Source organism: Oncorhynchus tshawytscha, linkage group LG34 (genome assembly GCF_018296145.1).
Source record: "Oncorhynchus tshawytscha isolate Ot180627B linkage group LG34, Otsh_v2.0, whole genome shotgun sequence".
NCBI classification, from domain to species: Eukaryota; Metazoa; Chordata; class Actinopteri; order Salmoniformes; family Salmonidae; genus Oncorhynchus; species Oncorhynchus tshawytscha.
Window position 1 is genome coordinate 1,051,452 of NC_056462.1, and position 60,948 is coordinate 1,112,399.

The 60,948-nt window shown below is 41.0% G+C and overlaps 2 protein-coding genes across 3 annotated transcripts in view; both read left to right on the forward strand.

Moving 5' to 3' along the window:
* The window catches only part of gucy1a1 (guanylate cyclase 1 soluble subunit alpha 1), a 13,317-nt gene extending 2,896 nt beyond the window's left edge, over nucleotides 1–10,421 (forward strand). The window contains exons 5-8 of one of the 2 annotated variants that reach the window (XM_024398381.2): nucleotides 2,777–3,262; nucleotides 5,151–5,294; nucleotides 8,099–8,253; nucleotides 9,475–10,421. In XM_024398381.2, the coding sequence (XP_024254149.1) occupies nucleotides 2,777–3,262; nucleotides 5,151–5,294; nucleotides 8,099–8,253; nucleotides 9,475–9,670 (981 nt within the window). In that variant the 3' untranslated portion in view covers nucleotides 9,671–10,421. The remainder of the gene's footprint in view (nucleotides 1–2,776; nucleotides 3,263–5,150; nucleotides 5,295–8,098; nucleotides 8,254–9,474) is intronic. The other variant, XM_024398382.2, reaches the window with a different exon arrangement.
* Nucleotides 10,422–16,960: 6,539 nt separating this feature from the next.
* gucy1b1 (guanylate cyclase 1 soluble subunit beta 1) lies at nucleotides 16,961–50,697 on the forward strand. The gene is made up of 13 exons (XM_024398384.2): nucleotides 16,961–17,427; nucleotides 17,825–17,898; nucleotides 19,655–19,755; nucleotides 19,942–20,060; nucleotides 22,630–22,827; nucleotides 24,142–24,372; nucleotides 24,611–24,727; nucleotides 24,959–25,092; nucleotides 27,020–27,217; nucleotides 32,749–32,986; nucleotides 41,429–41,569; nucleotides 48,693–48,847; nucleotides 49,091–50,697. Exons 1-13 carry the CDS (start codon nucleotides 17,425–17,427, stop codon nucleotides 49,221–49,223), a joined length of 1,842 nt encoding a protein of 613 aa, XP_024254152.2. The 5' UTR covers nucleotides 16,961–17,424; the 3' UTR covers nucleotides 49,224–50,697.
* Nucleotides 50,698–60,948: the final 10,251 nt, after the last annotated feature.

A 60,948-nucleotide genomic window follows, 5' to 3' on the forward strand; every position in this document is an offset into this window, starting at 1 on the left:
GGAATTGGACAGCCGGGGCTCATAGACTAGATTTAATATAGTAAATTGAAATCCGGGACACTCAAATTAGTATGATTTGGTTACATAAGACATATGGTTACTTAATGCAAAAAACAAAAGTAGGGTGGTTGGTCAGGCATATAAAGCAAATGTCTAGCAACCCAAAGGTTGCGAGTTCATATCTCATTACAGACAACGTTAGCTAATTAGCAACTTTTCAACTAGTTACTACTTTGCAACTACTTAGAATGTTAGATAACACTTCCCTTAACCTAACACCTAAACTTAACTCTAACCTTAACCTCCAACCCTAACCCCTAGCCTAGTTAATGTTAGACAGCTAGCAAATGTTAGCCAGCTTGCTGGAATTCGTAACACATCATACGTTTAGAAAATTTGTAACATGTACATTTAGAAAATTTGTAACATATTGTACATTTACAATTTCGTAACATAACATCAGTTGGAGAATTTTGTTCACTTTGTGCTATCTAGCTACATAAACTACAACGCTTTTGGCAAACTCACCCTTGATTAGTAATTTGGGCAATTATATGCCATTCAATGACAGATGATTTAATCAGATCTGTTTTCTTTGTGTACCTTGTAGTAGTGTCCAGAGCCTGAACAACTAAAGACAATACTGACAGTCATGTCCAAAATGATTGGTACCCTGGACAAAGATGAGCAAAATTGTATAAAGTAAATACACTGAAAAAAATATAAAAGCAACATGCAAAAATGTCAAAGATTTTATTGAGTTTATACATTTTTTACCATTATTTTACCAGGTTTACCAAGTTGACTGAGAACACATTCTCATTTACAACAATGACCTTGGGAATAGTTATGATGATGATCATGCTGTTTAATCAGCTTCTTCCCACACCTGTCAAGTGGATGGATTACGTTGGCAAAGAGAAATGCTCATTAACAGTGTAACGCACTCTATGCGTAGTGGGTGCTGAGTCAGGCGCAGGAAGCAGAGGGTAAAGAACAATGTTTTATTCCGGCGCAGGTAAAATGGTCACGCCAAAACACCAGGCGCAATAACAAGACCGATCCAAAACCAGAGGACCCAACCAGTTCGGAGAAAAACAAAGGAGATCGCACAACCACTAACATGAACAGAGGAAAAAATAAGCCCGCACAAAGAGCAGGCGGGCATTACCAGCTTAAATAGCCCAACTAAAACCTAAACAAGAAACAGGTGTAACCAATAAGACAAAACCAAGAGAAAAGGGAAAAGGGATCGCTGGCAGCTAGTAGACCGGTGACGACGACCTCCGAGCACCGCCTCCGAGCACCGCCCGAACAGGAAGACGAGCCAACTTCGGTGGGAGTCGTGACAAACAGGGATGGAAATAAATTTGTACACAAAATCTGAGAGAAATAATACTTAGCTATATTGTATGCACATTTTTTTTGTGAAAATCTTATTATTTTATACTTATACAATTGCTCAGAGAAATAATTTTTGTTTAACAAGTAATACAAACAAATCATAAAAAGATAGGGGTCCAAGTTATTGGCACCACTGTTTTCCATACTCCGCCACCCTCCCCTTGCGAGGATAATGGCTACTGAGACTTCTTCTTACATGTTTTATGAGATTGAACACATTGGGAGGGACCTCAGACCATTCCTCCATATAGAATATTTCTAGACCCTTCAAATCCTTTGTCTGCACTTATGTACAGGTTTTCAATGGGGTTAATGTCCTGAGATGGCCATTGCAAAAGACTGAGATGGCTATTGCAACATTTTAATTTTGTGGTCAATCAACCTTTTTTTTGTGGATTTTGATGTGTGCTAGGGGTTATTGTCTTGCTGGAAGATCCACTTGAGGCCAAGTTTCAGCCTCCTGGCAGAGGCAACCAGGTTTTTGGCTAAAATGTCCTGGTACTTGGTAGTTCATGATGCCGTTGACCTTGACAATGGCCCCAGGACCAGTGGAAGCAAAATATCCCCAGTATCCATACTACAGTACAGGTACCATTGGAAACCTGTGGAAGGAATTGAAGGCACTCCATAAGAGCAGATGAAGGTGTCACGATCGTCGTATGGAGGGGACCAAAGCGCAGTGTGAATAAATTTTTCTTTATTGAAATGAAGAACAAGAACACTTAAACAAAAAACAATGACCATGACCACTTTATAAACACTGTGCAAACATGCAACATAACATAGACAATAACCCACAAAATACCCAAAGAAGATGGCTGCCTAAATATGGTTCCCAATCAGAGACAACGATAAACACCTGCCTCTGATTGAGAACCAATCTAGGCAACCATAGACCAACATAAACACCTAGATGAAAACAACCCCATAAATCTACAAAAACCCCTAGACAGTCCAAACATCCTAAGAAAGAGACAAAAACACACATATCACCTATGTCACACCCTGACCTAACCAAAATAATAAAGAAAACAAAGAATACTAAGGTCATGGCGTGACAGAAGGATATCAAGGATCTGGAAAGATTCTGTAAGGAGTAATGGTCTAAGATCCCTCCCAACGTGTTCTCCAATCTCATTAAACATTTTAGAAAAAGGCTTTAAATTACTTGTTAAACCAAATCTCTTTCTCTGAGTAATTGAATTTGAGAATACAAAATAGTTCAGTATTTGTATTATTTATTTTATATCATCTTTTTTGCTCAACTTTATCAAGTGTGCCAATAATTTTGGACCTGACTGTGTATGTACCATTTAGCATGGAGAACCCAGACAAAGACATTTATCTCATGCCTTGTTTCCATCTCTTCTAGCTCATGGACCTGAAAGGCCAGATGATCTACATCTCAGAGTCCAATGTCATCCTCTTCCTGGGCTCCCCGTGCGTAGACAAGCTGGAGGAGCTGACTGGCCGGGGCCTCTACCTGTCTGACATCCCCATTCACAACGCCCTGCGCGACGTAGTCCTGGTGGGTGAGCAGGCCAAGGCTCAGGACGGCTTGAAGAAGCGCCTAGGCAAGGCCAAGGCGGCCCTGGAGCACGCTCACCTCGCCCTGGAGGAAGAGAAAAAGAGGACGGTGGATCTGCTTTTCACCATTTTCCCGGGGACGGTTGCCCAGGAACTTTGGCAAGGCCACACGGTGGATGCCAGGGAGTTTGAGAATGTCACCATGCTGTTCTCTGACATCGTGGGCTTCACGGCCGTGTGTTCACGCTGCACACCTATGCAGGTGGTCACTATGCTCAATGAGCTGTACACACGCTTTGACCACCACTGCGGGGAGCTGGATGTATACAAGGTGTGTGTTAAAGCAAGGCCCAAGGAAACTCAGGGAACTTCTCAATCAAAACTGGATTTACCAGATAAAACTAAACATTGTTTAGTGGTTACGCTTTATTTTGCAAAGTGCCTGGTAATTACTTGGACTGATAAAGGTGAAACTAAATTCAGAATAATAACCACTGAATATATTTTTTTATGGGGATCGATTGAATTAATTGAAACACTACGCAACATTTGGTACAATGCAGTTATCAATTGTGTGGAATTAAGTACCAGAAAATCATATAAATTCTCAGTAAAACACCAGTTAAACAGCAGTTGAAATGAAACAGCAAAAAGTGCCTTACAGTGTAACAGCTAAAATTAACATTATTGGGAAAATGGACTCCAAATGTGCCCAAAATGTTTCTTTAGTCTTATTCCACATCCCCTATTATGGGGTTGGATTGAATAGGGAAGGCACTCTATATAATATTATGTTTATATCAACAGATTCTTTTTAGAACAACAATTTATGTTGTTGACTGCAGACCCTTGCTGGCATTCCCATATCATGTTCATCCCATCATGAATACGGCTTAATTTGAATTAATTTAGCCATGGAGGTAATAAGGTTAGATATGCCTTATGTTACTCTTCGATAGCGTTTTATAAGAATGTGTTAACTGATATGAATCATTTGAGAGTGGAGGCTTGTTTACTTCTTTCTTTTGCATAATTTAGCAATAATTCATCAATGTATTAATATAGACAATACTTAGCAGTTATGTCTTGACCAAAGCAATTTAGAGAGAATAATAGTTTTGCATTCTTAACAGTCCATCAATAATTAAAAGGTCTACTCCAAAATAAGAGTCTGCAATATAAAAGAGATGCACATTCTCCAAAAAGGGGAAAGACCATGGTTGTTTTTGACCTTGTCAGGATAAGACTGTTATGTGATTTAGGCACAAAAGTACTTTAAATTCATGGTAGAAAGTTATTTCCGTTGCGTTCTCTCATAGATTACACAAGTCTTGGGCAAAAATGACACAATTCCACCATTTTATCTAGGTTTAATATTTCTTAAAGAACAGACTGTACTTGTCTCATGGCCAAACTTGCTTGCTCTCAGCCAACTGTCCTGTAATCTGCGGGGAGTTTGGCTAATGTAATCAGTGTGTCACTGAAGTATAACAGAGGAGAACAGCATGTCTGACGGATCATTCGTAAAGTACTGGGAAGTCAGAGGTTCCTTTAGGACCTCTGTTTCCATTCCCGGTCCAAAAATAGATTTGGCTGCTTTCCAAATGGCACTCTATTCCCTTAATTGTGCACTACAATTCACTATATGGAGTGCCATTTGGAACATCAAATTTGACCTCACATTGTTCACTGTCGAGTGCTCTCCTGCTCCGGAGTAAAACATAAACAAACACCTCCCAGAAGAACTATTTTGATGCTAATTCACACTGATTAAATTGGCCCTGATGATTGTTTTAATGTGTTTGTGTTTGAATGTGTCAACATCTACCTGTAGGGGAAGACTGTGTGACAAATTAAAATAGGTACAGTAGTTTTTGCTCACTTGACGTGTTTTCTATTACTTGTGCTTTTCATTAGGAGTATATGAATTGGAATGGTCTAACGCACAAATAAAGGAATTAAGAGGGCTAGAAAAACAATCCTTCAACTTAAAGTCCTATGCATACATCATACAACTATTCTCTCTCTGTACAGTCAATGTAGAAATTAAGATCAGAGGGTCTGTAGACAATGGGGGCACATCTTTAAAAAAAAAAGTTGAATGGTTCCCCCTCTCTGATCTATGCTATCTGATATTATACAAATCTTGTGATGAAGTTAACTGTATGCCATGTAGTTTGTCTATGGGATATTAAACTATTCTTTTCGACTGTATCTAGGTGGAGACTATCGGTGATGCGTACTGTGTGGCCGGTGGCTTGCACAAGGAGAGCGAGACTCATGCAGTGCAGATTGCCCTCATGGCGCTGAAGATGATGGAGCTGTCCGATGAGGTCAGGACGCCCACTGGTGAGCCAATCAAGGTGAGTGTTACAGCTGACCTTCTTCACAGTGTGAAACCATCAATGGAAAGCCCTTTTCAGAATGGCACTGTGTAGCACAGGAAGTTGCCTGGACAAGAGAGTTTTGTACACAAAACTGATTTTCAGGCTTTTCTACTGTTACGCCATTTGCTCAAGATGTAGACAAAGTTGTTCCCTGGTAGCTGGTTTTTGTTTATATCTAGAATGACAATATTGTTCATCTGAAAGAGAGTGACTCTCCATTTGTGCTGATCTATGACACGCTAGCACCTCCCCCGTTAAGAGGGGGATGAGGCAACCTCAAGAGTTACACACAAGGAATTTTATTCACACACACAGACGGAGATGTACATGGGGATAAAGAAAGGTAATGGTTCTGAAACAGGAGAAACAGAGGTAATGAATACACTGTACACAATGCAATAAGGGTTCCCAACATTTTCCCCCAGGGCCCCCCTTTTCACACATTAGATTAATTCATGTTTATTGAGATAGCCTATATTAAATACAGCTTTTATAATTGATTTTGTTTAACTTGACGGACCTAGGACAATGTTGTAGTTTTGAAGCTCATTTCCTGTAATTCTACGTAGTTTAACAAAACCCATTACATCTTTTCGGTAGGCTAAATAATAATACTAATAATAATAATGGATATGGAACTCTAGACCCGATTTACCCAAATGTTTTTCCACTACCAAATATGTTTTATTTATAAAACCCTCAATTTAATTATACATGTTCTCTTTTTCAGAAAGTGAATAGATCAATTGGTAGCAACAGTCACACATCGTATAAGATTACTTCCCAAGCAAAGTCCAATTTCTTTGACTCCTCGACTTTAGAAGGTTGTAGCTCAACTTCTGAATATCATAGAGACAAACAAAATATATTCCCATTGGCATCAGAGTCGTGTCTTCCTCTGGCATTTCACAGCTTGTTTCTTGCCAAAAGCATCGAAAATGTATGCATAATCTTAGATTGGTATAAACAATCGTGAATTGTAAATGATTTTATATGATTATTATTATTATTACTATTGTTATTTGTAGTAATTTTTTTACCCCCCGCAAAACGTTGGTGCCCCCCCAGGTTGGGAACCCCTGCAAAAAGTGATAGCACAAGTAGAGTAACAAGGTTATTAACAAGGGAAGGACTGTATGAATGTATATGCTACCTGCACATATTACAATACAGCTATACACAAAGGCAGCATATAACAACTATAAGAACATCACGCAGGAATTATATACATGTCACAGTTTATGCATGTCACACTCACTTTGGTCATGCACACCAACCCACAAGTCCAGAGATATAGTATGAATGAGTCCAGTTGTTGATGAGCAGAGACAGAGATGTTGTGGGAGACTGTGTATTGTGTGACCTGCAGAGTTAAGAGGATGGGCAGATGTCAGGCCGGCTAGTAACCTCCCTAGCAACCTGACAGTGTCTCATCAACATCTCAAATTTGGAGATTATAATGAGAAAGCTTCAGCTGTTCCTGTCTTTCTGTATTTTTATATATTAATTGACATTTGACATTATATTGAAAGCTTAGAGGTAGTTGACCCATATTTTATGAATACCTAGAACACAGATTATGGACCCAAACCATGATTTGGATTTGTTCACTTTGCTACAGTTTAGCATTAGCATCATTGAACACAAAACAAGGGGTATACTACAAAGCAGGATCAAGGAGTTAGCCAGCTCTTTAGGAAGATAAGCTTTAAATGTGCACTTATATATATATGTGTATATATATATATGTCTTATATACTAAACAACCAAAAACAGATCTAAGTTTAGCTTTCCTCTAATGAACTAGAAAATCTAGAGTTATTTCAGGTTGATTTTCCAAAGTAGCTGGCTAACTCATAGATCCTGCTTTGTATACCCCTCTGGTTAAAATGCTCCAGAAAGCAGGCCTAAATCACATTCAAGTAACTTCTAAAATACAACTTTGTGTTCTGGGTGGTCAAGCGGTCTAAGCCGCTGCCTCTAGAATACACAGAGAACACACATACTATGTAATGTTGTGAGCAGGGGTTCAAATCCAACGCTCTCTGCTATCAGTTATGCGACTGCCCTACTCCTTCGGATAGGATGTTAAACGGATATCTTGACTCTGTGGTCATTACAATTTCATGGCACTTATCGTAAGAGTAGGGGTGTCCTGGCCCCATTTCCATCATGGCCACCTAATCATCCCTATCATTCCTAATTGGCATATATCACTCTTCACCTCTACACCATGCTACCTGATGGTTGCCTTGCATGACCAAAGTGGGTGCCACACATTGATGGTGGTGGATGAGGTGAGTGTCCTCCCTACTATGAAAGCAGCATCTGGAAAATTGATATATAAATTCAATCAATAAATCAAAGTAATAATTTGGCTAAGTAATCCATTCAGAAGTAGAACATGTGGATAAGGTTCTATCACATAAAGCATCACAGTCGATAGCATGGGAAATGTTCTTGAATTATTATCATCAAATTACATTTAAATTATATTTACTACAGTCAAAATGTGATTTCCCAAAAAAGATAGGAGTTGCAATGACTTGATTGTGATTTCCAAGACAGTCTTTGAAGAACAATCATAATTTGTTGTTCCTTTAAGTCACCTTGGTGAACTTTACTTTTCGAATACACAAACATTTATATTTATATTGGATTAAAGTTGATTTCACCTTATAGCTGTCACTTCAAAGGAAAACGTAATATAATCAATGAAGCTTTGATTTAATGTTGCAATTTTTTCCTTCAATGCAAGTTATCTTTTTTTATATTTACAGATGAGAATTGGCCTGCACACTGGCTCAGTTCTGGCCGGTGTTGTTGGCGTGATGATGCCGCGCTATTGTCTGTTTGGCAACAACGTCACATTGGCAAATAAGTTTGAGTCCTGTAGCGTACCTAGAAGAATCAACGTTAGCCCCACAACCCACAGGTGACTTAACACTTCTGCACTACCAAAATATTTTATAGTTAATTTCACTGCCAGATCTCCCTAAGCTCATCCACTAGCTAATGTTTTATATTTAAAAAAAAATGTTTTGAAGAGTCTTGTGTTTACACTTTGCATTGATGATCACGTATCATTATGATCTGGTTATAATGCATCGTTGGACGTGTCATTAGCATGTATGTATTTATAATGTCTTTATTTGAACGTCTCATTAATTTGGATCACACTGTTTATCACAAAAGTCACACAGTAAATTATGTTTTGTGTGGTGTTCTTCAAATGACAAGCTACCTATAACTCACCGTAATAATGAAAGATGCACTGGCATTCATCAGAAGATTGACCATAAAACCCTATAGTGTCAACAGGTCTTGCCTGGATCTGTACTATTTAGTCTTCGTTCTTACACTACGTCCACTGTTGGGCATAGAATTAGAACCCTGATTTGGCTACCCAACATTTGTCATAGTCAATAAAGCCAAGGTCTTTACGACACACATTCTAGGATGTTCAGTGTGGTCTCTTTAGGGGCACCGTTGAAAACAGTTTCACAAAACACTTGATTGGCCAGAAAGTTCACCCACCTGGTTTCCCAAGTCTAAATCTGTCCCTGATTGGAAGGAAATAATGAAAACCAGAAGGGCTATGGTTGTTCTCTCGGACTGTAATAAGATAGCCCTGGTGTAGGGCCTCTGAAATGTGTGTCCAAAACATTTATGGGTATTTGGTAGCACTTTCAATAAAGTCCTTCTTGCACCTGTGTAATAACACTGTAATTACTACATTAACATTGTTACAAATTTCTGCGTTGCTCTTTATTATTAAAATGCAGTTACTAAAGTAAGATGTAAAAATAAGTTAATACATTGTTATTACTAGTGTAATTGCAGTGTAATGGTTGATTATGTTACTGTATATTTTTTGTAAGGAAGGCAAAACAACATTGTTTGTGTGTTTCAAGAGAACGTGCTTAACTTCCTATCCAGTTGTTGCTTTTTGGTTTCAGACAGTAACTGTGTTATACAATAAATTCATACACACATTCTCACAGTACAAGATAAATTGTTTATGTGGTCTTGCACAGGAAACGGGATCCAATGTTGATTGAAAAGAGAGCCCCGTAGCCTCCATTTCTATCTGCAGCACATACTAAAACGTTGTATTTACATTCAAGATGGTTCATTTGTCCTTTTGGGTTTCCAGATTGCTGAAAGATTGTCCAGAGTTCGTCTTCATTCCCCGGACCAGACAGGATCTTCCGCCAAACTTCCCACCGGATATTCCAGGTGTTTGTTACTTCTTGGAGGCTTTTGATCAATGGTCAGGCAAAACCACAAGTGACTGTGAGACCGAAGAACCATGCTACAGCAATACAAACTTCATGGCTGAGCAAACATAGATGGTATGATGAGACACAGCTAAACCTGGGTTCAATTAATATTTAAAATCTTTTGAGCGTTTGATTGAGCCTGCCTGGAGCACCAAATGGGCAGAGTTTGCACTTTTAGCAATATTCCATCGGATTCATTGCACAATGCAAGCTCAATCGAGCAGAGCTAAAGTATTTGAAAGAAAACTAATATTTGTACCCAGGTCTAAATACAGCTAGCACCCGTTGCTGTAGATTTCTTTAGGTGATGTAGAAATGTTGATTATTCTCTTACAAAATCGCTAGATGTACATTTTGTATGCTTTCACTGATTTATTCACCTCACCAGATTCACATAATTTCTTACACTGTAATTACTCTACAACTGCCTATGTAACTACCATGTAAATACATAGGAATTAATCACACATTGGGACTTAAAGGGATAGTCACCCAAATTACATATCGGTTTCCTTACCCTGTATGCAGTCTGTGGACAAGGTAAGAAAGCAATCCATACTTTCATTTGAATTAACTGCTCTCCAAATGCAAGTCAATATCCCCGCTTTTTTCGTCTCTCACTTTGTCCTTAGACTGCATACAGGCTAAGTGCCAAGCATATGTAATTTTGTAATTTGGTTAAACTATCCCTTTAAAGAGAATTACACAATAACTAATGTCACGGCATGGCTAGAACACAATGAATTCCATTACAATTAGCATTTATTACTGTGATTATTTTTGTATTGTCCAAGCGACAATAAATATTGTGATTAACAGGTTTGTGTGTCTACACTTCTACTACTCTGATGTTTGGAATATATTTTCAGTTTTCCTGCGAGCATAGTCATAGTACATGTAACTGCCAAAATAAAGGAAACACCAACATAAAATGCCTTTAATAGGGCATTAGGCCACCACGAGCCAGATGCACCCTGGCATAGATTCTACAAGTGTCTGGAAACTATCCAATGCAACACCTTTCTTTCACGATACATTTGATCATTTTATGTTTTGTTGATGGTGGTGGAAAATGTTGTCTCAGGTGCCGCTCCAGAATCCTCCGTAAGTGTTCAATTAGGTTGATATGTGGTGACTGAGCATATGGTTTACATAGTTTTCATGCTCATCAACCCATTCAGTGACCAGTCCTACCTTATGGATGGAGGCATTGTCATCCTACGGAGCATAGCCATGGTAGCCAAAATAATGGCCTGCCCAGCATTTTTATACATGACCTTAAGCGTGATGGGATGTTAATTGCTTAATTAACTCAGGAACCACACTTGCATGGAAGCACCTGCTTTCAATATACTTTGTATCCCTTATTTACTCAAGTGTTTCCATTATTTTAGAAGTTACCTGTAGATTGTGTCGTGGAAAATGTAATCAATAATGAGGAGAGACAAGGTCAATCACCAATCAGGATATTTCTTTATTCAAAACATATTAATAACATTGATTAATTATTGCAATACTGAAGCTGGTCGACGAACTACCCTTAGATGTTTCATTGAGAGCCCAACGAGCTGATTTGAGCCACAGCATTTTATATCAAAGTACATCCTCCTGAATGTTCATGACAACCAACAGCTGTGTGGAATGGGTCACAAGGTTAGGATTTATATGAAAGAAATGATTAATTCACAGCAAATATCTGCTGTAAAGACTGTTCTCATTTTGTGGAAACCAGGATCTGCCCCGCAAAACAAAGTTCCTCTCATCATTATCCATACCCTAGCCATCTCCACCATGGTACCTCCCAGCACACAAACACTAACTATGGAATGCGGTCTTTAGGTTTTATCACCAAAGGCATCGTAAATCCACTGTCAGCATTAAGCTCCCAGAGGCCCAACTCAGAAGACTATGCATAGATGAGGGTGTTCTAAGAACCCTATTCTAATTCCATAAAACAACCATTTGATGCAATAACAGTATTATAACATAATCTTGCAATTTCACTCTCACAATTGATATTACACTGCAACAATGTGAGGATCAAACATTTGCTTAAGTTTGTTTTGCATTTTCACAGGAAGGAAATTGTGTCCAAAATGGCACTCTATTCCATCTCTGGACCTCAAAGCCAGGGACTGATTTAGGTGGGTGTAATTAATTATCTGCCTTATTTGACGATGACCAGTTGTTGTTGGGGGTCAACTGCCTCCCTCAAAGGCAGAACAGCAGATTTTCCCACCTTGCCAGATCAGGGATTCGAACTAGAGATCTTCCTGTCCAAACGCTCTGAACCGCTAGGCTACCTGCCAGTAGTGGCCCTGGTCAAAAATAGTGCACTACAGTACACAGAGAATAGGATGCCATTTCAGACACAGACTTGGTTGTAACAGTTGTGATGGTAGGCCTAGAGGAGATCAGATGCAATTCGGCCTATGTTAATAGAGTGGATGGGGGTCGAGAAAAAGGTAAGGAAGAAAACATTTATTGTGTTATTTTCTATTATTACAATCATCCAAGTTGACCTGTGAGTCAAAACCAGTGCAACAGCACAGCAGCTTTGGCTAAACGAAGGGGATTATGTGTTCTTTGTTCTTTTTGGAACATCATAGAGATTCACAAGCTATCTCAAAACAGTAATAAAAGCTTTTATATGTGGACATTTGATCAAATGTTTGATTCCAAAAGGACATGTGACATGACAAGAATGGGCTTATATCTAAACATTATACATATATATATATATATATATATATATATATACATACATACAGTTGAAGTCAGAAGTTTACAAACACCTCAGCCAAATATATTTAAACTTAGTTTTTCCCAATTCCTGACATTTGATCCTAGTAAAAACTCCCTGTCTTAGGTCAGTTACGATCACCACTTTATTTTAAGAATGTGAAATGTCAGAATAATGGTAGACAGAATGATTTATTTCAGCTTTAATTTCTTACATCACATCCCCAGTGGGTCAGAAGTTTACATACACTCAATTAGTATTTGGTAGCATTGCCTTTTAAATTGTTTAAGGTGGGTCAAATGTTTCGGGTAGCCTTCCACAATCTTCCCACAATACGTTGGGTGAATTTTGGCCCATTCCTCCTGACAGAACTGGTGTAACTGAGTCAGGTTTGTAGGCCTCCTTGATCGCACACGCTTTTTTCAGTTCTGCCCACAAATTTTCTATGGGATTGAGGTCAGGGCTATGTGATGGCCACTCCAATACCTTTACTTTCTTCTCCTTAAGCCATTTTGCCACAACTTTGGAAGTATGCTTGGTTTCATTGTCCATTTGGAAGATGAATTTGTGACCAAGCTTTAACTTCCTGACTGATGCTTGAGATGTTGCTTCAATATATCAACATAATTTCCCTTCCCCATGATGCCATCTATTTTGTGAAGTGCACCAGTTCCTCCTGCAGCAAAGCACCCCCACAACATGATGCTGCCACCCCCGTGCTTCACAGTTGGGATGGTTTTCTTCGGCTTGCAAGCCTCCCCCTTTTTTCCTCCAAACATAACGATGATCATTGTGGCCAAACAGTTCCATTTTTGTTTCATCAGATCAGAGGACATTTCTCAAAAAAAAAATCCCCCATGTTGCAAACCTAATTTTGGCTTTTTTTATGGCAGATTTGGAACAGTGGCTTCTTCTTTGCTGAATGGCCTTTCAGGTTATGTCGATGTAGGACTCGTTTCACTGTGGATATACAGTTGAAGTCAGAAGTTTACATACACTTAGGTTTGAGTCATTAAAACTCGTTTTTCAACCACCCCACAAATTTCTTGTTAACAAACTGTAGTTGTGGCAAGTCGGTTAAGACATCTACTTTGTGCATGACACAAGTAATTTTTCCAACAATTGTTCATAGACAGATTATTTCACTTATAAATCACTGTATCACAATTCCAGTGGGTCAGAAGTGTACATACGCTAAGTTGATGTCATGGCTTTAGAATCTTCTGATATTAAAGATACTGATATTAATTGACATCACTGGAGTCAATTGGAGGTGTACCTGTGGATGTATTTCAAGGCCTACCTCCAGACTCAGCGCCTCATTGCTTCACATCATGGGAAAATCAAAAGAAATCAGCCAAGTCCTCAGAAAAAAATTACAGACCTCCACAAGTCTGGTTCATCCTTGGGAGCAATTTCCAAACGCCTGAAGGTACATCGTTCATCTGTACAAACAATAGTACGCAAGTATAAACACCATGGAACCACGCAGCAATCATATCGCTCAGGAAGGAGACGCGTTCTGTCTCCTAGAAATGAACGTACTTTGGTGCGAAAAGTGCAAATCAATCCCAGAACAACAGCAAATGACCTTGTGAAGATGCTGGAGGAAACAGGTACAAAAGTATCTATATCCACAGTGGGTGGAAGCATCATGTTGTGGGGGTGCTTTGTTGCAGGAGGGACTGGTGCACTTCACAAAATAGATGGCATCTTGAGGAAGTAAAATGATGTGGATATATTGAAGCAACATCTCAAGCATCAGTCAGGAAGTTAAAGATTGGTTGCAAATTTGTCTTCCAAATGGACAATGACCCCAAGCATACTTCCAAAGTTGTGGCAAAATGGCTTAAGGACAACAAAGTCAAGGTATTGGAGTGGCCATCACAAAGCCATGACCTCAATCGCATAGGAAATATGTGGGCAGAACTGAAAAAGCGTGTGCGAGCAAGGAGGCCTACAAACCTGACTCAGTTACACCAGTTCTGTCAGGAGGAATGGGCCAAAATTCACACAACTTATTGTGGGAAGCTTGTGGAAGGCTACCTGAAATGTTTGTCCCAAGTTAAACAATTTAAAAGGCAATGCTACCAAATACTAATTGAGTGTATGTAAACTTCTGACCCACTGGGAATGTGATGAATGAAATATAATCTGAAATAAATAATTCTGTCTACTATTATTCTGACATTTCACATTCTTAAAATAAAATGGTGATCCTAACTGACCTAAGACAGGGAATGCTTACTAGGATTAAATGTCAGGAATTGTGAAAAACTGAGTTTAAATGTATTTGGCTAAGGTGTATGTAACCTTCCGACTTCAACTGTATATACACATACTAATCAGGGGGAATGGAAACCAGGTGTGCGTAATGAGACAAGACAGTCCGGGGTTGGTAGTAATGATCCAGTTCAGTGAAGCCTAGAAGGCCGGTGATGTAGACCTCCGCGGAGCTGGTGAGCAGCAGTACCGGGGAAATCCGTGACAGCAACACTCCATCACACTCCTTCTTGGTCAAAAAGCCCTTACACAGCCTGGAGGTGAGTTTTGGGTCATTGTCCTGTTTAAAAACAAATGGTAGTCCCACTAAGCGCAAACCAAATGGGATGGCGTATGGCTGCAGAATGCTGTGGTAGCCATGCTGGTTAAGTGTGCCTTGAAATCTAAATAAATCACAGACAGTATCACCAGCAAAGCACCCCCACACATCAAACCTCCTCCTCCATGCTTCACGGTGGTAACCACATGTGCGGAGATCATCCATTCACCTATTCTGCGTCTCACAAAGACACAACGGCTGGAACCAAAAATCTCACATTTGGAATCATCAGACCAAATTACAGATTTCCACCGGTCTAATGTCCATTGCTCGTGTTTCTTTATCCAATCAAGTCTCTTCTTCTTATTGGTGTCCTTTAATAGTGGTTTCTTTGCAGCAATTAGAACATGAAGGCCTGATTCACGCATCTCCTCTGAACAGTTGATGCTGAGAAGTGTAATTTACGCTGCAATTTCTGAAGCTGGTAACTCTAATGAACTTATCGTCTGCAGCAGAGCTAACTCTGGGTCTTCTTTTCTTGTGATGGTCCTCATGAGAGCCAGTTTCATCATAGTGCTTGATGGTTTTTGCGACTCCACTTGAAGAAACTTTCAAAGTTCTTTAAAATTTCCAGATTGACTGACCTTCATGTCTCAAAGTAATGATGGACTGTCATTTCTCTTTGCTTATTTGAGCTGTTCTTGCCATAACATGGACTTGATCTTTTACCATATAGGGATATCTTCTGTATACCACCCCTACCTTGTCACAACACAGCCAATTGGCTCAAAAGCATAAAGAACTTTTAACAACGCACACCTGTTATTTGAAATGTATTCCAGGTGATGACCTCATGAATCTGGTTAAGAGAATGCCAAGAGTGTGCAAAGTTGTCAAGAAAAAGGGTGGCTACTTTGAAGAATCTCAAATATAAAATATATTTCGATTTGTTTAACACTTTTTTGGATACTACATGATTCCATGTGTTATTTCATAGTTGTAATGTCTTCACTATTAAAAACATTGAATGAGCAGGTGTGCCCAAACTTTTTACTTAAGTCGTTTTTTGGGGGGTAATCTGTACTTTACTTTACTATTTATATTTTTGACTACTTTTACTTCACTACATTCCCAAATAAAAATAATTGACTTTTTACTCCAAACATTTCCCTGACAACCAAAAGTACTAGTTACATTTTGAATGCTTAGCGGGGCAGGAAAATGCTCCAGTTCACGCACTTATCACGAGAACATCCCTGGCCATCTCTACAGCCTCTGATCTGATGGACTCTCTAAACACAAAATGCTTCGTTTGTAAATTATGTCTGAGTGTTGGAGTATACCCCTGGCTCTCTGTAAATACATTTTAAATTTGTGTCGGTTTGCTTAATATAAGGAGTTCAAAATTATTTATACTTTTACTTTTGATACATTTACTTGCAATACTTAAGTATATTTAAAACCAAATATTTTTAGACTTTTACTCTAGCAGTATTTTACCGAGTGACTCAATTTTACGTGAGTAATTTTCTATTAAGGTATCTTAACCTTTTCTCAAGTATGACAATAGGATACTTTTTCCACCACTGCCCATTCCATGATGGAGCTAGAAGCCACGTGAGTAAGTGTTAGCTAGCTACTGATCAGAACATTGAGCTAGCCAAAACCAAAAACACAAACAAATGGACTATACTATACAGCTTCAAGTAGTGAGTGGAGTTACAAACGGATTATACTAAATAAGTTAAATGTCTTACCTGTGATTAAATGTTTTCCACACACATATACACATTCCCATGCCGAATAGCCTGAAGCCACAGGGCTCGTCTTGCAATCTCTACCCCCTACTTGGGAGCATTGTGAACCATTGATCGGGATTTCTGACCTGGTTACATGTACATTGAACAACACAGTAGCCTTTGGCATGTTTGTTATTTCTGTATAACTAAAAACCATTGTAAAATAGTAGGCTAAATCACGACGCAATGCGGAGTGCCTGTATACAGCACTTAGCCGTGGTATATTGGTAATATACCACAAACCCTTTAAGGTGCCTTATAGCTATTATAAACTGGTTACCAACGTAATTTGAGCAGTACAAATATTTTTTTGTCATATATATAGTAAACGGTCAGATGTACCATGGCTTTCAGCCAATCAGCATTCAGGGCTCGAACCACCCAGTTTATAATCTATTCTACCAAATATTTGTTCCTATCATTTGATTGTGGAATTTAAATAGGTTGGTTTCGTTCTGTAGTCTTTCTTTTGCAGTGGATAAATAAAACGTTTTGATGGGACTGTTTTCATAAACAACGCTGTCTTCAACGGGCAACCCTCACTTCTTCCTCAGTGGTCGGTTGCCGAGTGAGTATTTTTTTCCTTGAGCTCTCATTGGACATATTCGACGTCAATTTGGGGAATGTTTTCAGGAACGAAGACGCAACGTAACATCTGCAAACTGTGAAGGTGCGGTGATAATTTAGACATAACAGCTTACTTACGTTGATAGGGAATCGGGAAGAACTGGTCGTAAAAATGGTATGTAAACATCGACATATTAGATTCCACGGCGACATTTGATTGCCTTGGCTATTTTGATGTGTAGTGGTGTGTTTTCCGTATGAGAACGAGCTATCAGCCTATGGCTACAATATTCGTTCACCATGCTAACGTTACTTATTGTAAATTACCACTGAAATTCGTTATTCGACTGCGATTGTATCGTTCTAATAATCATGCTGCATCAATTAACGCATGATTTGCTGTTGTACAAATTAAGCATACTTTCCTTGCAATTACAATGGAATCATAACACTATCATCACTCTAAGGCATTTATTTACATACTTGTTATACTTGTTATTATACTTGTTATACAGTATTTTCAGATTTATGTTTCTCTATTCTTTCGGTATTCTGTTTTATTTCTGTTTTAGTATGGTTTTGTCAACCACGCCTTGGAACTACTTGTGTTAAGAAATTATGGCGAAGAAGTGTGGGAAGACATCAAGTAAGTTTAAAGATTTATTTTGTATTTGTGAATGACACAGGAAATTTGCATATCATAATTCAAAGCAGAAAATGAGAATAAAAACTCAATGTGGCCATGTTGCAAAAGCAAAACAAAGAATTAGCAGATATGGTCATTACATAGATATGTTATTAACGCTTCACATTAAGTTGCTCCTATAACTGTAGTAACACACATGACACAGAACACATTGATTGTGTATTGTGGATATGTGGTAGGAGAGTGGTGGCCTGAGGTGCAGACACTTAATGTGTTGTGAAAAGTGTTATGAAATGTAATGTCATGTAATATTTTAAATTGTATATAACTGCCTTATATTTTGCTTAATGAATACAAAAGTACAACAAGCAAATTACACTACTGCCTATGTAATTACCATGTGATAACAATTGCTGTTACTTTACATTGTTATTACACTTTCATTTTGTTTACTACATTGTCTTGACCACAACCGTATATAACCTACTAATATGACAGAAAAATATGTCCTAAAATTATGTCCATTAACCATATTATAGTTTTGAAATGAATAATCTCCCCCTATTGCTAAACAGAGTGGATAACGAATGGCCATGTCAAGATATTCCACTGATGATACATGACCAGCAGATATAGTGGTAGTTGGCCAATCTGTAACTTAAAACATGTGACCATAAATCACCAGCAAACATAAAAGAAAACAATATATAATTAATCAATTCATTCTTAAATTACATCACCCTTATGCGAAGGCGAGCCATATTTTTACTCCATCATTCATTTTCATTAGCCTTATAATAGTGGTGATAATGAGAGGTTGTGAATGTTGTTGCATGATGATAACAATCCCCTCTTTTCAAAGTGCTCAAATATTTGGCAAGATCCACATTTATTTTTCTTCCTCAGTCTTCGCTTTCCAGGACCCAGACTTTCATCCCATCCTATAAGAACAGATGCACAGCTGCCTCTCCAAAAAACGTGTTTTGAGGAATCTCCCAAGAAATAATGCAGCACAATGTTATCTTAATGTTATCTCAACCTTATCTTGGCCGACGTTATTCAACATTATTACATGTCTAATTATTCAAGCTATGTTATACTTTCAGATCTTGCAGCTCAGGGCAATTGAAAAATGAAATCTTATTTTCACTACATTTTTACATTGCTTGGTGTGTTTGTTCAGCTGATTACATGCTTAGAAAAAGGGGTTGCTAGCCAGCACAGCAAATCAGTATTGTTTTCTCAGATCAACTCAGTAATCAGGTCAAATAGACCTCATTAGGATATATAACAGTCTTATTTATTAGCATGCCAAATACATTTTCTCATTGTAACTTCTAAATATAGATAATCCTACAATGCAGTTAATGCTCAAAGGTAGTTTAATGGTACTGCAACATTCATGAAGGTGTCATGACTGGTTTCATAATGGTGTTATGAATGGCTTATGTATACCCCCCTACAGTAAAGTGTTACTGATTGTTTTTGTTTGGACCCAATAAGTATAGGTATCACTTTACTGAAGGCCCTTTATGTATGCATTCATTAAGCCTTTATAACAACTATATAAGACGCTATACTGTCAGTCACAGGCAGAAACAACAGCATTCAATGTTATGAAGCTAGTTTGAATGGATACTATAGAGGACAACAAATATGTTGTCATGTGCTCTTGGCAACAGCCTCTTTATTACATAGGTAATAATCACATTAATATGATATCTAATAATTCTATTTTCTTCTTACTTGTTATCAGGAGGGAGGCGCAACTCGATGTAGAGGGTCAGTTCCTTGTCAGAATCATATATGAAGATGCCAAAACATACGACCTTGTTGCTGCTGCAAGCAAAGTTCTCAGTACGTTTGTTTAAAATAATGTTTTGAGATACAAGATATATTATTTGAACCAGTTTATTCATAACATAATTGCAACTAATTTAAAATATGGTACCCTTTATAAAGGATAACTTATTGTAAAGTGTTACTAATGGGACTGAGATGGTGTATGCAACAAGTGGATACATTTTTTTTTTTATCTTGCAGAGATTGATGCAGGGTGTATCCTACAGATGTTTGGGAAGATGTTTTTTGAGTTTTGCCAAGAATCAGGGTATGACACCATCCTGCGTGTTTTAGGCTCCAATGTCCGTGAATTCTTGCAGGTAAGCACTCCAGTTCCCTTCATAATATTTCTTCAGTTAACAGAAACTAATGTAAAACAATGTACTCTTCAATGTCATGAATGCTTCAACGTAAGTTAAATATGACCTGTATTTTAATTGTACAGTGCCCAAAAAATTATGTGACCGCTCTCTCATCTTTGGATTTGGGGGAGGTGACCTTGTAATTCAAATGTATTTATTTATTTTATTTAACTTTAATTTAACTAGGCAAGTCAGTTAAGAACACATTGTTATTTACAATGACGGGCAAAAGACCTGCTGCGGGGACTGGGGCTTGGGATAAATATATATATAAAAATAGGACAAAACACACATCACAACAAGAGAGACAACACAACACGACATAGAGAGAGACTTAAGACAACAACATAACAAGGAAGCAACACATAACAACACAGCATGGTAGCAACACAACATAACAACAACATGGTAGCAACACAACATGGTAGCAGCACAAAACATTATTGAGCACAGACACAGCACAAAGGGCAAGAAGGTAGAGACAAAAATACATCACACAAAGCAGTCACAACTGTCAGTAAGAGTGTCCATGATTGAGTCCTTGAATGAAGAGATTGAGATAAAACTGTCCAGTTTGACTGTTTGTTGCAGCTTGTTCCAGTCGCTAGCTGCAGAGAACTGAAAAGAGGAGCGACCCAGGGATGTGTGTGCTTTGGGGAAATTTAAAATAATTTGACTGGCAGAATGTGTGTTATATGTGGAGGATGAGGGCTGCAGTAGATATCTCAGATAGGGGGGAGTGAGGCCTAAGAGGGTTTTGTAAATAATCATCAACCAGTGGGTCTTGTGACGGGTATACAGAAATGACCAGTTTACAGAGGAATATAGAGTGCAGTGATGTGTCCTATAAGGAGCATTGGTGGCAAATCTGATGGCTGAATGGTAAAGAACATCTAGCCGCTCGAGAGCACCCTTACCTGCCCTTACCCTTACCCGATCTATGAATTATGTCTCTGTAATCTGGCATGGGTAGGATGGTCATCTGAATCAGGGTTAGTTTGGCAGCTGGGGTGAAAGAGGAGCGATTACGATAGAGGAAACCAAGTCTAGATTTAACTTTATCCTGCAGCTTTGATATGTGCTGAGAGAAGGACAGTGCACCGTATAGCCATACTCCCAAGTACTTGTATGAGGTGACTACCTCAAGCTCTAAACCCTCAGAGGTAGTAATAACAGTTGTGGGAAGAAGGGCATTCTTCTTACCAAACCACATGACCTTTGTTTTGGAGGTGTTCAGAACAAGGTTACATTCTTGAGGTGGAGTAACTCTGCAAGATCACGGTCGAACCAGGGGCTGAACCTGTTTTTAATTCTCATTTTCTTTATGGGGGGGGGTGTTTGTGAACAACACCTTTGAAAATATCAAAAAAGAAGGTCCAAGCGTCTTCGACAGAAATCAAGCTCATTCTATACCATTTTACAGAGGCCTGTTCATGAAGGAAGGCTTGCTCATTAAAGTTTTTTAGCAAGCGTCTAATGACAAATCAGGACAGGTCATTTCACTGAGCAGCCATTACGAACACAGGCTGTAAAACAGTGATCACTATGGTCATTACAGAAAACACCAGACTGGCTTCTAAACAGCTTTTACCCCCAAGCCATAAGACTCCTGAACATCTAGTCAAATGGCTACCCAGACTGTTTGCATTGCCCCCCCTCTCCACACCACTGCCACTCTCTGTTGTCATCTATGCATAGTCACTTTAATAACTCTACCTACATGTACATACTACCTCAACTAACCAGTGCCCCCGCACATTGACTCTGTCCTGGCACCCCCCTGTAAATATATATATAGTTTTTTTACTGCTGCTCTTTAATTACTTGTTACTTTTATATTTTATTCTTATCCATATTTTTGAAACTGCACTGTTGGTTAGGGGCTCGTAAGTAAGCATTTCACTGTAAGGTGTTGTGTTCGGCGCATGTGACTAATACAATTTGATTTGATATCTATCACGTTTATTTGTGAAGATAATATCGAGGAGAGTAGCCTTTTCTGGGTGTTTGGAGTCATACCTTGTTGGATTGGTCATAATCTGAGAAATATTTAGGGAATCCCATTGCTTTAGGACCTGGTCAGGTGGTTTAAGCATATCCCAGTTTAGGTCACCTAGCAGGACAAATTCAGATTTAGGGGCTAGGAGAGAGCTTAGGGCAGGTAGGGTACAGGCCAGTGCTGATGGAGGACGATGGCACCCAGTAACAGTCAAAAAATAGCTATTTGAAAGTTTAATGCTTAGATTTGCCAAGACCGAACGCTCTGTTTACAAACACAAAAAGTAGGGCTTTGCTTTGGGTTGAAACTGAGATAAAGGAGTGAGGACTGGAGTTATGCAACCTTATTTTAAAGGAACTTTTCCTGCTTCCAGATCTGTTTATGCTGTGTAGCCAACTCCTATGGTGTTTGGCATGACAATGACCACATGAGTTGGCTATACAGCACAAACCGATATGGGACCAGTCTAAGTGGAATCTTAATGGAGAGAAACTCCCCTTTCAATCATTTATGCAACCCCCCATACAGAATCTGGATGCCCTCCACGACCACCTAGGTACCATCTACCCTGGGATGAGGGCTCCGTCCTTCCGCTGCACGGATGCGGAGAAGGGCAACAATCTGATTCTGCACTACTACTCGGAGAGGGAGGGGCTCCAGGACATCGTGATCGGCATCATCAAGACGGTGGCCCAACAGATCCACGGCACCGAAATAGAAATGAAGGTATGCTGTTTTAAAGAAAATAAATATCTTATTACTTAAAGGGATAGTTCAGGATTTTGGCAATGAGGCCCTTTATCTACTTCCCCAGAATCAGATTAACTCGTGAATACCATTTCTATGTCTCTGTGTTCAGTATGAATGAAGTTAAGAGGTAGTTCTGCGAGCCAATGCTAACTACACCTAGACCTAACTCTGGCACTGTTTTTTTGGGTGCCTTGGTAGCTATTCGGATTCTTGGGGATCTTGCCTATAGTCCATAAATGGGACAGTGGTCGGCTATTAAAATTCAGGAGTTGTTTGGGTCTTAGCAACTGCTAGGTGTTTGTCACCCACAGTGGGCATTTGTTGAGATGCTGGTGGGTCTCTGTTGACTTGGGTCAGACATAATGCAATTAACAAATAGCTAGTAGTTATAGTGTACGATAGTGTATTTTAAAGTGTCTAACCATTATTGGACTGATATGTGTGATGACAGTTTTACGGCTAGGAGTATGTGAATAAGTTATTGATATCTGTCATTCTAATTTTCATGCTAGGGATGTGTGAATAAGTTATGCACATTCTTAATAGCAAAGTTGTCCATGCAGCAAACACTAGGTGGAATTAGTACGACTTGGATAGTCCTTTCAAAAATCTTGTCTCTGAGCACTTATGATACCTCCTCATTTTCAGAGAAAGCCAACTCTACTATCAAACCTAATCATAACGCAGAGATAGAGATGTCAGTATGTATTTTTTCTCTTCCAGGCTCAGTGTAAAATTAAATGGGGGAGCTGAATTGACAGACCCTCCAAATGTGACACCAGCTTTTCTGGAAACGTTATCCGCCGTTGCCACGGCAACCGTGTGCGTCAGAGTCAAGCCATTGACGTCAGTGTATAGACTTAAAAGGACTTGTTGTGGCCAGGCAGTAAACCTCACCAGAACATCACTGTGTTTAAAACCATCACACCAAACCTTAGATATTCATATAAAGACATACAGTATTTCGATGCCTATGCGTTTACCAACCAACCACCGGTATCTCTTACATTATCTCTTGCCATAATGGGTGGACTGGTGGCCATTTTGAGTGTCCCCATAAAGTAAAGCACTATATAAACACAGAGTGCATGCTCCTGTGTTTATATCCTGCTTTACTTTATGGGGACACTCAAAATGGCCACCAGTCCACCCATTATGGCAAGAGATAATGTAAGAGATACCGGTGGGTGGTTGGTAAACGCATAGGCATCGAAATACTGTAGCATGCACTCATTCTAATTTTATGGTTGTACCTTCCTCCCTTTATGAAATCCATTCTTCCTTCTCCAGGTGATCCAGCACAAGAGTGAGGAGTGTGACCACATTAAGTTCCTGATTGAGGAGAAGGACTCGGAGGAGGAGGCCTTCTATGAGGATCTGGACGGCTTCGAGGAGAATGGCACGCAGGAGACCCGGATCAGCCCCTACACCTTCTGCAAGGCCTTCCCCTTCCACCTCATGTTCGACAGGGACCTGATGCTCACTCAGTGCGGCAATGCCATCTTCCGTGTGCTGCCGCAGGTTTATGTCTATTTAGTTATAGGACGTTATGAGATTTTATGTGTGTAAGTAACTACTCTTATACTGCATTATGACTACATTATAACTCAGTATGAGTGTGTTTATAATGCATTGCAGATATGGGCTTCACAGGTAGCCTGCAATTATAATGCATTATGATGTGGTTGTAATATATTGTAAGACTTGTCATTAGCATGTATGATCCACTTATGAAGTGTTTTGCTGGTGTATTCCTTAGCTCCAGCCGGGCATCTGTAACCTGCCCTCCGTGTTCTCTCTGGTGCGTCCACACATAGACTTCAGCTTCCAAGGCATGCTCTCCCACATCAACACTGTCTTCGTTCTGCGAAGCAAGGTACGCCAAGAATACTCACTAATTAAACATTTAGCCTTTTTAATTTAACGTTAAAATTACATCAGAAAAATAATAATAAAAAATATAATAGAAAAACTGGATAGAAAGCTGCATTTATATTTTCTGTGTCCTGGCTGCTTGTGTGTTTGTCTGTGCTTGCATGTGCATGCATACATACATGTGCGTGTGATTCTGTCTGTTTGTGTGTGCATGTGTATTACGTCCTTCCAGGAGGGCCTCTTGAACGTGGAGACTTCAGAGAACGAGGACGAGCTGACTGGTGCTGAGATCAGCTGCCTGAGGCTGAAGGGACAGATGATCTACCTGCCCGAGGCGGAGAACATCCTCTTCCTCTGTTCTCCCAGGTTCTGCCGCTGTGGAATTAGAAAACTATGTGCTGTCCGAAGGTTGTGTCCCAATCACAAATGGCACCCTTTTCCTTACATAGTGCACGGAAAGCTTAAAGATCATGTCGGTTTTCTGAGAGTGCGAGACGTCATTGGTTCCAGATCGTTTGTCTGTTTCAGTCTGTCTCTGCCTTCCTGCTGCTGTGGCGTTAGACAAAGACAATGTGCTGTTCTAGGTTGCGTCCCAAATGGGCACATGGAGCTCTGGTCAAAAGTAGTGCACTATGTAGGGAATAGGGTGCCATTTGGGATTTAGTCTTAGCCTTCGGGTGGATGGCTGTGCTGGATGGATGCCGTGGGGTGGATGTCTCTTGGTTGGTGTGTGAAACCTAATTGGATTCAAAACCACAGCTACTGTAGTGCAGCAGGTGGTCTGGCCTTAGAGGGCCAATCTACAGTTGAAACAATAACAAAGTGACACCCCGCCTTTGTTTTGGTAAAAAGCTGAGGGATGGGTCTGGAAAAATTGAACTACTCTCAGATTCATAGACAGAGCTATGGATGCAATGACTGACCAACCATTAAAGTAAAACAAGGTTCTATTTGGGTTCTGACAGGGTGTCACAGCTGAACTAAGCTCATTAGGAATGTATAAGTGATATTCTTCAAGAATCAATGAGTGTATATCATTAATTGGATGTAGATTGTCCCTTTTATACAGATTGACCCTTTTATAAAATCTTTGGTAACACTTTACTTAAAGCATCCATTTATATATTGTTTTATAACAAGGTTTATAATATGTCTCAAACAAGCTGTTACTGTATTTAGTCCACATTATTATGAGCATCTTATAAGACAGGCTAATGAAGTCTAACAATGCAGTACATTTAGTTTTAAAAAAACACATTTTCTGGTTGAAAACGGCCTGTTGGTGATAGTCATATACACCATTTCTAGTCCCAGAAGTGACTAAAAAGTGTAAATAGGATAACTTAAGTAATAAAGTCAGTATTTTCCCCCCCAAAATGTCAGAGGGTTGGGTTTGATTTTAAGTTATGCCCACAAACTGACCATGTTGGATATCTCTATGGGGCTAGTTACGGACTGTCAATAAATTACATCATTTATATGGGACAATATGTTGACATTTCAATAGTTCCACATTTTAGTGATGTAAAAACCTCAAACCAACTATAAATTGTACAAATTCATGTAAAATATTGAAAGCATTTAATAAGAAACCTAAAAGGTATAACATGAAAATATTGTCCCATGCCAACCAGAAGCATTGGTTGGCATGGGTTAGATGTCCTTTCAAATCAATGAAGGGAAATGAACAAGTTCACACAGATAATTGGAACACACACCATGTACCTGGTAAAACCTTATTTCTATCAAGTGATCATCTAGAGAAAGTAGTGTCCCTGCATGGTGCCAGCAGGTGGTGAAACAACATTGGTGTTGTCGTTTACAGAAGGAAAGACACTTTTTCACCAGTGACTATCAGTTTGGCCCTGTTCAGTCAGTCTTGCAGTTCATAACAGCTGAATATTATGTCTAGATCAGAGAGCGTGGCATCTAGAGTGCATTGTGTCTGTTCGACCTTTCATTAAAATGTGTTTGATTGAAGTTTATTGCAAGTGATTATGATGAGAGAATTGAGCTCTTGATACTGGACAAAGGGATAGAAAAATATAGTAACTTGCTCTCCTGCGTTCATAAGAGGACAAGCCTTTAGGATGTGTCTTTATGTATAACATTCTCAATTGACCCAAATTACTTATTTAGTCATTATAAGATGATAGTTATTATAAGTGGGGTAACATGCTAATCATAATGCATTATATGTTGTGCCCTGCTGATCACGGCCCCTGTTGAGTTGTGTTCAGCCACTGTTTAGTGTTCGGCCTCTGATGATGCGTCACCAACATTGTGTGTTCAGTGTGATGAACCTGGATGACCTGACGCGGAGAGGCCTGTACCTGAGCGACATCCCGTTGCACGATGCCACACGTGACCTGGTTCTGCTGGGAGAACAGTTCCGTGAGGAGTACAAGCTGACCCAGGAACTGGAGATCCTGACTGACCGTCTGCAGCACACCCTCCGGGCCCTGGAGGATGAGAAGAAGAAGACGGACAGGTTCGTAGACTCCCGACCCATCGCCTTCACCCTCATAGTTTGATAGAATCCTTCACCCATTTCCATTTTTTTATGTAAAGGGATGGTTCATTCCAAATAGAATTTCAGCTGTGTTGAAGTCTTTGGTGTAGCGGTCTAAACTCCCGACTCCGACCACATACTCATTTTACATGAGAGATTCTTCAAATTACCCACCCTTTGCCTTGATGACAGCTTTGCACAGTCTTGGCATTCTCTCAACCAGTGTTATTTTATAGTTTTGATGTCTTTACTATTATGCTACAATGTAGAACATAGTAAAAATAAAGAAAAACCCTGGAATGAGTAGGTGTGTCCAAACTTTTGACTGGTACTGTATGTCAAATCCAAAGTCCAATTTTATTAACCATTTAGGTAAAAAAAAAATTGGTCAAGTACCCTCATTAAAACTGGATCCATGAAATTCTAATCTGACACCAACAGAACCCGGACATATTTTTTATTTTTTAAATTCCCGATCCAATACGGATCAGAGGTGGACCAGATCCGACCCAAAATATGTCCGAAATGAGGGAGAATCTGATCCAAATTGGTTAATGTCGGTATCAAACCCAAATGGATCCAAAAGAGAAAAAAATGCAGCTTTATTGATGTGCAAGCTAGTAGAATTGTTTTGACTTGTGTGGCGGGCAGTGAACGTTAATGTATATCATGCGCTATAGGAGCGTCTCTCTCCAGAATGCGCTTTCTGTCTCCTGCTAGTTTGTGCACATTCATTGTTTCATTGTGTGAATTGTTTGCCCTTTGTTTGTTCATGTTTATTTTGCTTGAGCACTCATAGAAGTACCTGGCCTGATGTGCACAAGTGTAGGCCTATAAAAGTGTGCATTTGAGAATATCTGATATTATTTTTTTTCATCACCTCACACAGTCAACAGAGTGTTTTACATCCATTGCGAATGACAATAGTTCATCACTGTATTTGTAACATCTTTCCAAAATCTTCCTGATAAGCCTAAGTAACCACTGCACCTCGGTGGGCTATAGCAACATTTCGCTGTGTCTGTTCTGAGCTCCTTGGCATGGGAAACAGTGAGCGCCCAGTTGAAACAATGTTGCAAGTTTACAATAGGGAGAGCTCAAACCAGACCGAGAGAAGCAGACAGGCGGAGCATTAAGAGATTAATGCTATTGACTGAACCAACTGCCATGTGTAGCAAATGTTATTTATAGAGGATATTTATTTTCCTCAGGATACTTTTTTCTTCAAATATAATTGAGGAATTTTCAGGCAGATCCGAGCTCAGTAGCCACCTAGCTTGATCCAATCCGGCTTCCAAGGGTCAACTACTGAATTTTGGACCTGACATGTTTGCATACCAGATCGGATCTCAGGTTATCGGGTTCGTGTATATCGGTGAAGACCTCTATGTCAAACCACAAACAAATGTCATATTTGTACCTACTAGGCTACTTCTCCGCAGTGGACGTTCTGTCTGGTAGTTCCCCCTTTGTATGATTTGCCTCTGTCTACTCGGTGGCTCAACAACCTTTCACTGTAACCCAAACACAGCTTCCTCGGTGGCAGCTGTTTACAAAGGGCCCATATATTATTGTTCACCCATCCCCCACACCACTATTTCTCCCAGAGAGAGAGAGAGAATGCCTCCAGCAGCTTTGACTGCGATTTAAAGTGCTTTGTGAGGGGGGTGAAAGGTCAAAAGAACAGAGGTCAGGAACGTCGACCACAGTCAGACAGACAACCGCGCGTCCGTACAGTAAACACTGGCAGCTGTTTGTGCTAGCGAACCGAACCGTACTTAAAGTTCCCTTGGTTGGAGTGAGGTTTCGCACAGACGCACGTGCACATTGACAAACACACCTACGGTCACGGCCTCTAACGCACATATACACATGTGCTTACACACACACACACACACACACACACACACACACACACACACACACACACACACACACACACACACACACACACACACAGCTTTATTTTAGTGACATTTCTGTAGTTTTTGTAGAGTAAGAATTTTGACCATTCAAAATCCTATTTTCCCTAACCATAACCTTAAAACTAACCCTAACCCTTAGCCTAAACCTAACCTTAACTCCCCCCAAAAAACGACCACTAAACATTAACCATGACCTTAACCCCTAAACCATACACCTAACCCTTAAGCTTAACTATACTGTACAAACACACACATACACACACTGTTAAGCCTGCTCTAGATGTAGGTCCGGACTATGGCATTTGGGGTCTGGGGTCCACCTCCCAAGAGAAAATGTTGCAGTCTTAAAGCGAATTTCCTGCAATTCTATACTTTTTGCCATGGGGCATTGAAAATAATTGCTGTTTTATAGTTAATCTCATGCTTTTGTTCACATTTTGCCATGAGGCTCAGAGAACATTTAGCAATTTTCAAGCTAATGTCCTGTTATTCTACACATTTTGCTATCATATGCTTTCTGGAGGTCGGGGGTACGTGCCCTGCGTGCGAGTTCGGTAATCCGGCCCTGTGTAGCACCCTATCTTCTTATTGGGAAATGCTTTCTCGCTTGGCCGTGGTGGGGTTTCATTAATATTCTTCATGTAGTTCTGAGGTCTGAGTATGCCTCAGGAGAGGACTCAGGTCCACTACGTTTGATTGGAATTCAAAGCTCTCTCATTTTGGTAGACTGTATTGTAATGTACACTGATTGCTTTCTCAAAGCACATTTTAGAGGTATGCAATTGGGTGGTGATGAAAGTATAAGACGTGTAATTTGGCCTTTGAAATATGTTGCAAACAATGTCTTATTAGACTACTGTATATAATAGAAAGACGATTTAAGACGATTTGTCTAGGTAAAATAAAAATAAAAACGACTTAACTAAAAGCTAGAAAAAATCTAAAATGATGGAAGGAGATTTTGCAGATTTTGACAGCATTAGAAAGATATCAGATATAGCAAAACATGATAGATTAATACATTTCCCCCTCAACTTTTCATGGCACGGCACAGCAGTGGGTCAGCAACTTGGTGAAGACCGAATGTGGCTCCAGGGCTAAGTTAGTTTGACACCCCTGCTTCAGACATATCCCTGGGTTGCGTTACTTTTTTTGTGGTGTTTCAGAGAATACTTTTAGAGTGCCAGTGTAGAGAGGTATTTGTATGCACCATGTGCCCTGCCATGCTGATACATCATTTATGACATTTCCCATTGGTAGACACAGATGGTAATGCTTTAGTCAGTTACCATGGCTACCACACCCTGCCTGTTCGAGACCAGCTTGTGTAAAGACTTGAGGTTACTTGAGTGAAAAGGGTGAGGTTACCAAAGGGTGTATGAGGTGATGTGTAATGGGAGACCATTAAAACATCGATGGGGTACTCATAACCTGTATATTATATACAATTATGCAGTATATTTATGTTTTTCATATACATACTGTTTATTTAATTTGTTAATTAATTAGTTACTTCATTATAAACATTTACAGACCTAAACCAAGAGAATATATACAATATACAATTGTTTATATTTTCTTGCTCAACTACCAATGACCTAAAACACAATACAAGAAGCCAAAGACAGTTCTCTTGTCATTTAAAAGCATATTAATATACACTGAGTGTACAAACATTAAGAACACCTTCCTATTATTGATTTGCACCACCCCCTTTTGCACACTGAACAACCTTCAATCAAATCAAATTGTATTGTATTGGTGCAGTAATATCTAACAATACACAACAAAACACACATATCTAAAAGTAAAAGAATGGAATTAATAAATATAGAAATATTACGACAAGCAATGTCAGAGTACAGAGTACAGAGTGTGTGTGTGTGTGTGTGTGTGTGTGTGTGTGTGTGTGTGTGTGTGTGTGTGTGTGTGTGTGTGTGTGTGTGTGTGTGTGTGTGTGTGTGTGTGTGTGTGTGTGTGTGTGTGTGTGTGTGAGATGGGATGTATAGACATTATGGACAGTATATGGATACAATATGTAGTAGGATGGATAGGATTTGTAGTATATCTGAAAAATAAAATCTGGACCCTCTCTTTCTAAAATTATCCGCCGAAATTGTTGCAACCCTTATTACTAGCCTGTTCAACCTCTCTTTCATATCGTCTGAGATCCCCAAAGATTGGAAAGCTGCTATGGTCATCCCCCTCTTCACAGGGGGAGACACTAGACCCAAACTGTTATAGACCTATATTCATCCTGCCCTGCCTTCCTAAAATCTTTGAAAACCAAGTTAACAAACAGATGTCTAGATCTCTGTCTACGTGGATGGGGACGTGCACCTTCTGCTGTCTCCTGAAGTCCACAATCAGCTCCTTTATTTTGTTGACATTGAAGGAGAGGTTATTTTCCTGGCACCGCTCTGCCAGGGCCCTCACCTCCTCCCTGTAGAGTGTCTCATCGTTGTTGGTAATCAGGCCTACCACTATTGTGTTGCCTACAAACTTGATGATTGAGTTGGAGGCGTACGTGGCCACTCAGTCTTGGGTGAACAGGGAGTACAGGAGGGGGCTGAGCACACACCATTGTGGGGCCCCGATGTTGAGGATCAGCGTAGTGGAGGTGTTGTTGCCTACCTTCACCACCTGGGAGCAGTACATCAGGAAGTCCAGGACCCAGTAGCACAGGACAAGGTTCAGACCCAGGACCCCTAGCTTAATGATGAGCTTGGAGTGTACTATGGCATTGAAGGCTGAGCTATAGTCAATGAACAGCATTCTTACATAGCTATTCCTCTTGTCCAGATGTGATAGAGCAGTGTGCAGCGTGATGGCGATTGCATCATCCTTGGATTTATTGGGGCGGTATGCAAATTGCAGTGGGTCTAGGGTGTCGGGTAGGGTGGAGGTGACATGATCCTTAACTAGGCTCTCATTGAAGCAAGTGGGGACAACAGACTGGGATAGGGAGAGATTGAATATGTCAGCAAACACTACAGCCAGCTGGTATGTACATGTTGACTCCAATGCTTCCCATAGCGGTGTCAAGTTGGCTGGATGTCCTTGGGTGGTGGACCATTCTTGATACACACAGGAAACTGTTGAGCGTGAACAACCCAGTAGCGTTACTGTTCTTGACACAAACCGGTGCGCCTACCATACCCCGTTCAAAGGCACTCTTTTGTCTTTCCCATTCTGAATGTCACAAATACAAGAATCATTCTGGAATCTGTATCCTCCCCTTCATCTACACTGATTGAAGTGGATTTAACAGGTGACATCAATAAGGGATCATAGCTTTCACCTGGATTCACCTGGTCAGTCTATGTCATGGAAATGCAGGTGCTCATAATGTTTTTTACACTCAGTGTATATGCAATTTAGCAGACACTTTTATCCAAGCGACGTACAGTCGTGTATACATGTACCTATGGGAGCCCCCTTGAATCGAACCCACAATCCTGGCATTGCAAGCACCATACTCTACCAACTGAGCCATACAGGACCACAATCAGTATTACAGGGGATTTTGGGGGAATAAGATAGATAATAATCTATACGAGATGTTTTCTTTTCACTTTTCTTTAGATTGCTCTACTCAGTCCTGCCACCATCGGTGGCCAATGAGTTGCGCCACAAGCGTCCAGTCCCTGCCAAACGCTACGACAATGTGACCATCCTCTTCAGCGGCATTGTGGGATTCAACGCCTTCTGCAGCAAACACGCATCAGCTGAGGGTGCCATCAAGATAGTCAACCTGCTCAACGACGTCTACACCCGATTTGACATCCTGACCGACTCGAGGAAGAACCCCTACGTGTACAAGGTTTGAAGGGATATTTTCTTATTTTTATTTACAGATAAAATTGAAACATTGACACATTGAATGTGCAACAGTCAGATGCATTGCACCATTATCACACCTTATACCGTGGCATTGTTAGTTGAATACTCCTTTCTGATTGGCTTGAAGGGCATTCTAGAGCATTATTTCCCTATAACGCACAATATATTTGCACGGTATAATTCAATGGCTATAGTTGAATTCGATTTTCATAATAGCAAGCTAGGACTGATGGTTTGGTTAGCTAAACTAGCAACTATGTTTGGTTACCCTGGCAACTAGTGTAGCTATCTGGTAAGCTTGCTAGCTACTTCAGTGGATGTTGAACACATTTCTACCACCAACTGAACACATTTCTAGACATAATCAACTCGTGGCTCTATGCATTCTCTGGATAATATTGTGGAAGGTCCGTGGAAAGTCAGTGGAAGGTCAGTCCATAGAACGCATAGCCCCTCGTTGTTTATCCTTTACTTAGCTTAGGCTAATTTTGTCACTAGGTGCTAGACCTTTCGCTACCCTCACATAAATGAATTGGACAACACACTACTGAAAGCCAACAGGTATAAGACATTATGAGGACTTATAACATGCTTATGTAAAACATTTATAAAGCATTATACCAATTGGCTTTATGTAAAACACATCTTCTGATATGTACCGCACATAAAAATCTTGTGACCCTCTACTCTAAGCCCTGACTAAGCCGGAGGGGGGGGTGAAACATTGCATTTTGCAGTACTTCTATTAACCAATAGCAACACTTTGAATAACAGATTCACTACATGGAACAACAGATAGTCCCACAAAAAAGCAAAAGGAAGTTTGTTCTGAAGTGTCTGTCCTATATTTGAAAGATCAGGAAATTATATAAAATAAATGACATGTATTTATCCCCTTATTTTAGGCACTAAACTGTCTCCATATACAGTGAGCACCATAATTCATTGGACAGTGACCATTTTTTTGTTATTTTGGTTCTGTTCTCTAGCAGTTTGAGTTTGAAAGGATACAATGAGGGTGAAGTGCTGACTGTCCACTTTAATTTGAGGGTATTTTCATACATATCGGATGAACCGTTTAGAAATTATATAAACTTTTGTCCACAGTCCCCCCCATTTTCGGGCATCAAAAAACATTGGACAGTAACATAATGTAGAATGAAGTAATCATTGTTAATATTTGTCGCATATCCTTTGCATGCAATGACTGCTTGAAGTCTGCGAAAAAATGGTAACTGTCCGATTAATTATGGTGCTCACTGTATACTTCCATAATTTGTTTCAATGGGTACCGGGGACCTTCAGATGAGTCTTGCGTCCTAGAGAACAACATCGTGTTCGTGAGAGTCTCAGCATTCATATTAGTGTGTAGCCCAAACCATTCTAATGCTACATATGTTTTCGTGAGAATACTGATTTTTGGGATGTCTCATGGTCTTACAAACACCGTCTAGCTCTTCCACCTTTCACCGCAGATGCAGAAGAGTGATATTAGCGGATGCAGTGGATTGAGGCGCAGCCCATGCAAAAAACAGGATTTTGATGGAGATTGTTTTAATTGTTAATGTTAATTGATGTTAATTCAATTTCCATGGCGGCGTGGAAATTGTAGGCTAAGGGTTAAATTACTTTTAGATACTAATCAGTGCAATCAATGTACAGTATAAGGCTGTATGAAAAATAGAATGTTCTATAAACATTTAGATTAAAGATATGCTTTCATTATGTAAATCAAGTCCATTTTAAGCTTCAGTTTATGTTGCAGAATGGTTGGTTGAGATTAATCGGAATCTGTGGTATACAGTATTTTCTCAACTAAACAGGGCAATCTGCAGTTGTTGCATCCATTTTTAGACTTTTTATTTTAATGGTATATACCCATTGATTCTTGAAGAAATTTACTTACATATTCCTCAGGAGCTTAGTTCAACTGTCGTACCCTATCAGAATCCAAAATATAAGCTTGTTTTATCTCCTTTGTTTGTAAACAATGTTAATGTGAAAAAATACTGTATAGCCTTAAAACATGGTTAAAACTATAATGTTGCTATAATGGATAGTCAGTTCTTGTATCCATAGCTCTGTCCATGAGTGTGAGAGTGGTTACATTTCTCCAGCCCCATCCCTCAGCTGTTTACCAAATCAGTGGCTGTGTGTTTTTGTTCGAACTGCAGATTTCTCCTTTAATAGTAGCACCAATTCAACCTTTTTCGAATGTCGTATTGTCACACAAGTGTGATGTACTGTAGAATTGATTCATTTGAATGTTTCTCTATTCAAAAGCCTCACTGGGTAAACTTCACTTTAAAACCCCATTTTGTTTTTGAGCAAAATGTTATAGTCGTCGTCACTGGGTACTTTAGGCTTTCAGACAAGAATGCACTTTAAGAAGTCAAACAAACCTTACTACATCCAAGGGAAGGACTTCAGCACTGGGTCACCAAAATAAGTAATATTTACGCTACCAACCTCAATGACTAGGTGGTCCAAGTTGTTATCTGGCTCCGAAGAGCCTTGAATGTCTATAAGCTGACGTAAGTGTTTAAGTGTTTGTGTCGAGATGTTTCAACTGCAGGGCATTTGCCTGAAGTTAAAAGAACTGCTATTATCACGGTCTGCTCCTGAAGGGGTCTGAGTTGGGCTAGATGAGCCCAAAAGGGTAGTGTCTTAAAGAAATACTACTGTAAATTGCACTATCATGACAGTTTTTGCTCTGTACTGTGCTTTATCTTGAACACTTGACTATTGACATGCACACTTGAGGATTGTATTAACAGTGGACTTACTAAAAGATTACAATAATGCGTGTAGTATTATTTTAAACACCTCACATCCTTTTAACACAAATACCCACTAACATACAGGTAACTGCCAAAATAAGGAAACACCAACATAAAGTGTCTTAATAGGGCGTTGGGCCGCCACTAGTCGCCAGAACAGCTTCAATGCGCTTTGGCATAGATTCTACAAGTGTCTGGAACTCTATTGGAGGGATGTGACACCATTCTTCCATGAGAAATTCCATCTTTTGATGGTGGTGGAAAACGCTGTCTCAGGCGCCACTCCAGAATCTCCCATAAGTGTTCAATTGATTTGAGATATAGACAGTGCCTTTAGAAATTATTCACACCCCTTTACTTTTTCCACATTTTGTTGTGTCACAGCCTGAATTTAAAATGGATTAAAGTGAGGGTTTCTTGTCACTGACCTATACCCTATAATTTAAAAGTGTAATTTTCTTTTCAAACTTTTGACAAATTAATAAAAAATGAAAAGCTGAAATATCTTGAGTCAATAACTCTTTTGCTATGGCAAGTCTAAATAAGTTCAGGAGTAAAAATGTTCTTATGTTGCATGGACTCACTCTTTGTGAATAATAGTGTTTAACATGATTTGTGAATAACTGCCTCATCTCTGTACCCCACACATACAATTATCTGTAAGGTCCCTCAGTCGAGCAGTGAATTTCAGACACAGATTCAACCACAAAGACCAGGGAGGTTTTCCAATGCCTCGCAAATAAGAGCACCTATTGATGGGTAAAAAAAAAGCAGACATTGAATATTCCTTTGAGCATGGTGAAGTTATTAATTATACATTGGATGGTGTATTAATACACCCAGTCACTACAAAAATACAGGCATCCTTCTTAACCTCTCCAGGATTTCACCATGAGCCCAACGGTGATTTTAAAACAGTTACAGAATGGAAGCAGAAGTGGAAGCAGAAGTGCGGAGGTGTGTGTTTCCTGATTAACGACTCATGATGTAATTGTAGTAACATGTAGGAACTCAAGTCCTTTTGTTCACCCAACCTAGAATACCTCACAATCAAATGCCGACCGTATTATCTCCCAAGAGAATTCTCCTTGGTCATAGCCACGGCCGTTTATATCCCCCCTCAAGTCGATACCACGACAGCCCTTAAAATAACTTCACTGGACTTTATGCGAACTGGAAAGCATATATCCTGAGGCTGCGTTTATTGTAGCTGGGGATTTTAACAAAGCAAATTTGAGGACTAGGCTCCCGAAGTTCTGTCAACATATTGACTGGAGGGCAGGTAAAACACTCAACCACTGCTATTAAAACTTCTGGGATGCTTACAAGGCCCTCCCCTGCCCTCCCTTTGGCAAATCTGACCACGACTCCATTTTGCTCCTCCCTTCCTATAGGCAGAAACTCAAACAGGAAGTACCCGCGCTAAGGACTATTCAACGATGGTCTGACCAATTGGAAACCACGCTTCAGGATTGTTTTGATCACGGGGATTGGGACATGTTCCTGGTAGCTTGCGAAAATAATTTAGATGAATACACTGAAACGGTGACTGAGTTTATCAGGAAGTGTATAGGAGATGTCGTACCCACTGTGACTTTTAAAACCTACCTTAACCAGAAATCGTGGATAGATGGCAGCATTCACGCGAAACTGAAAGTGCGAACCACCAACAGTGTTGTTATTCACTAAGCAAAGCAATCAAACAGGCAAAACACCAGTATAGAGACAAGGTGGAGTCGCAATTCAACGGCTCGGACATGAGATGTATGTGGCAGGCTCTATAGACATTCACACACTACAAAATGAAAACCAGCCACCGCCGACACCGACGTCTTGCTTCCAGATGAGCTAAACACCTTCTTCACCCGCTTTGAGGATAACACAGTGCCACTGCCCGTTACCAAGGACTGTGGGATTTCCTTCTCCGTGGCCAACGTGAGTTAAACATGTTAACCCTAGCAAGGCTGTCCAGATGGCATCCCTAGCCGCGTCCTCAGAGCATGCGCAGACCATCTGGCTGGTGTGTTTACGGGCATATTCAATCTCCCTATCCCAGTATGCTGTCCCCACATGCTTCAAGATGGCCATCATTTTTCCTGTACCCAAGAAAGCAAAGGTAACTGAACTAAATTACTATTGCCCCCTAGTACTCACCTCTGTCATCATAAAGTGCTATGAGAGACTAGTCAAGGATCATATCACCTCTACCTTACCTGCCACCCTAGACCCACTTCAATTTGCTTGCCGCCCCAATAGATCCACAGACGATGCAATCGCCATCACTCTGCACACTGCCCTATCCCATCTGGACAAGAGGAATACCTTGGTGTTGGTGTTTTGCGATGTGTACTATTTAATGAAGCTGCCATTTGAGGACTTGTGAACTAGACACTCTAATGTACTTGTCCTCTTGCTCAGTTGTGAACCGGGGCACCCGCTTAGGGCTGGGCAATATGGACAAAATATCATATTATGGTATTTTCCAAAATTTTGACAGTATTTGACGGTATTTTATGTTTTTGATTAAAAATAAGTTCTAAATTTGTGAGTGGTGCGTGACCCTAGGGTGGCAACGCATATATTCTAAATTATTTCAATGAAGATACTGTTGCACAAACAACATGCTGATTTAGGCCTCCACCAGCACTATTATCAGCCTGAATTAGCTAGCTACGCTTGCTCTGACTCAGTATTTTTATTAGCTAGTTAGCTAGCCAGTCAACTAGCTAGCCAGTCAACTAGCTAGCCAGCTAACTAGCGATTAGCATTAGTGGCTAACACGATTTGGCTTAACTTGCTAAAATAATACAAACTAGCTGTTTGCAGAAATAAGAAACACAAACTAATATTGTAATTATAGAATGCTTGTGGATTTATATTAGGATCAAATTGGAAACAACATTGTTGTCATCAACATTGTTGCATGTGCTACATTGACCATGCAGACTAAACGGAAGTGTCTCGTGGTCAAGCAACAACAAATGTGCTCCTTGAGTGACAGGGGGTGGGACTAGGTCTGTGTGGAATGTGTTGTGGAGAGAGAGAGAGAGAGCAGAGATGATTGACTCAAGTAGCGGTGTAAACTATAAAAATGGACGTTACACACGGCGTATCACATTTAACAAACCAAACATTCAAATACCGTTATAGAAGGTAAAGTAAAAACTCAAACCGGTCTGTGCATCAATACCGGTATATAGTAAAATACTGTATACTGTCCAGCTCTACTCCCACTCCTCTTTCTATTCCGGTTAGAGACCGTTTGTGTTTTTCTGTGACTGGAGTAGTACGCAGCGTTGAACAAGATCTTCAGTTTCTTGGCAATTTCTCGCATTTCTCAGAACAAGAACAGACTGACGAGTTTCAGAAGAAAGGTCTTTGTTTCTGGCCATTTTGAGCCTGTAAACAAACCCACAAATGAGGATGCTCCAGATACTCAACTAGTCGAAAGAAGGCCAGTTTTATTGCTTCTTTAATCACCATCACAGTTTTCAGCTGTGCTAACATAAGTGCAAAAGGGTTTCCTAATGATCAATTAGCCTTTTAAAATGATAAACTTGGATTAGCTAACACAACGTGCCATTGGAACACAGGAGTGATGGTTGCTGATTATGGGCCTCTGTACACCTATGTAGATTATCCATAAACAAAATCTGCCGTTTCCAGCTACAATAGTCATTTACAACATTAACAATGTCTACACTGTATTTATGATCAATTTGATGTTATTTTAATGGAGAAAAAAGGTGCTTTTCTTTCAAAAACACAGACATTTTTAAGTGACCCCAAACTTTTGAACAGTAGTGTGTGTGTATGTATACACACACACATACACACACACACACACACACACACACACACACACCCTTTAACCCCCTAAGATCCTTTTAGACCCCTCTTTCAGAGTCACTGAGATCTCTTTTTCTAGCCATGGTAGCCAAAGTAATAGGCAACTAGGCATTTGTATACATGGCCCTAAGCATGATGGGACATTTTGATTGCTTAATTAAGTCAGGAACCACACCTACAGTGGGGAGAACAAGTATTTGATACACTGCCGATTGTGTAGGTTTTCCTACTTACAAGGAAAACATCGACAACAGCCACCCTCGAAGCAGCGTTACCCATGCAGAGCAAGGGGAACAACTACTCCAAGTCTCAGAGCGAGGGACGTTTGAAACGCTATTAGCACACACCCCGCTAACTAGCTAGCTATTTCACATTGGTTACACGAGCCTAATCTCGGAAGTTGATAGGCTTGAAGTCATAAACAATGCTTGACGCACAACGAAGAGCTGCTGGCAAAACGCACGAATGAATGCTTACGAGCCTGTTGCTGCCTACCACCGCTCAGTCAGACTGCTCTATCAAATCATAGACTTAGTTATAACATAATAACACACAGAAATACGAGCCTTAGGGCATTAATATGGTCGAATCCGAAAACTATCATCTCGAAAACAAGACGTTTATTCTTTCAGTGAAATACGGAACCGTTCCTTATTTTATCTAAGGGGTGGCATCCATTAGTCTAAATATTCCTGTTTCATTGCACAACCTTCAATGTTATGTCATAATTACGTATAATTCTGGCAAATTGGGCGGCCCAAACTGTTGCATATACACTGACTCTGCGTGCAATGAACGCAAGAGAAGTGACACAATTTCACCTGGTTAATATTGCCTACTAACCTGGATTTCTTTTAGCTAAATATGCAGGTTTAAAATATATATACTTCTGTGTATTGATTTTAAGAAAGGCATTGATGTTCATGGTTAGGTACACATTGGAGCAACGATACGCACCGCATCAATTATATGCTACGCATGACACGCTAGATAAACTAGTAATATCATCAACCATGTGTAGTTAACTAGTGATTATGATTGATTAATTGATTGTTTTTTATAAGATAAGTTTAATTCTAGCAAGCAACTTACCTTGACTTACTGCATTCGCGTAACAGGCAGTCTCCTCGTGGAGTGCAATGAGAGGCAGGTGGTTAAGAGCGTTGGACTAGTTTGATTCAAGATTGAATCCCCCGAGCTGATAGGGTGAAAATCTCTCATTCTGCCCCTGAACGAGGCAGTTAACCCACCGTTCCTAGGCCGTTATTGAAAATAAGAATGTGTTCTTAACTGACTTGCCTAGTTAAATAAAGATTAAATAAAGGTGTAAAAAATAAAGTTTTTTTTTTTTTGCAAAATCGGTGACCAAAAATACAGATTTCCGATTGTTATGGAAACTTGAAATCGGCCCTAAATAATCGGCCATTCCGATTAATCGGCCGACCTCTATTTGTGACCTCAAGTGGCACTTTCTAGTTTGATGAACCACTGAAATCCAAAGATCCTTTTCATCATAAGGGGAAAAAATATTATATTTTATTATATATTATAAGATATATATTATATATATATATATAATATTATATGTTATAAGATTCTGCATAGTAACAGAAATAGCTCCCTCTACCTTTCGGTGGAAACAGTGAGTGATATAAAAGTGTCAAAAAGAATAGTGTTAAAAAATGACAGTGTTTTCTAGACTTCACGTCCTTTTCACATTTAACCACTTACATCTCACAGCATTTTCTGATATAACGTTATGCCTAGTAACCAAAATGTCTCTCTTTCTGTAGGTGGAGACAGTGGGTGATAAGTACATGACGGTCAGTGGGCTGCCAGAACCATGTACCCACCACGCTCAATCTATCTGCCACCTGGCCCTGGACATGATGGAGATTGCTGGACAGGTCAAAGTGGATGAAGATCCAGTACAGGTGAGGATAGGATATATTTATTTTTTCCAACATTTTGACCAAAATCAATTGAGAAATGGAGCAAACGTGAAATGCTAGTGTTGGCTGAACCATATCAGCAGCCTTGTCCAGAAACAACAAAGTGCTAGACGAGGGGTGGGCAATAATTTTGGCTCGAGGGCCACATGGGGATTTTGAAATTCAACTGAGGGACACATTTTTGGGGGGACCAATTTGTTCACATCTATTGAGGTGTCTGAAAAATTGCAGTTATTTCAGTATACAGTGTTTCGGAAAGTATTCAGACCGCTTGACTTTTTCCAAATTTTGCTAGGTTACAGCCTTATTCTAAAGTTGATTAAAAACAGGTTTTTAGAATTGTTTTCTAATTTATAAACAAATATAAAAAAATATCACATTTACATAAGTATTCAGACCTTTTACTCAGTACTTTGTTGAAGCACCTTTGGCAGCGATTACAGCCTCGAGTCTTCTTGGGTATGACGGTACAAGCTTGGCACACCTGTAGTCTTCTCTGCAGATCCTCTCCAGCTCTGTCAAGGTGGATGGGGAGCGTTGCTGCACAGCTATTTTCAGGTCTCTCCAGGTATGTTAGATCGGGTTCAAGTCCGGGCTCTTGGCTGGGCCACTCAAGGACCTTCAGACACTTGTCACAAAGCCACTCATACATTGTTTTGGCTGTGTGCTTAGGGTTGATGTCCTGTTGGAAGGTGAACCTTCATCCCAATCTGAGGGCCTGAGCGCTCTGGAGCAGGTTTTCATCAAGGATCTCTCTGTACTTTGCTCCGTTCATCTTTGCCTTGATCCTGACTCCCAGTCCCTGCTGCTGAAAAACATCCCCATAGTATGATGCTGCCACCACCATGCTTCACCGTAGGGATGGTGCCAGGTTTCCTCCAGACGTGACTCTTGAAATTTAGGCCAAAGAGTTTCATCAGACCAGAGAATCTTGTTTCTCATGGCCTGAGAGTCTTTAGGTACCTTTTGTCAAACTCCAAGCGGGCTGTCATGTGCCTTTTACTGAGGAGTGGCTTCCGTCTGGCCACTCTACCATAAAGGGTGCAGAGATGATTGTCCTTCTGAAAGTTTCTCCCATCTCCACAGAGGAACTCTAGAGCTCTGTCAGAGTGACCATTGGGTTCTTGGTCACCTCCCTGACCAAGGCCCTTCTTCCCCAATTGCCGGGCGGCCAGCTCTAGGAAAAGTCTTAGTGGTTCCAAACTTCTTCCATTTAAGAATGATAGAGGCCACTGTGTTCTTGAGGACCTTCAATGCTGCAGACATTTTTTGGTACCCTTCCCCAGATCTGTGCCTTGACACAATCCTGTCTCGGAGCTCTACAGACAATTCCTTCGACCTCATGGCTTGGTTTTTGCTCTGTCATGCACTGTCAACTGTGGGACCCAATGTAGACAGGTGTGTGCCTTTCCAAATAATGTCCAATCAATTGAAATTACCACAGGTGGACTCAAATGAAATCGTTTGTAAAAATGTGTAAAAAACTGTTTTTGCTTTGTCCTGTATTGTGTGTAGATAGGATTTTTTATTTAATCAATTTTATATTAAGGGAGTAATGTAACAAAATGTGGAAAAAGTCAAGGGGTCTGAATACTTTCCGACGGCACTGTATGTTAGAATTGTAATAATTCTACTTGGGAAGGCAGATCAAGTACTTTTTCTTTTTTTACCAAGAGCAAACAACAATTTGCATGTGAACACTCTGAATCCTAAATTATTACTTCACATTCAAATTATTACTCCACCAGGTTGCGCCTGGGAGGCAACCTGGTTTTCAAAACAATCACTTTTCTCCTGGTGCAATCTCCGCCCATCCGGGCCAGTTTAATCAAATTCCCTCATTGTAACATTGCTGTAGCCCTCAGTTACAGGAATAGGCGTATAGGTGGTTGAGAGAGCACATGAGGGCCACATCCCAATTCTCTTATGGTGTGCACTTGCCAACTCCTCATCTTGGGAGTATGCAAGTGCACACTTCGGGCGAAGGGAAGAGTATCGGGACACAACTCAGCAACATGACAGCAACAAGTCCAACACATTTGAGTACTGCCTATGAGAAGAAAGGAGGCTCCCCTCACAGTTTGTTCGCAGTGTGTGATACAATGTGTCTTTGGGTGGCACAATCACTGCCAAGTAATGACTTGTAATGACTTGCAAACATACAGTATGCAGTATCTTACCTTTGTTTGCAAACTCTGTCTCCTATCTATCCAAGTAGTAGTACCTAATATGGGATACTTACTTGTACATATCCTACATTACTCTTTGTTCCACGTTGTTCATCTGTTCCATTACATTACACATAAGAGTAATTGGACGAGGGCGTCTTCTGTACGGGGGAGTTTTGTTAAGATACTCGGTCTGAACATTAACATGGATCACTTGCGGTACGGTTTTGGAAGCATAAGGACCTCATCTTTCATATCAGCGAGAGATAATTAAAAAAAACTAAAGGTTCAATTGATACACACCTTGCTAGAGCTAGTGTTCCCACACAGCCACATCTCCATGTTACAGCGTGTGTTTACGGAAGACAGAGGGACCACCTGTGCTAATTAGCTATCTAGCATGCTCTGAACACCTGTGTGTAATGGAAGAGGGCCACCAGAAAAGTGTTGTCACTGAAAAATACTGTTGACTGTACCTGTGATAAAGCCGGTTAAATCGTGTACAGTAACTGTACATTTTGCATTTGTGAAATTATTTTGATGTGATATGAAAGTAAAGGGCCTTGTGTTTCTAGAACCGTATCGCAATTGATAATCAATTTGATAATCAATTTTGTGCTCCATAGAAATGAATAGTAAATAATATAGTCATTTTGGAGTCCCTTTTATTGTAAATAAGAATTGAATAGGTTTCTAAACACTTTGCATTAATATGGATGCTACCATGACTACGGATAGTCCTGGATGAATCGTGAATAATGATGAGTGAGAAAGTTACAGATGCACAATATCATACCCCCAAAACATGTTAACCTCTTACCATTATAATAACAGGGGAGGTTAGCATTTTGGGGGTGGTATGATATTTGTGCTGTACAACAAAAATATATTTATAATGGTATCAAATATCATATCTTATAAATACATTTTCATCGTGTAATTCTCAACATATTCCTAACAACAAAATACAATGTTTCCCTCTGTTTACACTCTGTTTTGAACATTTATTGTCGCCATGACTATGACAGGCTATCTTGACTGGCACTAACTTTAGCTGACATTAGCTTCTATGCTAATGGTCTTTTATACATTAATTAAACTAACATTATAAAAAATAACAATTATATCATTACACTCCGCTTAACTTGGTGTTTCATATCCTATGCTTTATAACTCACTCACCGTGATGATAACGTTAATAATTTGTTTATCTGGTGCTTTTCTCTTCAGTTTTCAGTTCAACTCATTCAACTGACTCACTGACTTGGCAGGCTAGCGCGAGATTGTGTGAAGCAACCACTAGAGCAGGCCGAAACAAGCTGCAGTTGTCAGGGCTACAGTTGTAATGTGGAGATGTGCAAGTTTGTAGATGTATATCTGTGTTTGGTTTTGTTAGTCCTATTAATAAGAAAGTGAGATAAGTAAATAGTAAGGATATGATGCAATATACTTGATATTTGAGCTTTATCTTGGCCAGATTGCAGTTGTAAATGAGAACTTGTTCTCAACTTGCCTACCTGGTTAAATAAAGGTGAAATAAAAATAAATAAATATCACAAATCATAAACCCAGGAAATTATAATCATAAGCATATTTCATTCATGAAATATGTATCATATTACAGTAAACAAATTATAAGAGTATTGCGATATACAGTACTGACTCTTATTTAGTCATCTCTTTTTTATCGTCTCGTCTCAGAAATTAGTGAATGATTTGTTTTCGTCGCTTTACCCCTTAGTATTTTTTAGCATAAAGTATTTATAAACTCTTCTTCAAAAAAGCCACTGTCCACATAAGACATTGTAAGAGCTGTAACTTGGATGTTAAACAGCAGACTTTTTGTTTAACTGACGGATTGAGTTTGTTATTGTATCAGTGACTCTTGGAGACTTGGCATTGGAAAATCACATCTGGCTAACAAAACATTGTTTATCAGACACATGGCATGGGGTGGAGAGGATCCCAGTTTGGCAGTAGAAACAACCTCCAATCATCTCACTGCCCAAGGTATAAAAAAAAAATAGGTCCCCATTCCACGTTATCCCAAACATTTAGTGTTAAGCTTGTGTTCTGTTCTCACTGTTCGAGCACTGAAGGTCCTGAACCAGTAAGAGACCCAAATAGAGGATCTGCTACATTCAATGGAATGTTTATGGATTTGTTATTTCATTTAGAGTCTAAATATTTAATCTCGTTTTACGTGTGCTTTCTTTCACCTTACACATATGTAACAGTATAACTTTAGACCGTCCCCTCGCCCATACCCGGGCGCGAACCAGGGACCCTCTGCACACATCAACAACAGTCACCCATGAAGCATCATTACCCATCGCTCCACAAAAGCTGCGGCCCTTCCAGAGCAAGGGGAACCACTACTTCAAGGTCTCAGAGCAAGTGACGTCACCGATTGAAACGCTATTTAGCGCGCAACACCGCTAACTAGCTAGCAGTTTCACATCTGTTACACATAGTTTTAAATGACAAATACCATCATTACATTATGTAGGCATATGTAAACAAATTACCTGTATTTACGCCAGTGTAACAGTTCCAATCATGGCACCAGATATTGAAGGTATGTCTGCTATAAACAGGAAATTGAGAGTCCAAAAATGACTGCATACTGCAAAACACTGCTCGCCCGTAGCAATTTCCCCAAAAACAAACCGTTATAACAGTCTTCATCTATCATGTTCTCTCTTTTCATGACCTCATTTAACAAGGCACACAGAGCCAGTGCCACATTTAAACAGTGTAAAGACTTCTTATTTGTCAAATGAAATGGATCCTCATGCAATAAGGGGTGGAAGGGGCTGGCACAGTCATATAAATATACTAACACACTCAGACCATGGCAATTTGACTGGTACACTCAATTCCTAATTCTATTGGCACAGTCCCACAGGGCCGGATTACCTAATGGGCACACAGTGTTGGGGGCCCCCTAGATAGTATTTGAAAACGTAGGTTGTGAGCCCCTGAGTCCCACGCAGCCCTGAGTCCCATAGAGCTGTAAAGAACTGTAGAGATCCTGAGAAACCTTGACCTTGTAACACCTCCAAACTCATGTTCCAAAAACATGTTCGCAGTTGTTTCAACCGTGCTCACATTTAGACACATTGCAGAGATGTTATAAACAACAACACTGCAGCAGATACATTGTTAAACATTCCATGACCAATGACTAGTTATCTTGTCTCTGGTGTTTATCCATGTCTTTGTGGAACACAAATCATCAACCCTGTCTATTGTTTAACGTTGGCTTAACATTTGGTTACAAAGATGTAAACGTCATGGTGGGTGTTATGTAAACAGTACATTTACTATAGACAGTCGGTACCAAAATGGTTAGCTATATGGAAGTTATGATGATAGGAATGTTGTGTGAATTATCTGATACAGTGGGGCAAGTCAGCCACCAATTGTGCAAGTTCTTCCACTTAAAAAGACGAGAGAGGCCTGTAATTTTCATTATACGTACACTTCAACTATGACAGACAAAATGAGAAAAAAAAATCATATTGTAGGATTTTTAATGAATTTATTTGCAAATTATGGTGGAAAATAAGTATTTGGTCAATAACAAAAGTGTATCTCAATACTTTGTTATATACCCTTTGTTGGCAATGACAGAGGTCAAACGTTTTCTGTAAGTCTTCACAAGGTTTTCACACACTGTTGCTGGTATTTTGGCCCATTCCTCCATGCAGATCTCCTCTAGAGCAGTGATGTTTTGGGGCTGTTGCTGAGCAACACGGACTTTCAACTCCCTCCAAAGATTTTCTATGGGGTTGAGATCTGGAGACTGGCTAGGCCACTCCAGGACCTTGAAATGCTTCTTACGAAGCCACTCCTTCGTTGCCCGGGCGGTGTATTTGGGATCATTGTCATGCTGAAAGACCCAGACACGTTTCATCTTCAATGCCCTTGCTGATGGTAGGCGTTGTTACTTTGGTCCCAACTCTCTGCAGGTCATTCACTAGGTACCCCCATGTGGTTCTGGGATTTTTGTTCACCGTTCTTGTGATCATTTTGACCCCACGGTGTGAGAGCTTGCGTGGAGCCCCAGATTGAGGGAGATTATCAGTGGTCTTGTATGTCTTCCATTTCCTAATAATTGCTCCCAGAGTTGATTTCTTCAAACCAAGCTGCTTACCTGTTGCAGATTCAGTCTTCCCAGCCTGGTGCAGGTCTACAATTTTGTTTCTGGTGTCCTTTGACAGCTCTTTGGTCTTGGCCATAGTGGAGTTTGGAGTGTGACTGTTTGAGGTTGTGGACAGGTGTCTTTTATACTGATAACAAGTTCATACAGGTGCCATTAATACAGGTAACGAGTGGAGGACAGAGGAGCCTCTTAAAGAAGAAGTTACAGATCTGTGAGAGACAGAAATCTTGCTTGTTTGTAGGTGACCAAATACTTATTTTCCACCATATTTGCAAATAAATAAATTTAAAATCCTACAATGTGATTTTCTGGATTTTTTTTCTCATTTTGTCTGTCATAGTTGAAGTGTACCTATGATGAAAATTACAGGCCTCTCTCATATTTTTAAGTGGGAGAACTTGCACAATTGGTGGCTGACTAAATACTTTTTTGCCCCACTGTATATACTGGGTTATTACATGGCAGGTGATCAGACACTGAAATGTCCAAACCGCTTGATGAAGTCAATAGGTTCATGCACATTGTTCAGCATGTGCCAATATTGTGGGAATCAAGGGATTAAAGAAAAGTTTTTTTAAACCGAGTTTAATCCCGCTCCACCTTTAGTATGTTTCATGCTTTATTAGACAGACATAAAACAGGTGCTGGGACACAGGCAGGTTGGTTTGAAATGGGGATCAAACCCTGGTCTCCATTGGGGAGGCATGTACATATGTGTTACTTACTCGACCGTGACACAGTTTTCTTGACAATCCTCTTCTCTCCATAGATAACCATTGGGATCCACACAGGAGAGGTGGTAACTGGGGTCATAGGTCAAAGGATGCCCCGCTACTGCCTGTTTGGAAATACTGTCAACCTCACCAGCCGTACAGAAACCACAGGAGAGAAGGGAAAAATCAACATTTCAGAATATACTTACAGGTAAGGATAAATATGCCGTTATTTAGATGAATGAGACATTGCTGTGAAGTGCTCATCCATTCTTTGTAAGATCATGCATGGCATGGTATATTACTGTTGCTGACCTTGTCCTTCAACCCTTCTGTTTGTGTGTGTCTTGGGGGTTGGGCTAAAGGGAGAAAAAATAACTTATTTTGAAGCAGCCTTTGGAAACAACATATTGTTGAAATCTGTGAAAATGTTGGGAAATACCTTTGATTTCAGGTGTTTGCAGTCGGCAGAGAATGCTGACCCTCAGTTTCATTTGGAGTACCGAGGACCCATCACCATGAAAGGCAAGAAGGAGCCCATGAATGTGTACTTTCTGTCTCGCAAAAGTACTGAAAGCGATGTTTGATCACAAAAGTATTTCCCTTTCCCCAGCCGGAAAAATGCATAAAAGTGTAATTTTTGGGTTCTAATTTGGTTTTACGGGTTGAAGAGACGTCAGATAACCAAATTAGAACCAAGAGAAGATGTCCTTTTCTGGCCGCTAAAAAGATAAGTTAAAAAAAACATTTTTACCATCACAACATAAAACTGGACCATCAAATCAAATAAAATTTTATTTGATTGCACATTGGACCATAACTCATGCCTGACCAGTTTTGCTCACTGGGTCACTTGTCAGTTTCAAGAACCTGCTGTATCTGAAGACAATTTTAACGTCTAGAAATATACCTTGTTCTCTCCTTCACCAACAATTCTAATTGGTAGTATGTATGTTTGTTACAAGTGACAAAGGTAGATTATAAATTGAAGTTAGTATGATGAAGATGAAGAACCTATTTGTATGGATATACTGTAGGTACTGGCACGTACTGTAATACAACGTCATGTATTTTCTTTCTCTATCCATTCCAGCATTTAAAGTAGTATTTTACCCTCAAGGTGTTCTGTATTCTATGTATTTATTCACTAATGTTGTATCTGCACTGATTTTCTTTGTTATTTTTATTTGTGGTATAATATACATGTATAGGCCAAATCATAATCTCAACTGTGAATTCCATATTCTGTAGGAGATACTGAACTTTTGGTACAATGTATTAATAAACACATTAAATATTTCACTTAACTGTCCAAATACATTTTAACACCAATAAGCAGTGTTGTGTAGTAGTGAACTACATGTAGTTCAACTAGTAAATTAACTAAATTATGCAATATCTTGGTGGTAGTTGAACTACATTCAAATCTAGGTGGTGTTATCATTAGTTAATGACTTTCTTTGCCATGTAGTGGTGTAGCTAACTACTGGAACTAAACACTACTCTTTTTGCAAAAAGAAAAGAAAATATGGGTGACGTAGGCAATCATTTCCTTTTTTTCCCCGACCTCAGACCTGCCTAATTCTCACTTGAAACATCGTTTTTGTGTTTAATAGGCTAAATTACATATTCTGTTAACATATGACCCCAACTTGATCTATTTTTGCAATTTGTAGACTATGACATTTCAGATTTACATTTCATAATTTTCATGATTTGGATGTAGAGAACTACTTTTTCAAAGTGACTTTAGTTAAGTAAACTATATTTTTCTTAAGGGTAGATTTAGTATAGCTTAACTTCTTCCAGTGTGAAGTAATTGGTAGCTTGATAAATTATATTGTCAGATTAGCTTCCCTAACACAGCCAATATGTTGTTCTGTAAGTGTGACATTTATTTTAAACTGCACTCACCCAAAAAAACTTGTTCATGTGCAAGTGCCTCACAATGTGGCATGCTATTGTGAAGGAAAAGACTATTGTTTTTACATAAATTAATTCACTGTTTGTTTCATTGATGATTTTTGTTGAATAAAAAGAGCAGAGCTGTGGTATTATTTATTTGTTAGTTTTTTGTTACTTATTTCCATGCTAGCATGTAATGGGGATTGTTCGTAGGCTGGTGGAACCAGCAGAGATCGGGCTGCTTCCACCAGGCTAGATAGTTGGGACAATAATAGGAGAAATGTATCAAATATTTGAAATGGAGTGGACTGTCAAGGAGTAAGTGAGGCAAGAGGTAATTCTACTATACAATACTGTACCAAGTGAGCAGAGGAATTAGAAAACAGTTCATGCATTTTGAACAAAGTCACTGTTTACAACTGAAATAGTCAACCTTGAAGAAGCAGAGGAAATCATCCTTGGTTAATGCGCCCTCAAGTGGCCAGTTGTAGAACTGTTGATACTGACTGACATATCAGCTGAGTACACAGATCAGAGTACACCAAAATGGAGGGAAATGTTTAGTCCATGTGTCTTACCCTACCAACCACCCTCCCTAATGATCCTGAATGATTTGATTGGCTTTCTATCATAGTATTGAGGTACACATCATATAGATATCTACACACATCAATAAAAATTTTAACTCAGGTACATAATCAAACAGACAACAAAATAAATTAAAACTTGCCATGTCCTATAAAATAAATCAAATAAAATGTTATTGTTCGCATATTCTGCAGATGTTATCGCGGGTATGGGTTTTTAGAAATGTTTGCAAATTAAAAACAGAAATAGTACATTTACATAAGTATTCAGACCCTTTATTCGGTACTTTTGTTGAAGCACCTTTGGCAGCGATTACAGCCTCAAGTCTTCTTGGGTATGACGCTACAAGCTTGGCACATCTGTATTTGTTTTTTTCCCCCTATTTTTCTCTGCAGATCCTCTCAAGCTCTGTCAGGTTGGATGGGGAGCGTCGCTTCACAGCTATTTTCAGGTCTCTCCAGGTATGTTTGATCAGGTTCAAGTCCGGGCTCTAGCTGGGCCACTCAAGGACATTTAGAGACTTGTCCAAGAGCCACTCCTGCATTGTCTTGGCTGTGTGCTTAGGATCAATGTCCTGTTGGAAGGTAAACCTTCACCACAGTCTAAGGTCCTGAGTGCTCTGGAGCAGGTTTTCATCAAGGATCTCTGTACTTTGCTCCGTTCATCTTTGCCTTGATCCTGACTCCCAGTCCCTGCTGCTGAAAAACATCCCCATAGTATGATGCTGCCACCACCATGCTTCACCGTAGGGATGGTGCCAGGTTTCCTCCAGACGTGACTCTTGAAATTTAGGCCAAAGAGTTTCATCAGACCAGAGAATCTTGTTTCTCATGGCCTGAGAGTCTTTAGGTACCCTTTGTCAAACTCCAAGCGGGCTGTCATGTGCCTTTTACTGAGGAGTGGCTTCCGTCTGGCCACTCTACCATAAAGGGTGCAGAGATGATTGTCCTTCTGAAAGTTTCTCCCATCTCCACAGAGGAACTCTAGAGCTCTGTCAGAGTGACCATTGGGTTCTTGGTCACCTCCCTGACCAAGGCCCTTCTTCCCCAATTGCCGGGCGGCCAGCTCTAGGAAAAGTCTTGGTGGTTTCAAACTTCTTCCATTTAAGAATGATGGCGGACACTGTGTTCTTGGGGACCTTCAATGCTGCAGACATTTTTGGGTACCCTTCTACAGATCTGTGCCTTGACACAATCCTGTCTCGGAGCTCTACAGACAATTCTTTCGACCTCATGGCTTGGTTTTTGCTCTGACATGCACTGTCAACTGTGGGAACTTATATAGGCAGGTATGTCCCTTTCCAAATCCTGTCCAATCACTTGAAATTACCACAGGTGGACTCCAATCAAGTTGTAGAAACATCTCAAGGATGATCAGTGGAAACAGGATGCGCCAGAGCTCAATTTCGAGTCTCATAGCAAAGGGGTCTGAATACTTATGTAAATAAGATATTTCTGTAATGGCTGTAATGTAACAAAATGTGGAAAAAGTAAAGTGGTCAGAATACTTTCCAAAGGCACCGTACATATAGACATAGAGGGGCCTTTCTGAAAGGGTCACATATTTTTGCCATGCTGCTGTGTGACAGGTTATGACCCTGAAGTTGAGTATCTGATGTTATCCATCAGCAAGCAAAGAGAGCCTGAGTGCTCTCTCAGTCATATTGCTTTGCCTTTAGCCTAGCAGGTTTACTTTCTCTTCTTTAGAGAATGCACATCAAGATGGCAGGCCCAAATTCCAAATAGGATGTCAGACATTATACTTTTATAATGTAACTCAGGCCATGATTCAATCCGTTCATGCCTTGTTGACAATTAACCCTTTAAAGGCAATGCTACCGTGTTTGCAGAGACCACACTCACGGTCAATTCTGCAGATGTTGGCTAAATCGGAAATTACCTTTAAATTGCGTGTTGTCGAAAAAACACTATTGGATTGAATAGCGGCTTTAGTATTTTCTTCATTCACCATCTCCTGTAGCTGTAATAAAGAGTAAAATGTTTTACACCAGATGTGCAGTTTTATCATCTTTACAAACATTCAGTATAATTGAAGTATAATTATTTTAGGAATGTTGTTAAAAAAGCCTCGTTGCAGGTTTACATGGGAATAATGTGATAACTTCAAAGAAAATAAAAACCAGCACACTGTTCTTGCTAGTATGGCTTATTTCATTAAAGGTTAGCCTACGTGGTGAACTCTAGGCCAATCTTCTGAGCTTTTTGATGTGCCGGGCTCAAATGCAATTGGATGCCTGATATCGATATCATTATCATTTCTTTTTTACAGATATCGATATAGCCTTTCCAAATTGATGCCTATCACTACTACTGAGTATAATGCTGTTAATGATTAACCTCCCACATCTACATTGTTGAGTAATGTTCCTTTGATTGATTACATTACCACAGCTAAAATAGAAATCTTCCAAAGACAGCTTCTTTGAGGTGTGTGTATAGATCATGTGAAGTTTGCTAATGGAAAATGGTGTCCAGAAGGACCTCTTAGGATGGCAGTTGTGTCATGTCTGCACACTGCACAGTACTCATTCATTCATTCATTTCGTGACTTCTGGAATAAATCTGTGTGTACCATGGTGAATATGGTTCAACTCTTCAGTGAAAAAGAACCTGACATACTGTAGGTAGCATAAAACGTTGAAATGGTGCTAGATAGGGAATAATTTTTCTATCTATTAACCTATATTTCCATTGTAAAGAAAGCTACACAGATTTGTAGAAATAAACAGTAGAAACAAAGAAACCCAGTGCCACACAAACGCCAATCCATTCATTACAGCTAATGTTCTCCTACACGTCAGATTATTTCTCCATTGGCTTTTTCTGTGGCAGACCACCTAAATTGAGGGAATCTTAACAGAAAATATAATCTGCTATTCTCCTATAAGACATTAAAGATGTCACAATACGTTATCTGTTAGGGCTTACACTATCCCTGTGCAATATTAACTGACATCTACAATGGTTGTCATTTTTAGGTCAAGTAGTGGGAAGATTAAGATTAAAGTCTTTTATAGAACCAAACTTTATCAGAGATGCAGATGATTATATCCGGCCGTGATTGGGTGTCCCATAGTGCGGTGCACAATTGGCCCAGGGTCACCCGGGTTTGGCCGGGGTAGGCCGTCATTGTAAATAAGAATTTGTTCTTAACTGACTTGCCTAGTTAAATACAGGTTCAATAAAAAATTAAAAATAAAATAAAGCTAGGCAAGAGAGAGGCAATGGTTAAGATCCAAGGCCACCGATGTGAACCAGTCCCTAACACATAACTGTCCTTATCCTGACATCTTTACTGTCCTATAGGAGAATAGAAGATGCACTTCTTATGGTGCACTCAGTCTGCCACAAAGAACTGGTGTGGAAAATAATTTGACGTCCAGAGATCAAAAGGCAAGAAGTTCATGGTGAATGTTTTTTAAAATCTTTATTGTCCCATATAAGACATGTGCCAGAGGGCCACATTTCACATTGGTCCACTCTGGGGGGGACAAAGTCTAAAAATGATTTTCATTGAGGTCAATGTCTGTGGGTTATATTTCAGTATGATAACCACTTATCGGAGGTAGCTAAATTGTGGTTATCGGTGCATGAATATTATGACCCCAATGAGGTTATCTGTTTCAACAGGATTGAGTGTATGACATGTGTCAGAGTCCTTTAAGAACAGTGGGTTTGGAGTCAGGCACAGAGAGCAGAGGGTTCGAATAAATGTATATTTTATTACCGGAAAAAACGGTCACGATAAAACCACAAGGTGCATCAACTGACCGGTCCATACGCAGGACCCAAAATGTCTGGAAAAATAAAATACCATCGAACACTCACAAACTAACAGACAAAAATCAAGAAACACAATAAGGAACAGGTGCAACTAATAAGACCAAACGAACAGAAAAGGAAAAAGGGATCGGTGGCGGCTAGTAGACCGGCGACGACGAGCACCGCCCGAACAGGCAGGAGAGCCACCTTCGGTGGGAGTCGTGACAGTAACCCCCCCCTGACGCGCATCTCCCGCAGCGATCCTGGGCGGTCCGGGTGGAGGCGATGGAAGCCCCTCAGTAGTGAGGGGTCCAAAATGTCCCCCACCGGTACCCAGCACCTCTCCTCCGGACAGTACCCCTCCCAGTCCATGAGGTACTGTAGGCCCCTCACCCGGCGTCTCGAGTCCAGAAAAGCACGTACTGTGTACGCCAGGGACCCCTCGATGTCCAGAGGGGGCAGAGGGACCTCCGGCACCTCACCTTCCTGCAGGGGACCAACCACCCCCGGCCTGAGGAGAGACACATGAAACGAGGGGTTAATACGATAGTAAGTAGGAAGCTGTAACCTATAACACACCTTGTTTATCCTCCTCAGGACTTTAAATGGCCCCACACACTGTGGCCCTAGCTTCCGGCAGGGCAGGTGGAGGGGCAGGTGGAGGGTCGAGAGCCAGACCCGGTCCCCCGGTGCGAACACGGGGGCCTCATTGCGGTGCTGGTCAGCACTTCTTTTCTGCCGTCCACTAGCCTGTTTTAATGATTCCTGGACAGCTCTCCAGGTGTCCTTCGAGCGCTGCACCCATTCCTCCACCACAGGAGCCTCAGTCTGGCTCTGATGCCATGGAGCCAGGACCGGCTGGTAGCCCAACACGCACTTGAACAGACACATGTTAGTAGAGGAGTTGCAGAGGGAGTTCTGGGCTAGCTCCGCCCATGGAACGTACCTCACCCACTCAACAGGCCGGTCCCGGCAATACGACCACAGAAACCTACCCACATCCTGGTTTACTCTCTCCACCTGCCCATTACTCTCGGGGTGGAAACCCGAGGTCAGGCTGACCGAGACCCCCAGCCGTTCCATGAAAGCCATCCAAACTCTGGACGTGAACTGGGGACCCCGATCAGAAACGATATCCTCAGACACCCCGTAGTGCCGGAAGACATGGGTAAACAGAGCCTCCACAATCTGTAGGGCCGTAGGGAGACCGGGCAATGGGATGAGACGGCATGATCCACAACGACTAAGATCGTGGTGTTTCCCTGAGACGGGGGAAGGTCGGTGAGAAAGTCCACCGACAAGTGCGACCACGGCCGTTGTGGAACGGGGAGGGGCTGTAACTTCCCTCTAGGCAGGTGTCGAGGAACATTGCTCTGAGCGCACACTGAGCAGGAGGAGACATAAAACCACACGTCCTTTACCAACGTGGGCCACCAGTATCTTCCCCTAAGACTCTGCATTGTCCTCTCGATCCCAGGATGACCCAAAGAGGGTAGTGTATGGGCCCATTGAATCAACTTATCACGGACACCAAGCGGCACGTACTGAACCGTAACGCCCACTCGATCTCCTCGTCCACATCCCATACCAACAGTGCCATCAGACATGAAGCTGGGAGGATGGGAGTCGGCTCGATGGGCCGCTCCTCGGTGTAATAGAGGCGGGACATCACGTCGGCCTTCGTATTTTGGGAGCCTGGCCGATATGAAATCGTAAAACGAAAACGGGTAAAGAACATGGCCCACCTGGCCTGAGGCAGATTCACAGATTCACATCTCCTCACTGCCTGGATATTCTTGAGATTACGATGGTAAATCCAGATGAGGAAAGGGTGCTTGGCCCCCTCAAGCCAATGCCTCCACACCTTCAGAGCCTTGACTACAGCTAACAACTCCCGGTCCCCCACGTCATAGTTCCGCTCCGCCGGACCGAGCGTCTTCGAAAAGAAAATCGCAGGGGTGGAGCTTTGGTGGCGTGCCCGAGCGCTGTGATAGCACGGCTCCCACGCCAGCCTCGGACGCGTCCACCTCCACTATGAATGCCAAAGAGGGGTCCGGATGAGCCAGCACGGGAGCGTTGGTGAACAGCTCCTTCAGGTGACTGAAAGCTCTGCCCGCCTCTGCTGACCAGTGCAAGCGCGCCGGCCCTCCCTTCAGCAGTGAGGTAATGGGAGTAGCCACCTGACCAAAACCCTGGATAAACCTCCGGTAGTAATTGGCAAACCCTAAAAACCGCTGCACCTCCTTTACCGTGGTCGGAGTCAGCCAATTATGCACGGCTGTAAAACGGTCACACTCTTTCACCACCCCAGAGGTGGAAATGCGATAACCCAGGAAGGAAACGTCTTGTTTGGAGAACACACATTTCACAGCCTTGACGTACAGGTCATGCTCCAGCAGTCGCCCAAGTACCTTACGCACCAGAGAAACACGCACGGCGCGTGTGGCAGAATACATCAGTATGTCATCGATATACACCAACACCCCCTGCCCGTGCAGGTCTCTGAGAATCTTGTCTACGAAAGATTGGAAAATGGCTGGAGCATTCTTCAACCCATACGGCAGGACGAGGTACTCATAATGGCCAGATGTGGTACTAAACGCGGTCTTCCACTCATCTCCCTCCCGGATACGCACCAGATTATACACACTCCTAAGGTCCAGTTTTGTGAAGAAACGCGCCCCATGAAATGATTCCACCGCCGTGGTGATGAGAGGTAGAGGGTAACTAAACCCCACTGTGATGGAATTTAGACCTCTATAATCAATGTACGGACGCAGACCTCCCTCCTTCTTCTTCACAAAAAAGAAGCTTGAGGAGACGGGTGAGGTGGATGGCCGAATGTACCCCTGTCCCAGAGATTCAGTGACGTATGTCTCCATAGCCACTGTCTCCTCCTGGGACAACGGGTACATGTGACTCCTGGGAAGTGCAGCGTTTACCAGGAGGTTTATCGCACAATCCCCTCGTCGATGAGGTGGTAATTGGGTCGCCCTCTTCTTACAGAAGGCAATAGCCAAATCGTTATATTCAGAGGGAATGCGCACAGTGGAAACCTGGTCTGGACTCTCCACCGTCGTCGCACCGATGGAAACTCCTATGCACCTGCCTGAACACTCCTCTGACCACCCTCGGAGAGCCCTCTGTCTCCATGAAATCTCCGGATTGTGATTAGCCAGCCAGGGAATACCCAGCACCACTGGAAACGCAGGTGAATCAATAAGGAAGAGACTAATCCGCTCCTTATGACTTCCCTGCATTACCATGTCCAGTGGCACCGTGGCATCCCTGACCACTCCTGACCCTAATGGTCGGCTATGTAAGGAGTGCACGGGGAAAGGTTGGTCTAACGACACCCGGGGACCCCCTAGCCTTAACGCAAGCCCACGATCCATAAAGTTTCCAGCTGCGCCTGAATCGACTAGCACCTTATGCTGTAGAGAGGGAGAAAATCCAGAAAAGGAAATTAGTAAGAACATACGGCCAACAGGGAGCTCTGGGTGAGTCTGCGGCTGACTCACCTGGGGTGAACGAGGAGTGCTCTGCCTGCCATCCCGACTCCCAGACGAGCTCCTCCAGCACCGATTGGCAGTGTGTCCTCTCCGATTACATCTGGTGCAGGAGGAGCCTCCTCCTCCGGTCCCCCTCGATGTGGCCCCCCTTAACTCCATGGAGATTGAGAGCGGGAGGGCGTGGAGGTGGAATCAACAGGGCCTGTTCTGGACGCCCGCGGGCAGCCAGCAAATTGTCCAGTCGGATGGACATGTCAATCAGTTTGTCGAGGGAGAGGGTGGTGTCCCGACAAGCTAGCTCCCTGCGGACGTCCTCCCGGTGGCTACAGCGATAGTGCTCCATCAAGGCCCTGTCGTTCCAACCCGCCCCGGCGGCCAAGGTCCGGAACTCTAGCGCAAAGTCCTGCGCGCTCCTCGTCACCTGTCGCAGGTTCTCCTTGTCGCCTGTCGCCGTTCACCCACCGCTCGGCCCTCTGGTGGGTGGTCGAACACGGCCCGGAACCAGCGAGTGAACTCGGGGTAGTGATCCCTCGCCAAGTCTGGGCAATTCCACACTGCGTTGGCCCACTCCAGGGCTCGACCCATCAGACAGGAGACGAGGACGCTCACACTCTCCTCCCCCGAGGGAGTCGGACGAACGGTAGCCAGGTACAGCTCCAGCTGTAGTAGGAACCCCTGGCACCCAGCCGCCGTTCCATCGTACTCCCTGGGGAGGACCAGATGCAGGGCACCGGATCCGGAGCCGGAGGAGGGGTGGTGGTGCTGGCGGAAGCGGAGCTGGGGGTGAGGTAGGGAGGCCACTCCTCTCCCATCGGTCTATCATCTCCATCATCTGGTCCATTGCTGCCCCGATCTGGTGGAGAATGGCCGTATGATGGAGTACTCGCTCCTCCATCGATGGGAGAGGAGGTGCAGCTTCTCCTGCTAACTCCATTTTAAGGGTGCGGGATTCTGTCCTTTGTTGTCAATTGTTGTCTATATAATATAACAATGGATAATACAATGGATGTCATTATACAACACAAAATATGGTGTGAAACAATTGGAATGGTAATGAATTATGTATGGGTCCAATTTTTAGGAGTGAGCAGTATAGGGAAATTCTTTATTGTGACCTTGATGATAACTAACACCAAATTTTACACACAACAAGGAGACCCATTGAGAAAGTATTTTAGTTATATAGAGTCATCCTATATTTAATCATATTTAGTTAATGGACTAATAGGGACATTTGATCTACAGGCAGGATGACAGAGCACATGTTTTATTTTATTTAACCAGGTAGGCTAGTTGAGAACAAGTTCTCATTTACAACTGCGACCTGGTCAAGACAAAGCAAAGCAGTGTGACATGTGTTTTGCATGTCCGTTTTTCGCTGTCATTGGAATAAAGATCCACGTACAGAACTAACCTGCTCTCTGCACTTGACTCCTCCACCCACCCTTCATAGAAGCCGTAACAGTGTGTGCAAAAGGCATGAGGAGGTAGGCAATAAATAGGCCATAGGAGCGAATAATTACAATTTAGCAGATTAACACTGGAGTGATAAATGAGCAGATGATGATGTGCAAGTAGAGATACTGGTGTGAAAAAGAGCAGAAAAGTAAATAAAATAAAAACAGTATGGGGATGAGGTAGGTAGATTGGGTGGGCTAATTACAGCTATATTATTACTATGTACAGCTGCAGCGATCGGTTAGCTGCTCAGATAGCTGATGTTTAAAGTTGGTGAGGGAAATAAAAGTCTCCAACTTCAGCGATTTTTGCAATTCGTTCCAGTCACTGGCAGTAGAGAACTGGAAGGAAAGGCGGCCAAATGAGGTGTTAGCTTTGGGGGTGATCAGTGAGATACACCTGCTGGAACGGGTGCTACGGGTAGGTGTTGTTATCGTGACCAGTGAACTGAGATAAGGCAGAGCTTTACCTAGCATAGACATTACATACAATACAAACTAAAGAGGCAATATAAACTATGCATAATGTTAAATAAATAAATAATATATATACAGCACATTGTGCTGTTGAATAAATATACATGATTAGGTAACAGTTGGTAACAGATTAGGCGATTGGTATTTTTAAAGAATACTTGATTGAAAAAACACATTTATAAAGTGGTTTAAATGTAGTTTATGAACGGTTATTTATTAGATTATGGATTAAATTGCTTATAGAACCATTTTTTAAGTGTAACCAAAAGATGACCCTGTACCCACAAAATCTGGTCACAATGCGGACACAGTGACTGATAAAAGACACATTTCAATGCCAATTGTAGGCGTGACAAATTTTGATCAGATTATGGTGATTGGATCCTCTTGATCTAATGACGACAACCACATGTGAGCACCAGGAAAAAACAGGGCTTCAGTTTGTACGTGGCCATGAATCTTATCCAACTCTAGATAGAGTTCATGTGACTAGTGGGGAGGATATAACTCATCAATCTTTCACCTACATTCTTGTGCTGTCCATTTCCTGAAAAGTTCCCATTGTGGAGATACAAGGTTTTCTTCCAAATA

What these genes read in the sequence shown, in the direction of transcription:
- gucy1b1 (XM_024398384.2), top strand. An exon ending in GCACCGAAATAGAAATGAAG is followed by an intron (nt 22,828 to 24,141) that starts GTATGCTGTTTT and finishes TTCCTTCTCCAG; the next exon opens with GTGATCCAGCACAAGAGTGA. An exon ending in TCTTCGTTCTGCGAAGCAAG is followed by an intron (nt 24,728 to 24,958) that starts GTACGCCAAGAA and finishes ACGTCCTTCCAG; the next exon opens with GAGGGCCTCTTGAACGTGGA.